This window comes from Aotus nancymaae, unplaced genomic scaffold, assembly GCF_030222135.1.
Source record: "Aotus nancymaae isolate 86718 unplaced genomic scaffold, 86718_ANA_hifiasm-v0.15.2.pri h1tg000040l, whole genome shotgun sequence".
Taxonomy (NCBI): domain Eukaryota; kingdom Metazoa; phylum Chordata; class Mammalia; order Primates; family Aotidae; genus Aotus; species Aotus nancymaae.
In genome coordinates, this window is record NW_026988454.1 from 31,348,684 (window position 1) to 31,410,217 (window position 61,534).

General features: G+C 40.4%; 1 protein-coding gene across 5 annotated transcripts; it reads left to right on the plus strand.

The window, feature by feature from the left end:
• The first annotated feature begins 5,370 nt into the window (after positions 1-5,370).
• MTFR2 (mitochondrial fission regulator 2) lies at positions 5,371-26,803 on the plus strand. Of its 5 annotated transcripts, none has more exons than XM_012474395.2 (8): positions 5,371-6,155; positions 7,241-7,357; positions 13,278-13,382; positions 15,455-15,567; positions 16,714-16,946; positions 18,283-18,640; positions 24,613-24,787; positions 26,439-26,803. In XM_012474395.2, exons 2-8 carry the CDS (start codon positions 7,295-7,297, stop codon positions 26,550-26,552), a joined length of 1,161 nt encoding a protein of 386 aa, XP_012329818.2. In that variant the 5' UTR covers positions 5,371-6,155; positions 7,241-7,294; the 3' UTR covers positions 26,553-26,803. The 5 variants fall into 5 exon arrangements, with proteins under 5 accessions (XP_012329818.2, XP_012329817.2, XP_012329819.2 ...); XM_012474394.2 differs by having other exon boundaries at positions 5,371-5,866; XM_012474396.2 differs by lacking the exon at positions 7,241-7,357.
• Positions 26,804-61,534: the final 34,731 nt, after the last annotated feature.

Here is a 61,534-nt window from a genome sequence, read left to right on the forward strand (position 1 = left end):
TAAAACATAGTTTTTAGAGTCCTTTCTAGATTTCAAAGTATACTTTCCCCCCTTGATATAACCTTAAGATGATCTTCATATTTATAAACAAAAATATTTGTCCTTTACAAAAGATAGGGTTCAGTTAACAGAACTGAGTTATATAAAATTCTGGAATGTTAGCTTTAGATACAAAACTAGTTGAGGTGTGGGGAGATCAGATAATTGGGAAGAAAAGGCATATGGCTTTTTATGTAGTTAAGCTGTCTGGTCCTCTCAGGACAATATTATATCTTGATTTTATCCTGTATTCTCAACTTGGGCAACTCTAGAAAATAAGTATTTGGCTAAATAGTCTGTCACTAAAAGGAAAGAGATTCAGAGCTTGAATTGGCCAATAGTAGCTATATCAAAAAGGGAAATAAGGTATGCAATTTTCAGTATCAAATGAAACAATTTCTGGGAAGCATAATTATTCCTGCTTCCACATCTTGAGATACTACTTGTCCTTACGTTTTCATTTAGATGTTTATATTACTAGAGTAAGTCTTCCTAGAATAGGAAAAGGTTTCAAATGAGTGACATTTTTTTCTGGTGGCTGAGGACACAATGCAGAGTGTGTAACAGTAATAATAGGCCTTAAAACAGTCGTGTCTGAATATGATAGTGCTCCAGGTATTAGGAATATCTAGCAGAGTAATTGGATTAGGATGTATATTCTTAAAGCAACTGTTACATGGATGTAACTTGCAGGTTTAAAGTTCTATATTTTGTTTCATTATTTTGTTAAGTATGAGCTAGGCACTGGAGCAGCAACAAGATAAGGCTTTGTCCTTTTTATTCTTGCACTATATATAATATATGAAAATAATATTTTCTTGGTTTATATATTCATAGACCCTATTTTTTGAATGAGCTAGGCTCCAAATAATGGGGTACTAATATGCAAATCAGGATTCTTTTAGTAACTCTTTGGTACTTTTAAGGATCCAGTTCTCTGTCTCTCATTAAGAGTTCATCTATTTAAACTTACCTCTCCTAAACACTGGGAAGCCTCAAAATTTTAGACACATGGTATGTTTACTTTTTTTTTTTTTTTTTTTTTTTGAGACGGAGTTTCGCTCGTTATCCAGGCTGGAGTGCAATGGCGCGATCTCGGCTCGCCGCAACCTCCGCCTCCCGGATTCAGGCAATTTTCCTGCCTCAGCCTCCTGAGTAGCTGGGATTACAGGCACGCGCCACCATGCCCAGCTAATTTTTTGTATTTTTAGTAGAGATGGGGTTTCACCATGTTGACCAGGATGGTCTCGATCTCTTGACCTCGTGATCCACCCGCCTCGGCCTCCCAAAGTGCTAGGATTACAGGCTTGAGCCACCGCGCCCGGCCTACATGTTTTTTAAACATAATTTTCTGGTATTCTAGACAAATCTCAGTACTGCACTATGTTACTGAATAAGTTGAGAACTAGATGTGAGTATTGATACAACAAAGTAGGTTATGGAGAAGGTTCAAAAGTAGTTCTCAAATAACACTGCCCAGTAATAAATTTCATATATATAACAGTCACAACCTATCTTGAATGTACTGTTGACAGAAGCCATTTGGTAGTCTCAGTCATCATTAAGGAAAAGGACAGCAGTATTAAGTTAAAATACCATAGTGGGTTGAAAATCTATGTCCCGCCTGGCTGAGTAGTGTTTAGGATCATCACTGCATAACAGAACTACACAATATCATAGTGTTAATCCTAAGTCATAAAAGATTAGTCGGAAATGTGTGATTAATAAAAATTCTGAAAAAGTTTTAAGGTGTGACAAGTGCCTGAAGGGTTAAATATCCATTTGAGAAAATCCATTCTAATACCTCAAAAATCCCCTGATAATGCCAACTCAGTGCTAAGTTGTTTAAAGCTCATCAAGGAAAATGACTTCCTTACGTAAGAGGGACTTTAGACAAAAATGGATCTTTTCCTGAGCTAATAGAGTTTCTGGCATAAAGTATTATAATGTGTAATAGGATAAGGTGTAGGAGAAAAATGTAAGTGAGATAAAACTAAACCTCTCAGTACTAATCATTTTATGTCACACTTTCCTCACATTATTTTAAATGCCAGTTTTTATTCAAAATCTCCAAGCTTACTATTATAGAAAGTTCCCTTGCCATTTTGCCATTTGAATATTCCAAAAGGTAAAAGATAACTAAAAACCTATTGTTTAAAAGGAAGTAGAAAGGCAATACAGATTTCAGATGAGGACCTGAAAGTAACTGGAATAGATAGAGTTTTCACGGTGCACTCATATTTTGGTGTTAAACATGTTCTAGCACTTCAAATCCAGCATTTCACAGCTGTTGTCTTTATGGCTAAGTTTACAAAGTGAGAGGGGGTAGCAAAATTAGTAAATAGTACATAGCATTGGTATGGGGAAGGAACAAGAATCGTGGAAGTACTTTGTGAATGAGAGGTTTTCAAATATTTTTATCTGGATGCTGGTGAGTATGAAATTGACCTCTTAAACTTCTCTCCTGAACTCCATTTTTTCCCTCCAACTCTTCCCTGGATAGTTCTGCTGGAACTTTAACACTGCAAACAGAATTCATCATCTGTACCCCATCCTACTGCAAACTGATGTTCTTTCCTTTATCCATTTAGCTAATTGGACATCCCTATAATGTATGTTCTGTCTTTCCCTCTCCACTACCACACCCTCCACCCAAATAATAGATGCTCATCACTGTCCCCCATTGTTGCATTGGTCTAGTTTGGACTTGACCCATAAATTTCATCTTTATATTGCCATCTCTGGGATGTTTTTCCAGTGCAAAATTATTTTAAAACCAAATTGATGTCTTCCTGTTGCCTGAACCTTAGTCATGATGGAACTCCCTATGAGCTGTTTTTTGCCACCTTGCTTTATGCTACTCCTTGTTCACTTAACTATCTAGTCTTACACCATAGCAAAAAATTTCCAATTCCTTTTTTTGTTCTGAGGCCATTGAATGCTGCACCTACTTTTAGGCTAGCAATTCATTCCACTTAACGTGTCTCTGCCAGAATAAAATTTTAGTGTTTAATATTGTGCATGGCACACATACTGTAGTTATGTAATAAATAGTCCTTGAGCGTATAAAGGAAAGTGATAATTGCATATTGATAGAGGATTGATTTAATTTTATGGCTGCTGCTGCTAGAAATAAATACAATCTGGGCTGTCTTGATGTGCTAAATAAGAGTTCACCTTGCAGTGATCAGGAAAGTTATATTGTTAATCTTTCCTTCATTGTTCAAGTCACCCCTGTGTGTTTCGGAGTACCATGTTTAAAGAGAAAATGTTTAATATATTTAAAAAAAAATCTAGGAGCTTTAGGTATGAAATAGTGTCATGTGAATAGTTGGAAAAGGTAAGTTTAGGAAAATGATTACTGAGATGGGGTGTGTGTGTGGGGGTGTGTGGGGGTGTGTGTGTGTGTGAGATGAAGCTTTACTCTGTCGCCCAGGCTGGAGTGCAATGGCGCGATCTCAGCTCACTGCAACCTCTGCCTCCTGGGTTGAAGCGAGTCTCCCGCCTCAGCTTCCACAGTAGCTGGGATTACAGGCACACACTGTCATGCCCAGTTAATTTTTGTATTTTTGTAGAAACGACCTTTTGCCGTGTTGGCCAGGCTGGTCTTGAACTCCTGACCTCAGGTGATCAGCCCGCCTTGGCTTCCTAAAGTGCTGGGATTACAGGCGTGAGCCACCGTGCCAGGCTGAGATAGGTTCTTGATAGCTGTGTTCAAATCCTTAAAGGGCCTTCCCAGAGAAGAGACATATTCAAATCCCATAGGATTAGAAGATTGGTATTTGATACCTCCTTGTCCGATCTCCTCATTATGTTACATATTTAAAGGACAAATCAGAGCCAGTAGGTAAAAAATCATAGGTACATAGACTTACTAGCTTAATATAATGAGCTAATTCAATATAATGAGCTAATACTTTACAACTAGATACTTTAAAAAGTGTAACATGCAGCTTGTGAATAGCAAGTTTTTTGCCTGGATCAAACTGGGGGAAGGGAACACAGGAAAACCTCAGAAAGCAAGCCACCATATTTTTGAACACTACTCAGAAACAACAGAAAATCTAGCTTTGTGGTGTCAGAAAAACTTTCCCGGACCCTATCTCATTCTAAGAGTTCAGGAAAATCTAATTTCATGTAAAAAGCAATCAAAAAAAAAAGGAGTAATGAAAAAATGTTCAATCACATAAAAGTTTTTTTTTGTCACAATGTAATATGAATGCTTTAGTAAACAATGGAGGAAATACCTGAAGAATTTAGAAGAAAGTTGTCAGCAAAGCATTCATGGATATAGTATTTGACCTGGGTCCCCCTTGCTACCTAAATCATTTGGAATATTAAACTATGTTAATAGTGCAGCTTAAACAGTAGTGTTTCCCTTCTCATTCTGGAGGGATGTTTTCATTCTGGCCCTATTTGCTGTTTGATAAAAGACTGGGAAAGGGAGGAGGTTATAAAGTGGTTTATTCACAAGGGCAAAGGGAAGGACAAGGAACTTGAGAAAATCGTAACTTAGTCCATGTAGGGGTTCTGACCCATCACCCTTCTTCTGCACTTATTTTCAGCCTTATCCAGCACAGACTACTGGACATATCACTATATTTGCTATCAATTGTTTCGCTAGTTGCTTAGTCCCAAATAATTCTTTTTCTGTCATCCCACATCTAGTTATTTTATTCAGCAAATAGATTGAATGCCTATTATATACCAGGCACTCTTCTAAAGCACTGGGGAAAGATACAGCATGGATCAAAACAAATTCCTGTTCTGGAGTCTACAATTTAGTTTGGAGATAGGGGAAGCAAAATAAAATATACATGGTGATAAGTGCTATAGAGAAAAGCAAGTTAGGGTTAGAATGGAGAGAGATGCTCCACTGGCATGTAAGTTCAAGGAGGACAAGGACCTGCCCTGCTCATTAAGCCGTTTTCCGTACTTAGAATGGTGTCTGCCGCGTAGTAGATACCCATTATTGGTTGAATGAGTAAAATGATGTTGGCCATAGACAAATTCGTTCCAAACTTACATTTTAAAATTGTCAGTAGTAGGCACACATCTTAATTTGTTATGTCACTCCGGTGCACTTCTTGCTGAAATTCAGAAGAGGAAGCTATTTGGTATGAAGCCAATAACGTCAACTCAGAAATGAAAATTGGGTTATCACTTGCTAAGAGTCTCAGCCCGAAGCTTTCAGGAAACAGCGAGCTTCGCTGTGGCATGTCACTTGAAGCCTTGCCTACTAAGTAGATGTCCATCCTGGGCTAAGTCAGGAGAGTGTCCGGCCCATATGCGGTAGCCTGGATACGTAGGTGTATTTAGTGAATGAACGAATGAATGAACGAATCCTAGCCACTGCAAAGCTGCAAAACCCTTGGGGATAGTGCTTGGCTTCTATTAGTCTCACAGGTATTTTAATATTAGCTGAACAAATGAAATGACCAAAAAATAAATCGTGACTTTGTGTCAGGCGAATTTGGGAAGGCGGGTGCGCTTTGAGTCCAGCTGTATGGGTAACATACTCTCTGCGAAAAGTTAAGTAGGGTACGAACTCTGCCAGCTCACCGGTATCTAAAACCTTGCCCTCCGCGAGCGCCACCGTCCTAGCGCGACCTGCCCCGCCCGCTGGTTCCTGTTGGCTGTCTCTCGGAAGACCCGCCTCTTGAGAAGGAGAAACAGTCGCTTCCTGAATTGCCTGACGTCATGGGATGACCAATCAGAAGCAGCAATCTTCAGTTTCGCCCAATGAGACCGGGTACGGGTCCTGGCCCGCGGAGTTTGATTTCGTCCTGTGATGCGGAAGTAGCTGTCCAGTCCTAGGAACTAGCAGGTGGGTTGATTGGGCCCGATAGGAGGTGGGCGCGCTTCCCATGGCATTACCCTGGCTGAGCTTGAAGCTCCAGGGCTGGGCACTGGGTCGACCTCATATTCCTTGGTGAGGGCATTGTTACCGCTTGTGGCCTGCAAGCCGAGGCGCGCGGGTGGAAACTGGGTCGAAGTCTTGTAGACGTCTGAGCCATCTGGACCAGGAGCGGCGCAGTCTGGAATTCGATTGAGGATTCCTAACGCCCTCCGCTTGATGTTCCGGTGATTTCTAGGAGGCTCGGCTCCCGAAGAAGGTGAGCAAGACTGCCACACTGGGTTTGGAGAGCCCTAGGAAGCTTGTGGCCAAAGCGAGGGACGCGATCCGGCTCTGGCCACGGCATGTTACTAGTTGGGTGACCAAATCACGTCACCTATCTTGGAATTCATGCTCCTTATTTTAAAAGAGCGAGGAGGGATGGGCGGTACTTTGATATATGTGTGAGAAGAGCTACTGTTCATTTTTTAAAAACGTTGAGTCGGGCCCTTGCCTGCTTTCAAGGGTCGGCTAAACTCACCCGTCTGCTAAGAGTATCAGCCCAGAGTTTAAGGAAAGAGCGAGCTTCGCCGTGGCATGTAACTTGAAACCTTGCCTACAAGATGTCCAGTTTGTTGTTAATCGGTCCCTATTTACTTTTTTTTAAATTACATTTTAGGTTTTGGGGTACATGTGAAGAACATGCAAGATTGTTGCATAGGTACACACGTGGCAGTGTGATTTGCTGCCTTCCTCCCCTTCACCTATATCTGGCATTTCTCCCCATGCTATCTTTCCCCAACTCCCCACCCCTCGCTGTCCCTCCCCTGTTTCCCCCCAACAGACCCCAGTGTGTAGTGCTCCCCTCCCTGTGTCCATGTGTTCTCATTGTTCGACACCCGCCTATGAGTGAGAACATGCGGTGTTTGATTTTCTGTTCTTGTGTCAGTTTGCTGAGAATGATGGTTTCCAGGTTCATCCATGTCCCTACAAAGGGCACTTACTCATCGTTTTTGATGGCTGTATAATATTCCATGGTGTATATGTGCCACATTTTCCCTGTCCAGTCTATCATCGATGGGCATTTGGGTTGGTTCCAGGTCTTTGCTATTGTAAACTGTGCTGCAATGAACATTCGTGTGCATGTGTCCTTATAGTAGAATGATTTATAATCCTTTGGATATATACCCAGTAATGAGATTGCTGGGTCAAATGGAATTTCTATTTCTAGGTCCTTGAGGAATCGCCACACATCAAATTAGTTGATGGTGTAACATGTATTGAGAGGACTCTTCCAGGTTATTTAGTACAGTTTGTGTGGCATTTATTTGTCAAGAGTAATATTTTCTAAAATTTTTCCCAAAGGCACCAAGAAACTGATAATGTTTCTTTGAATTGGCTTCTGTATTTGCTTCATCAATGTCTCTCATACTGAATACCTTAAGAGAGATGCTGGAATATTTTGGCGTTCCTGTAGACCAGGTAAATGTCTTTTAATGGATTGAAATGGATCTGTTGTATTTGTTCTTGGGTTCGTTTTGAAAGTGATTTATATGAAATCATTTGATTTAAGGCAAAATTGTTGCTTCTTTTTAGGTGAAACAAAGGTAACTTTGCAATAGTATAGCTTTGATGGTTTGAGTTAGAAAAGGGAAAAGATTATTGAGAACATATTTACCTGATAGGACAAATGCCAAGAGAAGATACAAAGGAAGCAAAATATAGACATGACCTTCACAGAATTACATTTATTGCACAGATATATTAAAACTTTTATTTAAGGTAATTTGTAAACCAATTCAATATTTAAAGCCCAGTAAATCCAGAATAAACCTAATGGAAAGAGGCTGACTTAGGCCTGAGAATTATAAGCTGTATTAGTCTGTTCTCATGCTGCTAATAAAGACATACCAGAGACTGGATAATTTATAAAGGAAAGAGGTTTAATTTGACTCACAGTTCTACATTGCTGGGGATGCTTTACAATCATGGCTGAAGGCCAATGAGGAGCAAAGTCACATCTTACATGGTGGCAGGCAAGAGAGCATGTGCAGGGGAACTCCTGTTTACAAAACCATCAAATCTCATGAGACTTATTCATTACCATGAGAACAGTATGGGGGAAGCTGCTCCCGTGATTCAGTTATCTACTCCTGGCCCTGCCCTTGACACATGAGGATACTTACAGTTCAAGGTGAGATTTGTGTGGGGACACAGCCAAACCATATCATAAGCAAATTCAATTTTGTCTACTTGTTGAACATCTACTGTTCAACACAATATGCTTGTTTCTGCAGGTTATACAGAGGAGTAATACATGGTTCTTGTATTTATAATGCTTAAAATATGAGGAATAAGAAACAATAAAGATAACTATAATATGAGATTGACTATAAGGAAGACATAAAATATTATGGGGGCTTACAAAATGAGCCAATCAGCTCTGTTTGGTGGGGTGAATTAGAAGAGAGTAGTCAAGGATAATTTTAAGATTTTTTTTTAAAGCAAAAGTAAGTTGAAGAATCATGGTGCCATTATTATAAATGGGCATCTTAGTATGAGAGACTACTTAGAGTATGGAGATGAGGTGAGTCAGAGGTGATGTTAGAATATATAAATAGAAATATCCTGCAGACAATTGGATATATGGTTTTAGAATGTAGGAAAGAAAAAGATTCTGTTTTGGGAGTTACCTGCATTGTTTTGATATTTAAAGCCATGGACTTTGATGATGGCAGATGTCCTTAGATGTGAATGAAACATTTTACATTTCAGTAAGACCGAAGATGACAGCTGAACATTTGTTTACCATATGAGGTTATTGGTGCCCTTAAGCATTTCTGTACGTGGAGATGGGACTGTGTTGGAGTAGTTTGAAGAATGTGAGGAAGTGGGATCAGCAACCTTCTTTTGAAAAGTTTGCTTGTGAAAAGAAACTGAGAGAAGCTATAAACCTGAAGGGGCAGCAGGATGGAATTTTTGTTTTTATTTTAAAGTTAGAATTAACTTCATATTTGTAATCACTCTGGAAGAAGCTTACAGACAGGAAGAAATTTAAGATAAACATGAGGGAATGATCGAGCAATGCCCTTGAGAAGGTAGTTGGGCAGGGGATCTAATTAAAAAAGTCTTGGAAAGGAGAGAGACTGTCCTACCTTAAAGAACAGAATGAAAGTGAGAGATAGTGAAAAGAGATTTTATTTTATTTTTTGAGATGGAGTCTTGCTCTATTGCCCAGGCTGGAGTGCAATGGTGCAATCTTGGCTCACTGCAACCTCTGCCTCCCAGGTTCAAGTGATTCTCCTGTCTCAGCCTCCTGAGTAGCTGGGATTACGGGAGCCTGCCAACATGCCCAACTGATTTTTATATTTTGTAGAGATGGGGTTTCACCATGTTGGCGAGGCTGGTCTTGAATTCCTAACCTCAAGTAATCCGCCTGTGTTGGTCTCCCAAAGTGCGCCTGGCCTGAAAAGAGATTTTGAATGGAGCTAAGTAAGAGACATGAAGTTGAGGTATGTTAGGTTGAATTTCTCGGTTTTCTCAGTAAGAGCAGAGACAAGGTCACTTGCAGGTAATGAAGTGATGGTGGTAGGGACTTGAGAGATTGGAGACTGCTCTGGGCAATGTGATGTAGAATCTAACATGTTATGAAGGGATTTCAGAATACCTATGAGAACCCAGCCGAAGTCATCATGAAGTTGGAGTTTTTCTAAATATTGCCATTTTGTGATTTTTTTTTACCCTAGCTAAGAGTAATTAGGGTAGTTTATTCATTAGCACTGTGGGAGCACATAATATCAAAAGAATGAACCATTTTTGAGTGACTTTGAACATATTACTGAAATAATCAGAAAATCCATGCTTGGTAGGAAAATTAGTAAAGTCAAAATGTGGATGCTAGACCAGGAATAGAGGGAAGATGAAATAATAAGAATGGTGAAGATGGCCAGGTGTGGTGGGTCAAATCCTACCATTTTAAGAGGCTGAGGCAAGCAGATCACTTGAGCCCAGGTTTTCAAGACCAGCTTGGGCAATATGATGAAACCCCGTCTCTACAAAAAATACAAAAATTAACCGGGCATGGTTGTGTGCACCTGTGGTCACAACTATTCCAGAGGCTGAGGTAGGAAGGTTGTTGAGTCTGGGAGGCGGAGGTAGCAGTGAACCCTGATCATGCCCCTGCACTCCAGCTTGGGTGACAGAGTGAGACCCTGTCTCAAAACAAACCAATAAACAAACAAACAAATAAAATACCCCAAAAAGCAAACAACAACAAAAATGGTGAAGATGACTACAGGCAATGAAAAAAGGAGAGGAAGAACAGGAGTTTTTTAGGATGGAAATTGCTGAGCAAGATAGGAAGGTACCATTTAAGTTAAACAAGAGCTAGCTTCTTGGGTGACTATATATGTCATGGGTGGCCCTCATGGTAGCAAAGCCTCTATGCCTTTGGTTCTTAGCAGGGATATGCAGATGAATGGTCTGCAGAACACTTTAAATATAAATGCTCAATCCTCCAAATATTCTACTATTAATAGGTCTGGGATCTATATCTTCCAGGTGTGCAATCCAGTATGGTAGCCACTGGCCATTTCGAGTTCACTTTTAAGTACTTGAAATATCTGAATTGAGATCTTCTATAGGTGTAAACTATATAAGGATTTTGAAGACTGTGAAAAAAATGTAAAATAATAGCAATATAAAAATACTGATTATTGGTTGAGCATCACTGTTTTAAAAATATGAAAACTGAAATGCTCCCCAAATCCCAAACTTCTTGAGTGCCAGCATGACGCCACAATGGGAAAATTTTACACCTGACCTCATGTGATGGTTCACAATCAAAACGCAGGTGCACAACCCACAGTTTACTCCGCCTGCTCTCATTGGTTGTTGCTGTTGTTTAACAGCTGAGATGGGCTGAGATGGGGATTCTGGTGATGCTCCTGTGCTGCTTAGTTGCCTTGAACACATTAGTTTTTCACAGTATTAATAGTATATTTTTTTGTTGTTAACTACTTATGTGTGTATAAGTGTAGAAAATGATTGCTTATCAGTTACACACAAATTCAGAGTCAGAAATGATGGTGATGCCAGACAACTACAGATTGTCCACATGGGTGGCTGAGATAGTGACACCTTTGCTTTCTAATGGTACAATGTACACAAACTTTGTTTAATGCACGTAAGTATTTAAAGCATATAAAATTACCTTCAGGCTGTGTGTCTAAGGTGTATATGAAATATAAATATATTTTGTGTTTAGACTTGGGTTTCATCCCTAAGATATCTTATTATGTATATGCAAATATTCCAAAATTTAAAAAAATATGAAATCCACAACACTTCTGGTTCCAAACATTTTGTATATGAGGGATACTCAACCTGAATTTACATATTGAGTGAACTAATACATATTAAAAAAATTAATTTCACTTAGTTATTTCATGTTTTATGTGACTACTAGAATATTTAATTTACATGTGTGGCTAGTATTATATTTCTTTTGAAGAATGTATTAGGTGATTCTCGTGTACCCATGGTTGATAACCACTGCCCTGAAGGACTCTAAAGGAATACATGCCTGTCTCTGTCCTCAAAGAGTTCACAATCTGATGGGGAAAACAACTGCAAGTGAAACAAAGTCACGTGTAATTATGTGTTCTATTATATGGTACTCATTGAAATTAGTTTAGAACTGAATAGAGTTTAGGAAGCTCTTGAGAGTGGAAATAATTAAATTTGTAGTGGAATTTGAATTGGATATTTAAAGACAGGTGTAAACTGAACCAGCACTGGGACCAGAGTTAGATCAGGGCCCTCTATGGGTGAAGCATGGCAGTTAAGATGCTATATTGGATCGGGTTTAAGACAGTAAGGAAGACTGCTTAACTCAAAAGAACTTATATTCCTGTTAATGAATACTGTGATATTAATTTGAGTAGGTAGAATAGAACTAAGTGGTAGAGGACTTTTTTTTTTTTTTTGAGACGGAGTCTCGCTCTTGTTACCCAGGCTGGAGTGCAATGGCGCGATCTCGGCTCACCGCAACCTCCGCCTCCTGGGTTCAGGCAATTCTCCTGCCTCAGCCTCCTGAGTAGCTGGGATTACAGGCACGCGCCACCGTGCCCAGCTAATTTTTTTTTTTTTGTATTAATAGAGACGGGGTTTCACAATGTTGACCAGGATGGTCTCGATCTCTCGACCTCGTGATCCACCCGCCTCGGCCTCCCAAAGTGCTGGGATTACAGGCTTGAGCCACCGCGCCCGGCCGTGGTAGAGGACTTTAAAGGGTGATTGGAAAGAATGTGGAGTGTGTAGATTATGTTGTGGAGACAGGGCCGACAGAAGTGAAACATTGTAAGGCTAGTTGATGGAACCAATATTCAGTGTTAGACTCTGATCAGATCAATTTAGAGCTGTTGCCATCTAAAAGCAGAAGAATAGCATGGCTGTGCAGAAGAATTCCATGTGCTGATGACTTAAATCCTTTTTTTTAGCCTTAGAAAGTCCTATGCCTTCGATTTTTCACCTATGGCATGTAGTCTGTATCCCAGTGATTCCCAAACCCAGTTTTCTAATCAGTTTTTGTACTGAGTTCTACAACAGTGTGTCCATTTGCTTTCTGGATATACTGTTCATTGAATGTTTTAACAAGGATTCTAATAGGATACTACCTATATCTGTTGCTCATAATACACATTGTCTTTGTTATGGGATCTTAGGAAAAATTTCCAATTTATTATGTCATATCTTTTGGTGGGGTGGGGGGTAGTTCCTGTGGCAATGATTTACACCAGTTTGGGAAGCCCATGCTAAAGGACAAAGTATTGTTTGAGTTACAGTAGCAAATGTTCACTTCTCATACCTTTTCCAGAGCTGACTGCCAGCAGATATCTTTCACTTTATGTAACTAACTCTTTGAATTGTCTAGGACCTGATTTATTTATTCCCTTTTTCATTTCTCCTTTGAAGGAAATTACATACGTATACTCTGTATTGCCTCATTGCTTGATAAATTGAAATTGCCAATTTTTGATTGGACAAAAGATGAGACTTTTAGCTGAGGAAGGGGATGTGATCTTTTTGAACCAAGTTTCCCCCAAGATATTTGGATATTATCAGAAACAGAACAAAATGAATTGTGCTTTTTAAAAGATCTTCCTGGAATGTATTTATGTTTACTACCATCTTTTTTTTAAGACAAATATTCATAAAGTTCAATTCTTTGAAGAAAGTCTCTGCCACTCTATATTTCTTTTTAAAAATAAATGCTATTTTACAGGACTCCCTGTATTTAAAAAAAAATGTCACCGCATCTTTTTTACATCTCCTTTTTTCATACTTATATAAACCTGCTTAATCAGAGTGCATTTTCATTAATACTTTATGTTTAAAATAGATTTTGCTGATTTGGGAAAATAAAGACTATGGATCAACTAGGAGTATTGTTCGGATTATTGGGAAAATGCTTCCATTAGAACCTTGTCGAAGACCTAATTTTGAGGTAAGTCGGTCAACATAAATTGTTTAAGTACCAAGTACAACATAATCCTAGGTACTCTTACAGACACAGAGTAGAACAACAAAGGAAGGAAGAAACGTTTCCTGCAAGCCAAAAGCCTTTAGTTTACCCTTGGGAACAAGCCATTTCACATATGTTTTTGTAGTGGTGTTTATTTAAATACAATCATGCATCTTTTAATGATGGGGATACTTTCTGAGACATGCCTTGTTCAATGATTTTGTCATTATGAAAACATCACGGAGTGTACTGGCATAAACCTAGATGGTATGTAGCCTACTGTGCACCCATGCTATATGATACGGCCTGTTGCTTCTAGTCTGCAAACCTGTATAGCATGTTACTGTACTGAATACTTAGGCAGTTGTTACACAGTGGTGTTTGTATATCTAAACATAGAAAAAGTACAGTAGCAAGGCAGTAAAAAGATAAAAAATGTTAAATCTGTATAGGGCACCTACCATGAATGGAGGATGGGAAGTTGCTTTGGGTGAGCCAGTGAGTGGTGAGGGAATTTGAAGAACTGAGACATTACTGTACACTACTGTAGACTTTATCAACACTGTACACTTAGGCTAGACTAAATTTATAAAAAAACTTTTCTTCAATAATACATTAAACTTAGCTTACTGTAACTTTTTCTTATAAATGTTTTCATTTTTTAAACACTTTTTGACTTCTGTAATAATATTTATTTTAAAACACACATTGTACAGCTACACAAAAATATTTTTTATATCCTTATGCTATAAGCTTTTTTTTTTGGGACAGAATCTCACTCTGTTGCTCAGGCTGGAGTGCAGTAGTGTGATCTTGACTCACTGCACCCTCTGCCTCCTAGGTTCAAGCAATTCTCTGCCTCAGCCTTCTGAGTACTTCCCTTCTGAGGGATTACAGGTACCTGCCACCATGCCTGGCTAATATTTTGTATTTTTAATAGAGTCGGGTTTCACCATCTTGGCCAGGCTGGTCTTGAACTCCTGACCTCATGATCCATCTGCCTCAGCCTCCCAAAGTGCTGGGATTACAAGCATGAGTCACCGCACTCGGCCAAGCTTTTTATGGTTTAAAAAATCTTTAAATTTTTTATACTTTTTAATTTTTTTTGTTAAAACTAAGACACAAGCATACACACATTAGCCTAGGCCTACACAGGGCAGAATCGTCAATGTCACTGTCTTCTACCTCTACATCTTGTCCTATTGGAAGGCCTTCAGTGGCAATAATATGCATGGAGCTGTCATCTCCTATGATAACAATACCTTCTCCTGGAATACCTCCTGAAGGACCTTCCTGAGACTGTGTTATAGGTAACTTTTTTTTTTTTTGAGAAAAGGTCTTGCTGTCGCCCAAGCTGAAGTGCAGTGGTGTGATCATGGCTGCAGCTTTAATCTCCTGGGCTCAAGTGATTTCTTACCTCAGCCTCCTGAGTAGCTGGGACTACATAGGAGGTGTACACAACCACACCTGGCTTTTTTTTTTTTTTTGGTAGAGATGGGATCTTGCTATGTTGCCCTGGCTGGTCTTGAACTCCTGGCCTTAATTGATCCTCCTGCCTTGGCCTCCCAAAGAGCTGGGAATACAGGTATGCACCACTATACCCAGGCAACTTTTTTTTTTTTGAAGTAGAAGGAGTACACTCTAAAATGATAATAAAAAAGTATAATATAGTAAATACTAGGTGATAGGAATATTTCAGTTTCATTATAATCTTATGTGACCCCATTATATGCAGTCTGTCAACCTAAATGTTATATGGTACATGCCTGTAATGACGTTCACAGATGGACAAGTTTGAACAATACCTGAAGAGCTTATTTAATTTGATTTTGCATTTTATGATAGATGAAGTTAACCAGGGGAGAGAATATTGCTTAGTGCTTAGACTTTAGCATAACATTTTCCCCAGTGTTCTTTCTTGCTAACAAGTGCATGTTTTCTATTGAATATCCTTTTTCTTTTTCTTTTGGTTTGTTAACTTATTTAATACCGTGGAGCATGTGTCTTCTGACTCCCTGCAGAGCTCTGACTTTTTTTTTCTTTTTTTACTTTAGTTGATCCCGCTCTTGAACTCTGTAGACTCTGATAATGGTGGATCTGTGGTTCCATCTTTTGCTGACATTTTGTGTGTGGCAAATGATGAAGAAGCCAGTTATCTCAGATTTCGGTAATTTTATACGCTTATCTTGGAAAGTGGGCTATAACCTGAATTCTTGCCTGTGTCGAAGCTTGTTCAGATTGATTGAGCTTTTTTGTTTCGTTTATCTTCAAACTGTGCTGTGTCCTGCTATATCTTCCTAATAAAGAAGACTGGCTGTTTTTCATCTTTTTAGCCAGTTTTTTTAAATGCACATTGAAACCTAACACTAGGCTTAGGAGGGAATGGATATTAAAGGGATATTAGAATCATATCTTTAGCCAAACTTATATAGTGTTTACTGTGCACCAGGCAGTGATGTTAAATGTATTTCAAATTTGGCTATGTTACTCCTAGGGAGTATTACCTTACATGTTAGTATATTCAGATACAGGCTCTAAGCACAGTAAGTGTTAATTATTTAAGTATTCTGGCTGATTTTATTATGTATCAAACTGGCACCAATTTTCAAATAGTTAAAAGAACATACATTTAACCTTAACATAATCTTAAATGTAAGCCTCTTTATTAACTTATATAGAACTTTTAAATAAATTAACTTACCTGCATTTGAAGTTAATAAGTAGAGCAATAGCAGGATAATTATTTTTGTTTTCTAATCTAAAAGCAAGGTTTGTTTTCTTCATTCCCTGGTCACTGACTGATCCTCTATTGGAGGCCACATTCTGTTTATATTGGGAATACAAAGCTAAATAAAACGTTTTGCTTATCCTCAGTGACTCTAGAAACAATCACGGGAGATAGAGAGTAGCTTTTTTTTTTTTGAGATGAGTCTCACTTTGTTGACCAGGCTGGAGTGCAATGGCGCGATCTCGGCTCACTGCAACCTCCGCCTCCCAGGTTCAGGTGATTCTCCTGCCTCAGCCTCTCTAGTAGCTGGGACTGCAGGGATGCACCATCATGCCCAGCTAATTTTTTTTTTGTATTTTAAAATAGAGATGGGGTTTTGCAGGTCTCGAACTCCTGACCTCAGGTGATTCAACTGCCTCAGCCTCCCAAAGTGCTGGGATTACAGGCATGAGCCACTGTGCCCGGCCTGAGAGTACCTTTTATTTAGTTTTCTTGTCTCTTGATTTTCATGTAAGAGTGTAAGAGTTTATTACTCTTTTGATTGGAAATATATCCTCCCTTCATTTCTAATTTTTTAACGCACAGAAATAGTATATGGAAAAATGAAGAAGAGAAAGTGGAAATTTTCCATCCTTTGCAACTAGTTTGGGATCCACAGTCACCTGCTCTAAGACAGAAAAAAACCGTGAAAAATGATCTGCCTGTAAATGAAGCTGCAATTAAAAAAATAGCTGCTCTTGAAGATGAGCTGACTTTTCTTCGCTCTCAGATTGCAGCAATTGTGAGAATGCAGGAACTGAAAAACAGTGCAAATTCTGGTAAGTAACACTAGGATTTTTGTTTCGGTTAGATGATACTCATGGTATATAGCCTGTTGCTCATTGGCTACCAACCTGTACAGCATAATACTATACTGAATATAGTACACGTAGTAGCATACAGGAACAGCAAGTATTTAAGCAAGTACAATTCTGAATAAGTACCATGAAAACATTAAATGCATCATAAAAGGATGTTGGATGTACAAAATTATTATATCTGCTGTTTATTCAGAATAAATTAAGACACATTTGTAGTGAGGGGATGGCTTTGACTTATAGAAGAATTAGCTATACTATACTAGAAGATTGTATTTTTGCATTAGAAAGTCTCGTCTTCTAAGTAAGCTTTTCTAACTGTTCATAAAAGCATTGAAGATTAAAGAGGAAGAATACATTGGTTTGAAAGAGGATATAGGTTTGAGGGATCATATGGTTATAGCTTTTAGTTATTGCCACTATACTTCCACCAAGTTGAGTGAGTAATGTTTTCCAGATGATTGTTTTATAAATTTATAGAGATATAACTTGCTTTAAACATATGCACACACATATACACAAAACGTGTATGTATTTGTGTATAAAATGTAAAGCAATATAGCTACTGAGTGCTTTTCACAACAGATTTGGATGTAAAGGGCTGTCTGTAGACATAATTGCTACAAGTTTTTAAATATATATGTACATATACAAATGCATAAATATGCATATATAATTTGATACATATTTATAGTGTATATAACACAATTTACATAAAACACATTATATGTTACAATAACATACTTATACATAATAAATAAAATGATATGTAACTACACACAGTTTTCTTAAGCAATAATCATGTTTACCCACAGCCCTTTAGGAGCTAGTCTTTTGTGGAAAAGTTAAATACTAAGTATCCACCTTTTAGCTTTGCCTAGAAAATAACATACTTGTTTCTCCCGTGTCATTATAGAGTGAATGTATCAATTTGTATTTCTAACTACAAGTTGTTGATTATGTTTTAGCTTTTTTAAATAGAGGATGAAGTTCAGAGCGTATGTGAATTATGGAAAAAACACTTTTTTTTTGTTTGTTTGTTTAAAATGCATTCCCCTCCCCGCCCTGCTCTTGGACCTAGACTGAAAATTTCTAACTGGATTAAAAATGAATTCACAATTTGGCTTGACTTTTAAAGAAATTACTAAGCAGATGGGACTGATTCTCTTTCCTTGCTACCATATCACTACTTTTAGTAGCATTACAGAAATTGCTCCTGTTTTGGTTTAGTGTTATTAATATATATTATGTTAGAGATAATTGTGCATGATTTTTTAACAAATGACTTTGTTTTTAGGTTCCTTTGGCCTGAATGACAAGCCCATTAATTTGGGCCAATTGTCATCATCGTGGGCCGCTCATCCAAGTGCGGAGCCAGATCAGTTTCCAAGTTCAGTGTTTTCTTCTCCTCCTCCTCCACCACCACTTCCTCCTCAGTTTTCATCTCTCCAACCATCATATTTTCCTCCCATACAACCAGGATCTAATAATATTTGTGACTCAGATAATCCAGCTACTGAAGTGAGCAAGCAGAACCCGGCTGCTAATAAGACCAATTTCAGTCATCATTCACAAAGCCAGAGAAATAAGGATATTCCACACATGTTGGACGTTCTAAAGGATATGAATAAGGTTAAGCTTCGTGCAGTTGAGCGGTATGTTGTTGTAATTTGAAAGGTGAACTGAAATTTTGTCATTATGTTTAGAAAAATTATTATGTTTATGAAAATTAACATGTCTTTTTTCTTACTCTTCTTTACCCCTGAATACCTCTCCCAGAGATAATGACATTCATTTATTTTTGACTATTTCCTCTTCTAGTCTTTTATCACCATATTTTTGAAACAACATACTTTAGATATTTCTTGATATTTTAATTATATTGACTTTCAATTGTAGGATATTAGGAATATATTTTCTTAGATATTCTACCCAGGAAACACACACACACACACACACACACACACATCTTGCTTCGTCCTCCCGAAGTAGTTAAACCATAGTCTTTAGTTAAATGAGTATTTGGAATTAATATCCTTATTATAACAGTAAACATCCACAGCAAGCCATTTCTCATATTGTCACCCAGGCTGGAGGGCAGTGTTGAAATTACGGCTCACTGCGGCCTTGACCTCCTGGGCTCAAATGATCCTCCCACCTCAGCTTTAGTAGCTGAAACTACAGGCATGGGCCACCATACCTGGTTAAGTTTTGTATTTTTTTGTAGAGATGGGATTTCGTTAATGTTGTCCAGGCTGATCTCAAACTCCTGAGCTCAAGGGATCCGCCCATGTTGACCTCCCAAAGTGCTGGGATTATAGGTGTGAGCCACTGTGCCTGGCCCCATTTCATATATTTTGACTACATTTTGTTTGTTGAATTATTTTTTTTGGAGTTAATAATTGCCTCTCTGAGTTCCATTTGTGTGTGTGTGTGTGTGTGTGTGTGTGTGTGTGTGTGTGATGAAAAAACATAATTGAGCTCTATTCTGTTAATACATTTCTAAGTGTATAAGGCAGTATTGTTAACCATAAGCACAATGCCGTAACACATCTCTAGAGCTTTTTCATCTTGCATAACTGAAACTTTATACTCATTGAACAGTAACTGCTTCCCTCCCCATCATCCCCTGGCAACTGCCTTTCTTCTTTCTACTTTCATAGTTCAATTACTTTATTTTTTATTTTATTTTATCTTATTAAAAAAAAATAGAGACAGGATCTCACGATATTGCTTGGGCTGATCTTGAACTCCTGGGCTCAAGCAATACTCCTGCCTCGGCTTCTCAAAGTACTGGGATTACAGGCAAGAGCAACTGTGCCTGGCCAAGGTTGATTACTTTAGATACTTTAAGTGAATCATGCAGCATTTATCTTTTCATGACTGGCTTATTTCACTTAGCATACTGTATATTCTATTGTATGTATACCCCATTTCTTAATCCAGTCATCTGTTGATAGACATTTAGTTTGCTTCCATGTCTTGACTATTGTGAATAGCGCTGCAACGAATGTGGGCGTGCAGATATCTCTTTGAGATCCTGATTTCACTTCTTTTGGATAAGTACCCAGAAGTGGGATTGCTGGATCATAGGGTAGTTCTATTTCTAATTTTTGGATGAGCATCCATTTAGTTCTTGGCGATCCTCCTCGAGGATCCCTCTGTGCCCCGGTTGCAGTCTGCCTTGCTGCTTTCCCTGCCTGCTACACTGCCGCTATCCTAAGGGTTTCCTTCACTGACTTCTTGAGCATTCTTTCACCCTTTTTTCTGTGTTCCATCACTGATTTCCTAAATGTCATATCTTCCTATAACTTCCTGAGAAACATGAAAGGTAGATTAGTTTATACTTTGCATGTCTGAAAATGTTCTTTTATTCTTACATTTAATTGCTAGTTCAGCTGTGTATATAAATAGCACAGAAAATAATTTTTCCTCAGAGTTTTGAAGACATCATTCCTTTGAATTTTAGCTCTTGGTGTCCCTGTCGAGAGGTTGATGTCATCATGATTCCTAGTACTATGTATGATCTTTTCTTGTAGCATTTTAGATTTTCTCATTAGTTCTGGTGTTCTGAAACTGCATGTACATGTGTCCTGGAAAGTTCTTTTTAAATTGATTATTCTGGGCACTTATGGGCTCTATCAGTCTAGAGCTTTATGTCTTTCATTTTGGGGAACCTCTTAGAAATGTATTTCTGATAATTTTCTCTCATTCTGTCTCTTTGTTCTCTCTGGAATTCCTACTTTGAATGCCAGAGTTATTCCTCTAGTCTTTGTATCTTTCCTTTACTATTTTCTCTCTCTTTGCCTTTTTATAATACATTTTAAGAACAACTTGTAATTCACCTTTTAATCCTCATTTGCAGTTTTCCCTGCCATCACATTTTCAATTTTTTTTTTTTTTGAGATGAAGTCTCACTGTCTTGCCCAGGCTGGAGTGCAGTGACACAATCTTGGCTCACTGCAACCTCTGCCTCCTGGGTTCAAGCGATCCTGCTGCCTCAGCCTCCCTTGTAGCTGGGACTACAGGTACACACCACCATGCCTAACTAATTTTTGTATTTTTAGTAGTGACAGGGTTTCACCATGTTGGCCAAGCTGGTCTCGAACTCCTGACCTCAAGTGATCCACCAGCCTCAGCCTCTCAAAGTGCTGAGATTTACAGGTGTAAGCCACCATGCCCGGCCCACATTTTTAATTTTTAAGAGCTGTTTCTTTTTCTTCAAATGCTTCTTTTTAAAATCTTACTGCTTTTGTTGGTCTTATCCCACTGACAGTATTAAAAGTGTAGTTTTAAGTTTTCCTCTCTTGCATTACTCCATTTTTTGTGAGTTTCTTTTTTTCCTCTTAGTTTTGATCTCTGTCTTTAGTTTTGTAGCCTTATGTAAACATCTGGTGATTCTTATTTAAAAATGAGGCAAGGAAAAGCTGATTGCCTGTTCTTTGTGTGAGGTGGGCTCATCAATGTGGAGGGGCTTCACAATTTAGTGATTAGGGAGAAGACCTTTTGTTTGCCACACCCCGGAGCTGTATGCCTTTTCTTTTGGTCTACAACATTTTAGAAAGTTTTTCAGTATCCTTCATGGTCAGGAGGGAAGGGGATTACACAGCGGGTGCAAGCCAGGTCATCGGAGAGCTGAGTGGGGAAAGAAGAGCAAGAGAGAAGCGTCTTATTCGTCACACAGACTTTAACTTACACCCTGTGTTCAGCAGGGTGCCCATGCCCCACACTCTCACTTTCATCAGCTTTCCAACTTCCGGCATCTGGTTGCAATTCTTATCTCCTGTCTCCCCATCTAATCTCTCTGTCCTTGTGGATATATACATCTTTTTCATATCTTTACTGTCATTTTAGAAGGATTTCACAAGGGATTTGTCATGTCTACCTGGAAATCCCTCAGTGAGGTTTTTGGTGAGAAAATAGATGTATTTTCTGTATAATAGTGCTAGGACGGATAAGTCGGTTCTGTTTTTAATGAGGTTGTGAGTTTCATCCTTGCATGAGGCAGCTTGTCGAGAAAAAGCTCATGACTGTAGGTACATGCTTGGTCCCAACTAGATCTCATACTGGTGTCATCGGGCTTAGTCAGTATTAAACGGTGACTCTGTGACTGTTACTGTCACTGGAAAAACAACTAAAAGGCCACTAGACTCTGCCTCCTGTTCCCCTGATCTCTTCTGAGTTGCTTCTACAGCTAACTTTGTTTTGTATGTTGCTGAGAAATCAGATGAGCTCTCTCACCTCTTTACACCTACAAATTCCCCATGCAGATCCTCTGCCTTCCATCTTGCTATTGTGGATGAAGTGTCATCATTCATGGCCGGGCTCTTCCTTTGGTTACAGGTTTCCCTTCTCTTTCATCTCTGCCATGATTTCACTTAAAATCAGCCCTTATGCATCGAGTCTTCCTTCTTTATCTCGTCCTTCTCCTCATACCTGAGTACTTCCCATCTTCAAAATGTGTGTACTCTCAGCCATTGCTCTGTTGCTCTGCTCCCCTTTCTGATATGAATTCTTAAAGTCATCTGTAATTTGTTTCCGTCTATCACTGCCGCCTTCCACCCACAGTAATGATGTCCGTCTCCGTGACTCCATTGAAAACTGCTTCACCAGTGACTCCATGTGGCTAAATCCACTGGTCTCTTCGCATTGCTAGTCTTACTTGATCATTGGCAGCATTTGATATAGCCCATGGTCCTCACCTCCTTGGAGCACTTTCTTTACTTGGTTTCTGGGAAAGCATACCCCCAGGTTTCCTCTGACCTTATCGGCGATCCCTTCTTATTCCTTTAACTCTTCTTCCTGGGGCTGGTCTTTAAATCTTTAAGTACCTGGTCCAGACGTCAGCCTCCTCTCTTCTCTGTCCATGCTGTTTCCTTTGGAGAGCTCACCTAGTCCTATGGCTGTAAATACCAGCTGTATGCTTATGACTCAAACACTGATTTTTCTAGCCCTGACCTCTCCTGTGAGCCCAGGTGCATATACCCAAATGCCTATTTGACATCTTTATTTGCCTGCCTCAAGGTATCTCAAGTTTCACAGGTCCAAAACAAGACTTTTCCTTCCTACCTGTTCTCATCCATCACCTCAGAAACCTGTTCTTTCCCATGTCTTTTGCATCTCAGCAAATGGCAACACTATCACCCGATTGCTTAAGATCTAGGAATCATCCTTCATCTTTATTTTCCTTTCTATCTTCCACCCTTCCCATTAGCACATAGCTCAATTCTTTGGACCCTCTTGACCTCCACTGCCATCTCCCCAGGCGAAGCCCATTCTCATCTAGCTTAGACTTCTGCAGCAGTCTCCGCAGTCGTCTACTTTTATTCTTGCCTCCTTATTTATTCTGCAGATAGTGACCAGCATGATCCTTTAAAAACTGAAGTCAGATCACGCCATTCTCCTGCTTCAGACTCTTCTGTGGGTTTCCGCTGTGCTTGGAATCAGTTCCAGAGCCCTTGCTGTGCCCGTAGGTCCCTCCAGGCTCCAGCCCTCGCTTCTCTCGCTGAGCTCCTCTCCCATGTCCCATGTTGCCCACTGCACTCCAGCTGCACTTGGTTTCCTTTTCCATTTCTCACACATGCCAAGCTCCTTCCTGATAAACCCCCGAGATGTTTACACTAAAACTGACCCTGTGCCATTTTCTTAAAGAGGATGTAACTTCCTTAAAGAGGCTTTTCCTGATCATATCTCATCTAAAGTGCTTCTGTCCCTAGTCACTATTACATCTCCATTCATTCATTCATTCGAGACAGGGTCTTGCTCTGTCACCCAGGCTGGAGTGTAGTGGCACCACGATCCACTGCACCCTTGACCTTGGCTCAAGTGATCCTCCTGCCTTAGGCTCTCAAGTAGTTGACTGGCTAATTTTTAAATTTTTTGTAGAGACAGGGTCTTACTATGTTACCCAGGCTGGTCTCGAACTCCCTGGGCTCAAGCAGTCCTCCTGCCTTGGCCTCCTGAAGTGCTGGGATTACAGGCATAAGCTACCGTGCCCAGCTGCTGTTTTGTTTTACTCACAACACTTATTACCATCCAAATGATCTTGCTCACTTGTATATTGTGTATTTGATGATAATCTTGCTGTAAGAATTGGGAGCAGAATACTCTCAAAGCATAAAATGGAGCCAGACGTATTAGTGGGCATTTAGTGAAGATTGAATGAATGAACGACCAAACAAATGAACAATTTGCCTTTTTTTTTTTTTTATGTGAACTCTAGTCCTTTTTTTTTTTTTTTAAATTGAAACAGACAAGTGCTGCACTGCTGTTCCAGAACTCTAGTCCTTTTAAAAGTTCTTATTTATTTGACTTTTCCTACCCATTAGGAAATTAGAAAATTAAAATAATAAAGATCTTCAGCGTAGTGACTTCTGACAAATCTCAGGTTATAACAAGATTATGGCAGAGTCCCAAGCCACATGGGTTCTTGGTTTTCTGATTCTTCATTCATTGTGCCCTCTAGATTCCTTATTCCATTGCAAAAATTTCTTGAAGATTAACTAGATTGTTTTCAATCTCTTGAAGACTAATTGTAGGATATTATGCTTGTATTCCTGCTATGTTTTTCAACAAGGAGCTAAAATCACATCAAGGTTTTAATAAATTCAGTTTCTTTAAAAAACAGGTCACCTGGTGGTAGACCCATTCATAAGAGGAAAAGACAGAATTCACACTGGGATTCAGTTTCTTTAATATCTCATGCACTTAAGCAGAAATTTGCATTTCAAGAAGATGATTCTTTTGAGAAAGAAAATAGATCTTGGGAATCTTCCCCATTTTCTAGTCCAGAAACTTCAAGGGTAAGCTATACTAATGTAAAATTAATTTTTCAGTTTTCTCAGGTGTACTGTTCATGATACAGCTTTGTGTTCATGTTCTCTTGAAGTAATTGTGCAGAACGGGCTATATAATTGTTTATTGATGGTGCTGATGTTTCTGGTTTTTTGTTGTTAATATTATATGCTCATTTTCACTTTTAGCCTATTAGGAGGTTTTCTTGGAACAAAATACTTAATTTGAAAAATACTTGTGCATATGTTAATAATAACTTACCTTAGACAGGTGCCAATTTGATATTGCCATCTGTAGTATGAACTGGGTGTCTGAAATTTTGAGAGGACCAGGGAAGAATGGGGCAGTAGATTTACCCTAACCATATGGAATGTGAATACGCCAAGATTTTTCTCAGTCAAATATAAAGACTTTGGATTATTTTGTTGAATGTAATGTTAACTCTGCATGTAAAAAAGCAAATGGGGTTATAGTTACCATTAGTGACAGCACTTACTGGATGCCTAGAAGGACAGACATTGGATTTTAAGCATTTGAGCTTTAAGATTCCTTGCTTGAATTCTCTTTTCTTAAATTTAGAAGTAATTCTAATTTTGGGGTGGTTTTCACATGTCTTAATTTAGTTGAGGTAGTATTAATACATAAGAATAAGCCCTGGGAATAAGTGGATTGTGAAAGAGGGACAGCATCTAAAGTCAGCTAGTTAGTATCGAGGAAGGACCGACGTCAGCAGAGGAAGAGACTGGAAAACTCAGATGCATTGAGCCCTCGAAGAGTGTAACAGAGCAGGGGGCTTGTTCCCACATTCCCACTCCAGTGTGTGCAGCCTTGGAGCTCACCACTGCGTGTGTGTGTGTGTGTGTGTGTGTGTGTGTGTGTGTGTACTATGTCTGATGTTTAGCATGTTGACTTAGAAAATTATATTCTTTTAAATGTAAGAAGGCAAAGTTCACTTTAGAACTATTACCATAAAAAATGCAAGTCTAAAACAAATGTTGAATTTTAACATTTGTATAGCAATTTGTAACTTGCAAAGTACTTTTTTTACTCACTCATCTCACTTGATCTTAACAGCAGTAAACCCCCATTCCCACCCAAAATAGGTGAATATTACTTGTTTTACACATGAGGAAAATGAGCCATGTAGTGCCTATAATCCCATATCTAAGGGGCAGAGCAGAGACTAGAACTTGGTTTCTTACAGTTTTAGAATGTTTGAAAACCTGCAGTTATCTAAGAAAGTCCGGTAGGTGGGACACACTGTTTCCCAGTGACAGTGGATAAACGAAGTATTACTAGCTTGTCATTTACTGCTTCCTGTTAGTTCAGTGTCTCTTAGCACTTTCTAACCAAGTATTTTAGAGAATCATCTTTTTTCCTTTAAACATATTTTGTGCACTTAATTTCAGGCCGGACATGTAGGGACTCAAATTTTAGTTGCCTAAGAGCTCAGTCTGTGCCACTGAGAGTGTCTCATTCACTTTTGTCTTTGGCTCTGAGCGTAGTGCCTGATACATAGCCAAATAACTATGTATTATAGTAATACATATGGTAAATAAATATTGTGAATTAAACCTCAAAGGGTCATTTGACCTTTGTCTTGCCATTTTTTTTTTGATATTAGAATAATTTCTGTGTTAATTATTTGCTTTATTTCAGTTTGGATATCACATTTCACAGTCAGCAGGACAGCGAACTGAAGAAGAAATGGTCAACACAAAAGCTGTTGACCGAGGTATCAGCAACACAAGCCTTCTAAACTCAAGGATTTAAACTCAACTTAAGGTTAAGCCTTAAACTTCTAAAACTTCTTCCTGAATGATACATTATTCTTAGAAACCGATGTGAACTGTTAAAGGCTGAAAGTAGAAGTATTTAAAGACTCTTCTTGACAAGTTTTGCCTACACTTGCTATGTAAATATGTGTGCCTGTCATTTTTGTTTCCTTTGTTCCTTTTGACATTTACACTCCGTTCTTCTTTACATAGAGCTTAAAATAAACATTCCTTTTGAACTTGCTAGTGTTTTGTAGCAATTCAGATTCATGTTTTCTCACCACATAGTCTGACCTTTTTTTTTTCTTTCGTGAGAGGGAGTTCCATAGGTAGAGTTTCTTGGATAATAGAAATGAAACATAAATTTGCAACAGATATTTTGTCCCTCTTCACCCACATACTAATGTGATATGGAAATTTACACGTTTCCCTGGACCCTTGAGACTGTGCAACAGCCAGGGAGCTGAGGTCACCTCATTGGAATGGACTCAGCCCCACCCATTTTGCCAAGCTCTTAACTCTCAGCAAAGCCCAGGTTTCCTACAGTTTTCTTTTTGCTGTGGCAGAGGGTTGCTTGCCTGGCCCCACCTCCATTCTCAACCTTTCTCCTGGCCATAGTCCAGTTAGGAGTGGCTATGTGGCAGTCATCTTATGACCGTGAAGAAAAGGCTTAGAATCACAGAGATGGCATTGCTGAACTGTTGAACCAACATCAGCGAGATCTATTTGCAGACTTCTTGTCAGAAAGATATAGGAGAAAAATACGCCTCTTGGGTTTTCTGTTATTTGCAGCCAAAAGCATTTGTAATGATACAGCAAGTATAGTAGAGTAGTTTTTTTTTTAAGAGACAAGATCTCATTGTGCGCTTAGGCTGGAGTGTGGTGGCACAGTCATGGCTCACTGCAAGCTCAAATTCCTGGGTTCAAGTGATCTTCCTGCCTCAGCCTCCAAAGTAGCTGGAATATAGGTGTGTACCACCATCCTGGCTAATTTGTAGAAACAGGGTCTCATTATGTCGCCCAGGCTAGTTTCAAACTTCTGGCCTGAAGTGTTCCTCCTGCCTTGGCCTCCCAAAGTGCTGGGAGTATAAGCATGAGTCACTGCACCTGTTGTAGTGTAGTTTTGATGCCTGCCTGTTATTCCTTCTGTGCTTTTTTTTTTTTTTAAGGAGACAGGGTCTTGCTCTATTGCCCAGGCTGGAGTGCAGTGGTGTGGTCATAGCTCACTAGGACCTCCAATTCCTGGGCTTAAGTGATCCTCTTACCTCAGCCTCCTGGGTAGCTGGGACTACAGGTACATGCCATCATGCCTGGCTAATTTTTGTATTTTTTGTAGAGACAGGGTTTCACCATGTTGCCCAGGCTAGTCTCAAACCCCTGGGTTTAAGTGATCTACCCACCTCAGCCTCCCAAAGTGCTGGGATTACCGGCATGAGCTACTGCACCCGGCCTGTGATTTTTTGATATTTCTTATCCAACTACCAATAGTTTATTTGTTCTTGCTGTTGTTCCTGCCCCTCTTATATGCTTTCCCCACCCTGACTTTTCTCATTATCCTTGTAATGAGAGTTTTTTTTTCTCTTGAAATAACTTTTTTTATTTCCCAAGGTAGGTAGACTTGCATTTTCAATTTTCTAGTTTCCTTGTTCAAAAATGTGTAATCAACAATCCCTCAACAACCAGCAGGTATCTTTGGAAGATACTATCGTCTGCCAAGTGAACTATATTGTTTCTTGACAAACTCCAAGTTGAGTTTTTGATGGGCTTTTCTGTTCTATATTGAACGAATTTCCTGCCTTCCCAAAGCACATTTCAACAGCAATGATGCCTTGGGATTGAGCTGACCTTGTGCTCTGCTGTATGTGGAAGTATAACTCTTGGTATCCGGGGGGACATGACCATATGCCCTAAAATCCCAGGAAGCCTAAGGCCTTATTTTGGGCTCCTGCTAACTGTCGTGTTCACTTTAGAATTCTTGAGGATTGGGGACTCAGTTTAGGCCTTCCTCACAAGCCTGTACGTAAGTGACCTCAAGCCTAAGTGTTATAAAATTCAGATTTGATTGCTTTTAAATTTGATGAAATCTACTGTAAATGCTGAAGCTCTCTCTTGTAAGTTATGTTAACAGCTTCTTTTCCTGACTCTGAAACACTTCTCTGCTTGCCCTGGCAGAGTCCCTTCTCCCACGTCCTCAAATGACATGGAGTAGGTTGTATTTCCCTCCAAACTGGCTGTTAGTTAATGCCCTGAAACTAAGGTGTTTGAGCAAGGACAGTTCACAAGGCATTCTAAATCTGTTTTATATTTGGAAAAGTTTTTTAAAAAGGGTTTTATAATACAGACTGAAAGAAGTTAATGTTCAAAATCTTGACTGGTTGATATGCAGATGATGGTGGTTTTCAAGGCAGGAGGGGAAACACGACTCCCTAGGAGTGTGTATCAGAATCTGGAGGGGACCCAGATTGGAAACAGTGACATGGGGCCCTGGGGAAGGAAGATCAAAAGGTTGTACTTTTACAATGAAAAGTGTTTTAATTATGAAATCTAAATAAAAATTTCCGACAGTCCATCAAGATTGCTATAACAAAATACGTAAACAGAGGGGCTTACAAACAATGGAAATTTATTTCTCAAAATTCTAGAGGCTGGGAAGTCCAAGATCAAGGTTCTGGCAGATTTGGTGTCTGGGGAGGGTCTGCTTCCTGGTTCATAGAAGGCCCAGCCATCCTCTTGCTGTGTCTTCACGTGGCTGAAGGGGTGAGAGAGCTCTCTCGGGTCTCCCTCTTGATCTAATCATCTCCCAAATGCCTCACCTCCTAAATACCATCACCTTAGGAGTTAGGATTTCAATGTGTAAATTTTGGAGGGACAGAAGCATTCGGTCTACTGGAATTAGGTTTGGGGAGAAACAACCATTTACACAGAGGATAATTTAGATGGTAGCAACCAGGAAAGAGCATTTTAAACAGGTTTTGCGAGATATAAAGCCCACTCTCTTCTCAGATTGGAGAGGCTAAGTTAAGTATACAATGGATTTATTTTCCTAAATTGATCTTCCCCTCAAAAAAAAAAAAAATCCACAAAATCCCAACAGGTCAAGAAGAGTGACGTGTAAGATTTTATGTTAGAAAAGGGCTGTTGAGTTGGTTTCTCTGGCAAGCAGGCTCTGAGTAGAAATGAACATGCAGGACGTCTCTGGGCATGTCCTCAGGATAACGCTCAGGTGAGGGGCTGGCTGGGCTGTGATGCAATCTCACCAGGGCCTCGGCAGATCCTGGGGGCTCTGGAGTTGTCCCCCATCACTCTGGGGATGCTGGGTCTCTACACTTTCTCATTCACTAAGCATTGGGGGGTGGGGCTTGACCTTGAACAAAGCAACCTTCTTGAGCTGAGGGCAATTTTCAGAGAGGGTTATCAGGCCTGAGGACAGGGCATGGTGGTGCATCACAGTCTGCTACAGAGGACATGGCTTCTAAAATTGTTACAGAGCCCACAGAACCAGACATAATTACTTGCCTTAAATTCCAAAGCCTGCTTTGCATTGCAGTTAGCTCGAGTAATACACATTGTCCAGAATTTCCAGTACCTCCTGCCTTGTTATCCTTTGACCAGACTAGTTTTTATATTTATCTTGTGGAAAATGTTTGCTTTTAAAAAACTGGAGTGGGGTTGGGTAGGAAAGCCTTCCTGTCTCTAAAGATCTATCCCTGTCAGCTCCTGAAGTGTCTGTGCCTATGGCCTTGCTTGTGGGTCAATTCCATGGTGACTTCAGTAGCTTCATGGGGAAAAGTAAGGGTGGGTAACTATGGCTGGTTGGTCACAGCTTTGTCCTTTTCTCTTTAGGGAAATTCCTGGGTTTACAAGGACTCAGAGCATGAAGCAGTTATTGCATCATGGAAATGTATCAGGAGAACTGAGTTATCACTTCTCTGGGTCTCAAACTCCTCAACTATAAAACAAGGAGGCCAAACAGAATGTGCTCCAAGGTCCAATGTACAACACTAACATCCTATGATTTACTTCCTCCAGTGCAAAAAGACAATCACAGCTCAGCTGGTTTGCAATTTCAGTGTCTGCCCTCTGTGTCAAATTTGGGCACAGTGGGGAAGTAGTCTGTGGGTCCCAGAGAACTTCTGTTACACTATATTTAAGAATAAGCTGAGGCAGATTATTGACCTTTTAGGTGATAAAATGCTTACTTTGTTTTTTGTTTGTTTATTTGTTTGTTTTTGAGAAGGAGTCTTGCTCTGTTGCCCAGGTTGGAGTGCAGTGGCACGATCTCGGCTCACTGCAACCTCTGCCTTCTGGGTTCAAGTGATTCTCCTGCCTCAACCTCCAGAGTAGCTGGGATTACAGGCATGGGCCACCATGTCTGGTTAATCTTTGTATTTTTAGTAGAGACAGGGTTTCACCATGTTGCCCAGGCTGGTCTGGAACTCCTGACCTCAAGTGATCCATCTGCCTCGGCCTCCCAAAGTGCTGGGATTACAGGTGTTAGCCACCTTGCCCGGCCATAAAGCTCTCACTTTGAATGGCACCTACCATGTACCAGTTCTGTTCCTAGTGCTTGCCATGGAGGTGTATCAGCACTATGCAATGTAGGTTATTGTTATACTCATTTTACAGATGAGGAGATAGGCATAGAGATGATCTCATTCCCAGTAGATAGGCCAGGTTCTCACAGCTGATTAAGTGTCAGAGCTGGAATTTTCTTTTTTTTCCCCCCTAACCTGAGCTGCCTCAACTTTCCAAGAAGACGGGACTACAGGTGCATACCATTGTGTTGGGCTTTATTTAAAAGCTGGGATTTGAACCCAGGCAGATTGGTTTTCGAACCCATGTTTTAAGCTCCTAGTCAACAGTTCCCATCTTATACATTTGTTTATCTGTTTATTTATATTTTGCTGTATCTCGGAAATAATTTAAGGCAGCTTACAAGGATATGTATAGCATGGCAAAATAATGGAACAAGAAACTGAAAGAGGAAAAAGCTATCAGGCTGCAGTTCTCTATATTCACCACGAGAGGACAGTATAACACCAAGAGAGCCCAGGCTGATGGCCCCTGCTAACCTGTTAACACGTTCAGATGGATATCAAATTTTTAGAAATTATAGAAAAAGCAAGGTTAGATTTAGTACTATTTGCAAAAGCAGCTTACATTAAAGGGCATTAAGAAATTGTAATACAACTATATTCTTGACAGGCCTGAGATTATTCATGTCATTAGGTCAATTCAACAGTTTTCCCAGCAAATACATATTTTGTGAAATCCAATGATGAAAGCCAGGGATACTATTGCTTAATTGCTAAACTTCAGCACTGCAGTGGGATTCTCACAGGTTATTTAGGTTAAGTACAACTATTTATTTCACTTTTACAAAACAGCCCACGGCTTATTTTGAATGATATGATTATAGTTTCTGCTTTTATAACTGGTAAAGATTGGTAAATTGGAGTGGTGGAATTTTTATTAGGTATATCATAACTAATACATGCAAATAAGTGCTTCCAAAGATATTGTGCTCATTTAAAAGATTGTTTAAAATACTCGCTTAAAAGACAAATGCCAAGGCAAATTATGCCAGGATGGTGCTTTACAGACCGGAAGGTGAGTACTGCTTCTTGAGCATGGGAGACCACTTTTGAAGTGGGACGAGGTGGTGGTGGTGTTGTTTGGATTCCCACATGTCATGGGAGGGACCCAGTGGAAGGTAATTGAGTCATGGGGGTGGGTTTTTCCCATGCTGTTTTTGTGATAGTGAATAAGTCTCATGAGATCTGATGGTTTTATAAAGGGCAGTTTTCCTGCATGTGCTCTCTTGCCTGCCACCATCTAAGACAGACTTTGCTCCTTTTTTGGCTTCCGCTATGATTGTGAGGCCTCCCAAGCCATGTGGAACTATGATTACATTAAACCTCTTTTTTAAAAAATTTAATTTAATTTATTTAATTTTACTTTAAGTTCCAGGATACATGTGCCGAACGTGCAGGTTTGTCACATAGGTATACATTTGCCATGATTGTTTGCTGCACCTGTTGACCCGTCCTCTAAGTTCCCTCTTCTTTTCCCCCTCTCCCCCAACAGGTCCTGGTGTGTGTTGCTCCCCTCCCTGTATCAATCATACAGTGTTTGATCTTCTGTTCCTCTGTTAGTTTGCTGAGGATGATGACTTCCAGCTTCATCCATGTCCCTGCAAAGCACATGATCTTATTCGTTTTTATGGCTGCATAGTATTCCATAGTATACCACATTTTCTTTATCCAGTCTATCTTTGATGGACATTTGAGTTGGTTCTATGACTTTGCTATGTTTATTATTGTATGTAATAAACATACATGTGCATGTGTTTTCATAGTAGAATGATTTATATTCCTTTGGGTAATACTGAGTAATAAGATTGCTGAGTCAAATGGTATTTCTGGTTCTAGATACTTGAGGAATCTCCATACTGTCTTCCACAATGGTTGAATGAATTTACATTCCCACCAACAGTGTAAAAGTATTCCTATTTCTCCACAGCCTCGCCAGCATCTGTTGTTTCCTGACTTTTTAATAATCGCCATGCTGACTGGCATGAGATGGCATTTCATTGTGCTTTTGATTTGCATTTCTCTAATCAAATGCAAATGGCCAATGATGTTGAGCTCTTTCATGTTTGTTGGCCACATAAATGTCTTCTTTTGAGATGTGTCTGTTCATATCCTTTGCCCAGTTTTGATGGGGTTGTTTTTTTTCTTGTAAATTTCAGTTCCTTGTAAATTCTGGCTATTAGACCTTTGTCAGATAGGAATATTGCAAACATTTTCTCCCATCTGTAGATTGCCTGTTTACTCTGATGATAGTTTCTTTTGCTCTGCAGAAGCTCTTTTTTTTTTTTTTTTTTTTTAAATGAAGTCTCACTCTGTCACCAGGCTGGAGTGCAATGGTGTGATCTTGGCTCACTGCAACCTTCACCTCCCAGGTTCAAGTGATTCTCTTGCCAAAGCCTCCCAAGTAGCTTTGAGAGGCACCCACCACCACATCCAGCTAATTTTTTTGGTGTTTTAGTAGAGATGGAGTTTCACTGTGTTGGCCAGGATGGTCTCGATCTCCTGAACTCATGACCCTACTGCCTCTGCCTTCCAAAGTGCTGGGATTATAGGCATGAGCCACTGTGCCTGGCCAAAAGCTCTTTAGTTTAATTAGAAGCCATGTTAATTTTGGCTTTGTTACAATTGCTTTCAGTGTTTTCGTTGCCCACGTCTATGTCCTGAATGGTATTGTTTAGGTTTTCTTCTGGGATTTTTATGGTTTTGGGTTTTACATTTAAGTCTCTAATTCGTCTTGAGTTAATTTTTGTATAAGGTGTAAGGAAGGGGTCCAGTTTCAGTTTTCTGAATATGACTAGTCAGTTTTCCCAGCACCAGGAGATCCTTTCCCCATTGCTGTTTTTTGTCAGGTTTGTCGAAGATCAGATGGTTGTAATGTGTGGTGTTATTTCTGAGGCCTCTGTTCTGTTCCATTGGTCTATATGTCTGTTTTGGTACCAGTACTATGCTGTTTTGGTTACTGTAGGCTTGTATAGTTTGAAGTCAGGTAGTGTGATGCCTCCAGTTTTGTTCTTTTTGCTTAGGATTGTCTTTTTGCTTAGGATTCTTTTTGCTTAGGCTATATAGGATCTTCTTTGATTCCATATGAAATTTAATGTAGCCTTTCCTTTCCTTTCTTCTTCTTTTTTTTTGAGATGGAGTTTTGTTCTCGTCACCCAGGCTGGAGTGCAGTGGCACAATCTCTGCTCACTGCAACCTCTGCCTCCTGGGTTCAAGCAATTCTTCTGCCTCAGTCTCCCCAGTAGCTGAGATTACAGGCATGCGCCACCACGCCCAGCTAATTTTGTATTTTTAGTAGAGATGGGGTTTTTCCATGTTGGTCAGGCTGGTCCTGAACTCCCAACCTCAGGTGATCTGCCTACCTCGGCCTACCAAAGTGCTGGGATTACAGATGTGAGCCACCGTGCCTGGCCTAAAGTAGTTTTTTTGTAATTCTGTGAAAAATGTCAATGGTAGTTTGATGGGAATAGCATTGAGTCTATAAATTACTTTGGGCAGTATGGCCATTTTCATGATATTGATTCTTCCTATCCACGAGGATAGAATTTTTTCATTTGTTTGTGTCCTCTCTTATTTTCTTGAGCAGTGGTTTGTAGTTCATATCAAGGGATGTGAAGTCCTTCACATCCCTTGTTAGCTGTATTCCTAGGTATTTTATTCTCTTTGTAGCAATTGTGAATGGGAGTTCACTCATAATTTGGCACTCTGCTTGTTTATTGTTGATGTAAAGAAATGCTTGTGAGTATTTCACATTGATTTTGTATCCTGAGACTTTGCTGACGTTGCTTTCAGCTTAAGGAGTTTTTGGGCTGAGATGATGTTTTTTCCCTAAATATAATGTCACATGCAAACAGAGACAATTTGACTTCCTCTTTTCTTATCTGAAACACATTACTTCTTTCTCTTGCCTGATTGCCCTGGCCAGAACTTCCAATACTATGTTGAACAGGAGTGGTGAGAGAGGGCATCCTTGTTTTGTACTGGTTTTCACAGGGAAAGCTTCCAACTTTTGCCCATTCAATATGATATTGGCTGTGGGTTTGTCATAAATAGCTCTTACTATTTTGAGATATGTTCCATCGATACCTATTTTATTGAGAGTTTTTAACATGAAGAGATGTTGAAGTTTATCAAAGGCCTCTGCATCTATTGATATAATGATGTGGTTTTTGTCTTTGGTTCTGTTTATGTGACAGATTACGTTTATTGATTTGTGTATGTTGAACCAGCCTTGCATCCCAAGGATGAAGCCAACTTGATGATGATGAATAAGTTTTTTTTGATATCTTGCTGGATTTGGTTTGTTAGTATTTTATTGAGGATTTTTCATATCAGTGTTCATCAGGGATATTTGTTTGAAGTTTTCTTTTTTGTGTGTATGTATCTCTGCCAGGTTTTGGTATCAGGATGATGCTGAACACATAAAGTGAGTTATGGAGGAGTCCCTTCTTTTCAGTTGTTTGAAAGAGTTTCAGAAGGAATGGTACCAGCTCCTCTTTGTACCTTTGATAAAATTTGGCTGTGAATTCATCTGGTCATGGGCTTTTTTTGGTTGGTAGGCTATTAATTACTGCCCCAATTTCAGAACTTGTTATTAGTCTATTTAGGGACTCTACTTCTTCTTGGTTTAGTGTTGGGAGAGTGTATGTGTACAGGAATTTATCCATTTTTTCTTGATTTTCTAGTTTATTTGTGTAGAGGTATTTATAGTATTCTCTGATGGTAGTTTGTATTTCTGTGGGGTCAGTGGTGATATCCCTTTATCATTAAATCTCTTTTTCTTTATAAATTAGTGAATCTTGGGTATGTCTTTATTAGCAACTCATTTTAAAGAATTTACTCATTTTTCAGAATTTCTGGTAGGAGTGTCAGTAAATCAGTCATAAGACTTTAAAATCATCAACATATGTTGTGGATATTGCCTGGATAGGTGTTTGGATCCAAGATTTAAAGTTAGTTTTAACAGATGATAGAGTAAAATCTGAATAAAGATAAAAATATTTTTGAATATTTAAATTAAAAGCAGTTAGTTTTGACAAAAGCCATTGAAGTATTGCATCAGAAATACATGTGTTTTCCTATATTCTTCAAGATGTAATGTACGTGGGACTTTTATACCCATCTGTTATTTTCTACTTGAACTCAATATTATGACCAAATTTAGTCACTAAAAAAGCAGATGGAAGGTAAAATATCACTGATGTTAATTTCTCTGTCTTTAATGGCATGTGCCTGCCACCAGGAATTCCTGACTGCATGAATTATTAATACTGTTGATAATCAGTTTGAAATGAATGGAAACATTTTGTTGAATTCTGTTGATCTTTGACCATTTAATCTACCATATGCTGTGTTGAGCACTAGTTTCATAGTTTTTAGTGCAAGCTTTGTTCTGTAAGAATTCCAACTTTTGTCTCTTTCAACCTGATTTCAAATCTAGAGTTTTAGAAGAACATATTAAATTGATCTGTGCAAATCTACAACAAACTCAAATCAGTAAGACAAAACTAAACATGGGCTAAAGACATGAATAGACAATTCTCAAAAGAAGATATACAAATGGCTGACAAACACATGAAAAAGTGAAAAACTTCACTAATGATCAGAAAAATGTAAATCAAAACCACAATGTGATACCACCTTACTCCTGCAAGAATGGCCATAATCAAAAAATCAAAAAACAATAGATGTTGGCACGATGTAGTGAACAGGAAACACTTCTACACTGCTGGTGAGAATCTAAACTAGCACCACCACTATAGTAAACAGTGTGGCGATTCCATGAAGAACTAAAAGTAGTAGAACTACCATTTGATCTAGCAATCCTACTACTAGATATCTATCCAGAGAAAAATAAGTCATTGTTCAAAACAGATACTTGCACACGCATGTTTATAGCAGCACAATTCACAATTGCAAAATCGTGAAACAACCCAAATGCCCATCAATCAACGAGTAGATAAAGAAACTGGTATATATATGCAATGGCATACTATACAGCCATAAAAAGGAGTGAATTAACAGCATTTGCAGTGCCCTGGATGAGATTAGAGACTATTATTCTAAGTGATGTAACTCAGGAATGGAAAACCAAGTATCATATATTCTCACCGATATGTGGGAGCAAAGCCACGAAGACACAAAGACGTAAGAGTGATGCAATGGGTGATACAAGAGTCAGTATCACTGAAGGAAACCGCGGCGTGGCTTCCATCTGTGCCATACTTCCTCTGTATTTGAAACGAGCTCAAATTGATTTTTGATTTTAATTTCTATGAAGGATCCATCTTTGTATATTTACATGCTTTGTGGGGTGAAAATCATTTTGAAAATAAATCTGAAGCACTCTCGCACACACACTGATTCCCTCCTCCAGTCACTCCACGCAGCTGGCAGAGATCACAGTGGTCACCAGTGTGAGCGGTGGAGGGGGACACTTGCATAATTTTTTTTAGTTTTGTTGGTTTTTTGCTTAACAGTTAGAAGACTACATTGTTATACTTATATACCTGACTAATCAGCTATATAGTATTTATATACAAGTGATGATACAGATTTGTAACATTAGTTTTAAAAAGGGAAAGTTTTGTTCTGTATATTTTGTTACCTTTTACAGAATAAGAATTACATATGAAAAACCCTCTAACCATGGCACTTGATGTGATGTGACAGGGCAGTTGTGATGCTGGTCACCTGCCTGCTGCAGTTACTTGTAATCAGAATTTTTATTGTTAGTGTTTTCTGCATGTAATGGACTAGGCACACTTTTAATTTTCTGTCAAATACACACATGCCATGATGACCATTAGACTCCAGCCATGAGACTGTTCGCTCATGTGTGTCTGTTCTGTCTCTGCCATGGCCTTGGCAGGCTGTGGGGAAGGCAGCTGTGGAAGGTCATTGGTTCTGCCCACTCTCATTCCTTCTTGTGCACTGCTTTCTCCTTCGCAGTTAAGACGCCTTGTGCATGTGGATTCCATGCTGCAGACATGAAATAAAAGCTTTCAAAGGCAAAACAAGAAAAAAAAGAATGTTACAATGGACTTTGGGGACTTGCTGGGGGAAGAGTGAAGGGTGAGGGATAAAAGACTACAAATATGGTGCAGTGTATACTGCTCAGGTGCTAAGCGCACCAAAATCTCACAAATCACCATAAAGAACTTATTCATGTAACCAAATACTACCTGTACCCCAATAACTTATAAAAAAATAAAATAAAAAATTAAAAAAGAAAATGATCTGTGCATTCTATTAGAGTTGCTCATCTCTTTTTATTCTGTCTTAAGTCACAGGGAGAAGCTGGGGTAAGTAGAAAGAGCATGCTGAGCATGGGAGACTGGAGAGCTAGCCCCTGCAATGACCCTCATTTACTGAGTCACGTCAGCCAAGTCTTTTAATGTGTTTTGGCCTCAATTTCTTTCTTTCTAAAATGAAGACTTTAGAAAAAAATCCTATGACTAAAATACTTAGAGAATATATTATGTGTATTTTTAAAAGCTACGTTACTTACCTAGTCTCCTTTATGGCAGCTATACAAATGACTAAGTATTTTGATCTTACTTTGTAAAGTAGACAAATCCAAGATGTCATGTCTATTCTTTTATTTAATTTATTTTGAAGCCTGAAATGTTTTCTCTTGCCCAGTTAATTCATAGAACATCAGTGATCCCTCAAGGACAATGAACCATGAAACATTTCTAATTCAGAATTATGCTTGTAATATAATTATTTTTTTAAGGGATGGGGGTCTTGCTCTGTCACTCAGGCTGGAGTGCAGTGGTATAATCATGGCTCACTTCAGCTTTGGACTCCTGGGCTCAAGCAATCCTCCTGCCTTAGACTTCTGAGTAACTGGGACTACAGGTATGTACCACTATGCCTGGCTAATTTTTTATTTTTGTAGAGATAGGGTCTTGCTCTGCTGATCAGGCTGGTCTTGAATTCCTGGCCTCAAGTGATCCTCCCATCTCAGCCTCCCAAAATGTTGAGATTAGAGGTGGGAGCCACTGTGCCTAGTCTTGGTTTGTTGTTTTTGATGAAAAATGAGGGGGAACATGAATTTCTGGTTTGTTTTTATGAATTCATTGACACTGATATGGTTTGTCTGTCTCCACCCAAATCTCATCTCGAATGGTTGCTCCCATAACCCTCATGTGTCATGGGAGGGACCTGGTGGGAGGTATTTGAATCATAGGGATGGTTACCTTCATGCTATTCTCATGATAATGAGTGAATTCTCACAAGATCTGATGGTTTTATAAGAGGCTTTTTCTCCCCTTTGCTCTCACTTCTCTCTCCTGCCACCCTGTGAAGGAGGATGTGTTTACTTTCCCTTCTGCTATGACTGCAGTTTCCTGAGTCCTCCCTAGACATGCAGAACTGTGAATCAACAAACCTCTTCCCTTTATAAATTAGCCAGTATCAGGTATGTCCTTATAGCAGTGTGAAATGGACTAATAAAGACACTTTACACCACCATACACATACTTGTAAGTGTGTGTGCAGGTGTAAGCTGTGTGTAGATAGGGAATTGCATCTGCTTTATTCACAGGTGTGTCTCTGGCATTGAAACAAGGCCTGATTCTAAAATGCTTACTGTCCTCCAGGTACTATGCTAGGTCCTAGAGAGAGAATAAAACACTTTTAAAGCTCAGCCCAACTGCACCTCTTGCTTAGCTTAGCTTATGATCACGTGTTTTGCTAAAACCTTTCTTATTTGAGAAATCTCCAACTGGTAAAGGACCCAGTCAGTCTATTTTCTTATAATGTCCCCCTTCAAGACACTTAGCTAGTATACACTTTGAAGACAAAAAAATCATCTTTATTTGGACTACACAGCATTTTTCAGAAGTCCCTGACTCTTTGTAGAGATTTGTGGCATCCTTTTTGAAAATACTTAGTATTAAGACTTATATAGTTCTTTTCTCTTTGAGCTTGAGGAATGTAAGAATGCCGAATTTAAGTAAAAATGTTAAGATAGTTTCAAAACATTCTAAAGACAAATTTATTCATATAATCATGATAATTCCAACTATAAGGCACCAAGCTCAATATAAGCCTGGAATGAGATAAAGATTTCAAAACCAACACCTCCTCTCAAAACAAACAAACAATAAAATGCTTGCAAATTTATGTTACAATCATATAGGTAATATTTGTTCACAAGAGGAGTGAATTCCATTGTACCTGGAATAATTTAGAGGATGTTTGGAATAGTACATCCATTTGGGAAGATGCAGAGAAGTTTGTATCCAGAGAAGTTTCACCAGGATGGTGAAGGAGTCAGGATATCGTATTTTATAAGGAGGAGTTAATGCAATTTGATGTATTTAATTTGAAAGAGGACACTGATGGGGAACGTGGTAGTTCTCTTCATATGAGGAGGATTTATTTTATCTGTTGCTTCAGATGGAAGCTCTAGGCTCGTGGCTGGAATTTGAAGGATGGTGGATGGAGGCTCAGAGTCAAGAGGGCTTTCCAATACCAAGGGCTGTTCAGCTGGAGTTGGTTGCACTGTAAGGCTGTGTGCTCCCTGCCTTGGCCTCCCTTGGAGGTCCTTTCTGTCCAATAGCTCTAAATATGTGCTGGGTAGAGGAGATGGGCAGAGTGATTGGGATTATGACTGTGGTCCATGACCAGAGGAGCTTTGGCCACGACCTCATGGCTCTGTGACCTGGTTTTGATATTGAGTTTCATTTAAAATATTCACTTACAATTGATTAACACTGATTTATTTATAGTCATAACAGTAATGACAATGCACAGCAGTTTAGCAATCATATTATGAATGTGCTTATATTCAATATGATGAAAAAGAAAGGTAAACTTAGAAAGAATACTTTTGCTGGGCACAGGGGCTCACGCCTGTAATCCCAGAACTTTGGGAAGCCAAGGTGGGTGGATCACTTGGGGTCAGGAGTTCGAGACCAGCCTGGCCAACATGGTGAAAACCCGTCTCTACTAAAAATACAAAAATTAGCTGGGCATGGTGACAGGTAATCCCAACTACTCAGGAGGCTGAGGCGGGAGAATTGCTTGAACCCAGGAGGTGGAGGATGCAATGAGCCGACATCCTACCATTGCACTCCAGCTTGGGCAAGAAGAGTGAAATTTTGTCTCAAAAAAAAAAAAAAAAGAAAAAAAGGAAAAAGAGAAAAAGAAACAATATTTTTACCTGGAAAAATCAAAGAACAAGGGGCAATATTCTGATTAAGCTGTGTGGAATTTTTAGGAAGCCATCGCTGAGTTTTCCACTCAGTTTAATTTGAAGGCTACTCTGTTGCTGCATTTTGAAAAGTGACTTCAAGAAAGTAACATTGCCCCTTTTTAAAAACAACAGCCTCTCTTTCAAAGGTCTTATTATTATTATTTTTTTAACTTTTTAAGAGGCCTTAATTAAAGTAAAAGAGGAGTCGAATTAGCCCATTTTTCTTTCGGCTAGATTCTATTTATAAGTACATATGGTAATAAAATAAAAACAAGATGGTAATATATAATTAGTTTTAAGTTTATTAACATTTGAATTTCTAATGTTATAAAATTGTGTGGTATCCCAAAATTGTGTATTTTAGCCATCAGATTTCTTGGGGATATTCTTCTGTATTTTCTGAAACAGCATAAGCTTTTTGGCCCCTGATAAAATAATGTTATAGAATGCTTTAAAATCCCAAGGACCTTTCACATCCGTGATCTTATTTATTGCTCAAGATAACCTCAAAAGCTAAATATTGTTATCGTTCCCATCTTATTCATGGAGATTCTGAGGCTTAGGAGGCTTAAGTGATGTGGGAGGTTGCGATCTGTTCAAGTATCAGGCTTGAGGCTCAGTGGTTCACTGTCAATCCTACATTCTGTGGGCAGCAGGATGAGGGAGGAACAAGAGTGGGCAAGAAGAGCAGAGGAGAAAGGATTGAACTGTGGTTTATAAATTACTGCAGGCTCTTGGTTATCTACCTACTTAGCTATCAAATGTGCTGTGTGAGGAAAGCAGGCTTATGACTGTCTAGTTATATACTCTACAGAACGGATATAATCGAGAAATACCTGTTATTTCCATCCTTGAGCCTTATTTTCTCCATCAGGATCAGTTATGTATTTGAGATGCATTGGTAGGGTAAGGTGTTTTCAAAAATGCTCCTTCCAGCCGGCCGGGAGTGGTGGCTCCCGCCTGTAATCCCAGCACTTTGGGAGGCTGAGGCAGGTGGATCACTTGAGGTCAGAAGTTCGAGACCAGCCTGGCCAACATGGTGAAACCCTGTGTCTACTAAAAATACAAAAGTTAACCGGGCATGGTGGTGTGTGCCTGTAATCCCAGCTACTAGGGAGGCCGAGGCAAGAGAATCATTAGAACCCAGAGGCAGAGGCTGCAGTGAGCTGAGATTGCGCCACTGCACTCCAGCCTGGGTGATGGAGCAAGACTGTGTTCTCGAAGGAAAAAAAAACAACAACAAAAAACCAACTCCTTCCTCCTCCTGCTGCCTACCCATCCCTCTCTCCTGCAGCTCATGCCTCTTTTTAACTTTTACCTGATCCTAGGAGGTGAGGGTCTTGGACATGGTGGCAGAAAGAACCCGAGAGCCCTGAGGAGCAGAGAAACATGGAGGTTTCATTACTAATTTTTACTGTCACAGTCTTCTGCAAGATTTCCAACTGCCTTTTAAGCTCGAACATATTTGCTTCACATTGCCCTTCTCCCATCTTTTTTATGTTCTTGAGACAAGGTCTTTCTCTGTCACCCGGGCTGGAATGCAGTGGCATGATCTTGGCTCATTTGGCCCTACCTGCACCTTTAGAAGAAATACTTATTCCAGCTGCTAAGAGAAGACAATTTTCTTCATATTATCGTGATTGCAATCACATAGAAGTTACAATTTGGCATTTTGCTCTTTCACTGACATCGTAATCTAAACATTTCTCTTGTTGCTACATAGCTTCGCCAGCTTTTAATGATGAAGTGAGATTTCACTGAAGACACATCCTCTTATGTTCTTATTCATTTCCTCAATTTTTTTTTTTTTTTTTTGAGATGGAGTCTTGCTCTGTCACCCAGGTTGGAGTACAGTGGCGCAATCTCGGCTCATTGCAACCTCTGCCTCATGGGTTCAAGCAATTCTTCTACCTCAGCCTAATGAGTAGCTGGGATTGCAGGCATATGTCACCACACCCAGCTAATTTTTGTATTCCATTTCCCAAATTGTTGAACACTTAGTTTTTTTGTTTTACCTTTTCTAATCTTTTGCTTATGACTGATCATTAATGAATATCTTAATTTTCACTGGCTTATTAGAATGTTTCTTAAATTTATTTTTTGTATTTTTTTGAGACAGGGTCTCACTCTGTTGCCCAGGCTGGAGTGCAGTGGTATGATCTCAGCTTGCTGCCTTGACCTCCTGGGCTCAAGCAGTCCTGCCACCTCAGCCTCCCAAGTAGCTGGGACTACAGGCACATGCCTGGCTAATTTTTGTATTTTTTTGTAGAGAAAAGATTTTGCCACGTTGCCCAGGCTAGAAATTTTTAACTTGAAATTTTAGTCTTTTTAAAAGGTATGCTTGGTTTACACATACATGTAAAATGCAAACATAGCAAAGAGACTTACAAGTAAGAAGTCCACCCTCCCACCCCTCATTCTCCAGGTCTCCCCTTCAGAGGCAAATGTGGTCATCAGTTTCCCACAGGTCCTTCCAGAGATGGTCTGCACAAACCCTGTGCGTGGATGTATGTACATCACTTTCTTTTTTATTGCTGCTGCATGGGAATTCATTGCGAGGCTCTGGGGCTGCACTGCTTGCATGCAAGTGCCCTGCTTCTACTTAGAGGAAAGGGCAGTTTTTTTTTTTTTTCCCATCAAAGTGCTATCCACCGATGAAGCCATGTGCCTCCAGGGTTGCAGGCAGTGGAAGGGAGAAGCCAGCTTTATAGATGAGTGCCCTGCGTGGTCACATGGCAATGAGTTTAACTAGTTATCTGTTGATGGAAATGAGGTTATTTTCTTTCTTTTAAAAAAATTTTATTATTATTATACTTTAAGTTCTGAGGTACACGTGCAGAATGTGCAGGTTTGTTACATAGGTATACACATGCCATGGTGGTTGGCTGCATCCATCACCCCATCATCTACATTAGGTATTTCTCATAATACTATCCCTCCCCTAACCCCCACCCCCTGCTATCCCTCCCCTAGCCCCCCAACCCCGACAGGCCCCAATGTGTGATGCTCCCCTCCCTGTGTCCATGTGTTCTCATTGTTCAACACCCACTTATGAGTGAGAACATGCAGTGTTTGGTTTTCTGTTCTCGTGTTAGTTTGCTGAGAATGATGGTTTCCAACTTTATCCATGTCCCTGCAAAGGACATGAACTCATTCTTTTTTATGGTTGCATAGTATTCCATGGTGTATATGTGCTACATTTTCTTTATGCAGTCTATCATTGATGGGCATTTGGGTTGGTTCCAAGTCTTTGCTAGTGTGAACAGTGCCATAATAAACATATGTGTACATGTGTCTTTATAATAGAATGGTTTATAATATTTTGGGTATATACCTAGTAATGAGATTGCTAGGGTCAAATGGTATTTCTATTTCTAGATCCTTGAGGAATTCCACAATGGTTGAACTAATTTACACTCCCGCCAACAGTGTAAAAGCATTCCTATTTCTCCACATCCTCTCCAGCATCTGTTGTCTCCAGATTTTTTAATGATTGCCATACTATGTGGCATGAGATGGTATCTCAATATGGTTTTGATTTGCATTTTTCTAATGACCAGTGATGATGAGCTTTTTTTCATATGTTTGTTGACTGCATAAATGTCTTCTTTTGAGAAGTGTCTGTTCATATCCTTCGCCCACTGTTTGATGGGGTTGCTTGTTTTTTCTTGTAAATTTGGATTATTTTCTGTACAAACTATAACCATGTGCCAACAAATAACTGCCTACATGCACATATTGTATCTTAAATTCCCAGAGGTGCAGTTGTGGCTAGAATGTGTGCAGTCACGCACATTCACACTGATGACATAATGGCAGGGCTGGCTGTGGATGTAGAGTTGCCTGCTTTGGAGGTACTCAAGTAGAGAAGACTCTTCCAGGAGCATCTGAATGACCATATAACATTGTCAGGCTCTGGAGCCAGCTGGCCTGGTTTCGTGGTCCCTGACAATGATTTAACCCTTTGGTTCTCAACTTTTTTTCATATCGAAACTGGAAAAAATAGTAGCACTCACTGCATAGGGTCATTGGAGTTAATACGTGCAAAGCTCTTAAACAATGCCTTGGTAAGTGCTTAGTAAAGGTTACCTTCTCTCCCCTTCTTCTCTTGCTGCTTGTCTTCATCACCATTACTGTATTACTGGACTTCTGGATAGACTCCCTGAAAACCACAACAAGGCCTGAGAAACTTTCACATTTTAGGTCCTGCACCTCAGATCGGTGGGTTTCAGATGGAACTGATATTTGTGGTGAGTGCTCACTTTGCTTCTCTGTATAACTTGCCACTGATTTGCTGCCAGAATTTGAGACCCCCTTGGACTTACGCTATTTTCTTTCTCTAAAGGCAGAGTTCTTTACTGCCTCTTATCAAGACTGCAGCAATGTTCATAGTTTCAGATGTGCGTGTGTGTGTGTGTGTGTGTGTGTGTTGGGGTATGGGGTGATTGCCATTGCGTGCCTTGTTCTGTGGAGAGCCCACAGCGCAGGTCCAGTTGCCAGGACCTTGCCAGTGTACCGCTGACAGACAAGTGTTGGGAGGGAGGAGCAGTTGTCCCCGCTCACTGACTAATAGGCCGTGGCTCTAGGCCTCACTTTCCATGTTCTGAAAGGGTTTTGGCAGCAATATTAACTCCCAAAATAACTATATGAGTCCCGAATGTATCAAAAATAGTGTGCCATTCCTTCCGAGCTTGAGAAAATTTTCTTTTCCTAAAGGTGCCGACAATTTTCAGGGTTATAAGGGGAACATTTTCCATGTTATAAGGGCATTATTTGGAAATTAACACATCAGCATTGAGTCATATAAATATAATTCAAGTAGCAGCCATGAACCCCTGGAGTCCGGTCAGTGCTGTCTTCCACTTGGAGACTGTGGTCTGTTAGCTGCACCCTCCTTACAGCGCGGCCGCCAAGACTACTTGCTCAGGGCTCTGGATTTTCCCATGTATGTTTGTTTATGTCACTTTCACAAAATCAGCGTGGGTGTTTGAAGCAGTCAGATTTTCTAGAAGCTGTGTACTTGTTATAGATAGCCTGTGAGTGTTCTGTGAAGTTAGAGAAGGTTCACAGAGCTGCCTTTGGCCAAAGGGGTCTATTTCAACAGCTCTAAATTGCTCTCCCTGTCTGAGCTCACGTCTGGCCCAGAAGATATATTTTGCCCTCTCTGTGGGGCTTTTGCTTCTTGATTTTCTTTTTCTTTTATGAGGAATGGGAGGGTAGCAGCTCTGTCTTCTTTTTTCTGCATCTCTCAGAGATGTGTGTGAGACAGAAGCAGTATCATGACATTTCCCAATGAATTTATTACACAGATTTTTCTGGGTAACACAAAGTTAACACGGCCTCCAGCTATTGCAGGTCTCATTACATTTCCCAATGTATTTCCCAGTGTCCTAAGTGGGGTCATTTTTGTGGTTCGCTTTTGGTTTCACTAGTCTTTTCATGACTGTATGTATTTATTCCCATTGTGATACCTATCTACAATGCAACCTTAGAAATGTGTTCTTATTTTAGGAGCAAACCAGATTTCAGAACCCTATGGTTTTCTTGGTTTTCTCTCTATCTGGTAGACATCTGAATGACCATTAATCTTGGGCAGGACAAAATTTTGCATGAGAAAATGTAAAAGAACAGTGATTTTTTTCCCTGGAAGTCTTAAAAATATTACAAAACAAGGCTTTCCCACCGAGTGAAGCTCTTGGTCACTGCAGCCTGTGCCCACTTTGCTGTTGATGATAAAGGGTACTTTTATAGTAATAATGACAATAATAACATATTTATAAGCATTAAACACAACCTCATTTATCTTCCTAACTGCAGTATGAAGTATTAGGTAGACCATAAAAATATGTGACTATTTTTGACCAAAAAAAAGAGAGGCAACTTCAAAAGGCTCAACTAAATCATGGTGAAAGGTGAAGAGGGGGCAGGTGCTAGTGACCAGCTCCATCTCCATACTGCAACTCAGAGAGTTAAGTGACACACTGAAGGCCACATGCATTGTCCTATGACAGTGTGGTCTGAAAACTGGGCCTTGCTTCTGGTTCTGGAGCTTCTGCTCCCATGTAGAGTTCCCAACCACTATGCTGGTGTGATTGAGACCACCAGCATGGAGTTCCCAGGCTGTGGGACTTCCCATCTGAAAATGGCGACAGACCTGGGCACACTGGGATGAGTTAGTGACCCTGTCCACTTGCTGTCACCCCAAGGGACACCTGGTGACCGAATTGCCATCCTCTTCCAGGGTTCCTCCGTAGTTCTCCCGCTTGCTGATTTGTCTTCTTCCACAAGGGCCTGGAGCTCTAGCCTTGCCTGGCTGCCTCCTCATCCCTCATGCATCCTTAATTTCTATTTTTATGGGGTGAGCCTTAAATCAAGAGAGGCCTCCCTGTTACAGTGGAAGGAGAGCTGAACTAGAAATGAGAACCCAAGACCCAGCTCCACATTTTACTATCCATGGGATCTTGGTCAAGTAATGTACTAATGTCAAGTCCCGGTTTCCTTGGTCATAAAATGGGGATAATAATTCCTACCCCATCTACATGACAGGGTCATTTTGAGGTGCCGATGACATAATGTATGTGAAAAACAAATGGAAAAAAGCAAACATAAAGAAATATGAACTTATTTATCAGTTTGGAGTAAACTTTCTGCATAATTAGATTGGAGGTACCTGTCTAAATCTAAAGTTTCTAGCCTCAGAGTTGGGATTTGCCTTTTCACCTCTCAGGCCTTTTGTATCCGCCAGGTGCCCCAGCAGCTAATCCGGCCCCAGTGAAGCAGTCATGGTTGTTTGAGGAAAGCTCAGCTCTACATCTTGTCCTGATACAGCATCAAAGTCCCCCTTTATTATTACATGATAATAATAATGCCTAAATTTCATTATTACTAACTTGGTCTAATTTTCTTTTCTTTTCTTTTTTTTTTTTGAGATGGAGTCTCGCTCTTTCACCCAGGCTGGAATGGAGTGCAGTAGCATGATCTTGGCTCACCGCAACCTCTGCTTCCCTGGTTCAAGTGATTTTCCTGCCTTAGCCTTCCAAGTAACTGGGATTACAGGCATGCACCGCCACTCCCAGATAATTTTTGTATTTTTAGTACAGACAGGGTTTCACCATGCTACCCAGGCTGATCTCAAACATCTGTCCTCAGGTGATCCACCCACCTTGACCTCCCAGAGTGCTGAGATTACAGGTGTGAGCCACCATGCCTGGCCAACCTGGGCTAATTTCTTGGTTATATGATAATGCATTATCTCTTTTACACAAATGTGTTCCTTAAATATGGACCTTCCTCACAGAGATCTAGGAATTCTGCTTGGATATTCCTCTGTCATGTTTCCCCATCCTCTGCCATGCTGGTCTGTGTTATGGACTCAGATTTGCAGGCGGACTGGATCACACAGTGTGGCCCGCTTCTCCCACCAGCTGTGGAGACTTCCATTTAGTGAAGGCTCCCTGAAGATGAAGCACTCCAATTTTCCCCTTTCAGTGCTTGTATTACTATGGTAACAAAAATATTTTGATTGCTCTCTGTTTCCTTTATCTTTCAGTAGGCTTGGGGCCAATTACATAGTCAACACTATTTCCCTCACGTGCTGACCACTCTAGGGAGACCTTTGCCCTTTGCCCTTAGTTAGGGATTCAAGGTCCTGCGTATTTGGGCCTGTTGTAGCCTTTCAGCTGTTTATGATTACTTTTAGCTTCATCTTGCTGACGGCTTCACCACCAGGTGAACACAATGGCCAGTTTTGCCCTTACTTGTGGTAAGGCTACTTCTCACACTGAGGTGTCGATTTCTTCCTTCTCACTGACAGTCCCATTTAGATGTCAATATGCTTTGGCTCTGTGTCTCCATCCAAATCTCACCTTGAATTGTAATCTCCACAATTCCCAAGTGTCAAGGGCAGGACCAGGTAGAGGTAATTGAATCGTGGGGGTGGTTCCCCCCAAGCTGTTCTCGTGATAATGAGTAAGTCTCATGAGATCTGATGGTTTTATAAGCATCTGGTGTTTCCCCTGTTTATGCTTCTCTTTCCAGCCGTCTCGTGAAGAAGGTGTCTGCTTTCCCTTCTTCACAAGAATTCCCCGAGATTGTGAATTTCCTAAGGCCTCTCCAGCCATGAGGAACTGTGAGTCAATTAAACCTTTTATTTTACAAATTAAATTACCCGGTCTTGGGTATGCCTTTATTAGCAGTGTGAGAACAGACTAACACAGATCCCCTCTCAAAGTGAGTTCTAAGGCCCCCAACCTCTGTGAAGCCTTTTTTGATTCAAACCAAGGCAAGACCTTTCTCTTCTGTGAGGTCCTCATTGAATGTTTCCCTGCATGTCTTGTCTCTCAACCAGATAGCAGCTCCTGGAGGCAATGATTGTGTCCTGTTCTTAGCCTGCCGTACATTTCCTGGTGTGTGCTTACTTCCTCAGTGACATAGGCCCAAGGGCAGTCAAGCAATGCTTGCTTTATTCACTCAACAAACAGTTTAATAGCATTTTATAAAAATCCTTCTCACAACACATTTATGAAATTATAGGCTTTTTTTTTTTTTTTTTTTTTTTTTTAGGGTAGAGACAGGGTTTCACCATGTTGCCCAGGCTGGTCTGAAACTCTGGGACTCAGGTAATCCTCCCACCTTGGCCTCCCAAACTGCTGGGATTACAGGTTTGAGCCACCACACCTGGCCTTTAAAATAAAAAAAAATTTTTTTTAATTAATTGTAGGTTTTTTTTTTTTGAGACAGGGTGTTACCATGTTGGTCAGGCTGGGCTCAAACTTGCGACCTCAGGTTATTCACCTGTCTCGGCCTCTCAAAGTGCTGGGATTACAAGCATGAGCCACCATGCCCGGCCAATTGTAGATATTTTTAACTAAGTTTCCTCACATACTTTTCCTCATCAGTGCGAACCTTGCTTTCATTCTCACTACTCTGGAAACTTCTCTACCTTCTAAAATGTGTGGAAAGTATGAAAACATCAACTTCAAGGAATAAAACTCATAAAACGATTTACAGCTACCCCATCTGGCTTCCAGATATTGAATCATTTGCCTATGGGTTATTCATTCATTATTTCATTCAACGAACTTGTTAAGCACTGTGGTTTTAGGTGTTGAATTTAAAACAGCAAATGGATATTTTCAAGTTGCTCGAAGTGCAGTTGAAGAAACATACATGTAATCCGTGATGAAGATACTGGGTAGGAAGGGCCCTGATAGAGGGTGCTATGGTTGTCTAAAGGAGGACAGCCACATCAGACAGGTATTGTTATCTGAATTGGAAAAACCCAGAAAGGGTGGGTTGGGGCTGAACTTTCCCAGTGGAGGGAACTTTTGTTGGAAGGCTCGCAGGTGGGAAACAGCATGCAGGCTTTGGAGACCTGCAGGTGTTTAGAATGACTGGAGCCAAGACTGGGAGAAAGCGGTGGCTGGCGGGAGGTACGGTATGAAAGTGAATGAGGAGAAATGCTATAGAGTTTGTCCAGGTTCAGATTACGAAGACTTAACGTTCTAAACAAAGGAGCTGGATTTTTTTGATGACATGGTTTGGCTCTGTCACCCTGAGTCTCACCTTGAATTGTAATAATCCCCACGTGTTGTGGGAGGGACCCAGTGGGAGGTAATTGAATCATGGTGGGGGGGTCCCCATGCTGTTCTCGTGATAGTAAGTTTCACGAGCTCAGATGGTTTTCTAAAGGGAGTTCCCCTGCATACACTCTCTTGTAAGATGTGATTTTGCTCTTCTTTTGCCTTCCACCGTGATTGTGAGGCCTCCCCAGTCATGTGGAACTGTGAATGCATTAAACCTCTTTCCTTTATAAATTATGCAGTCTTTGGTATGTCTTTATTAGCAGCATAAGAATGGACTAATACGTATCTGAAAAGCCACAGGGGGAATCATTAGATGACTGCAAAAAAAGTTAATTACGTTAGCATTTTAGAAAGACTCAGGCTGGCAGAATGGATTGTAGTGCAGTTGACTTTTGGACAACAGGGAGGTTGGGGTGCCACCCCCACACAGTCAAAAATCCACATACAACTTTTGACTCCCCAAAAGCTTAACTACTAAGAGTCTACTGTTAACTGGAAGCCTCACTGATAGCCCTCACAGAGGGTCTCTCTGTTGTCCAGGTTGGAGTGCAACAGTGTGATCATAGCATACTTCAGCCTCAAACTCCTGGGCTCAAGTGATCCTCCCACCTCAGCCTCCCAAGTAGCTAAACCTACAGGTATGCACCACCATGCCTGGCTGATTTTTAAATTTTTTTGTAGAGAGGATCTTGCTATGTTGGTCAGACTGGTCTTAACTCCTGGTCTCAAGCAATCCTCCTGCCTCAGCCTCCCAAAGCATTAAGATTATAGTTGTGAACCACTGCACCTAGCCCCAAATTATTTCTTGTGGTGCTTTGATAAGATATTATAGTCCCCTTAATGAACAAATTTTAATTACTTAAGTCTAAAGACTCCCTGGCTCTTGAATCCCATTGAATTTGGTTTAGGAAATGGCCCTTTCTCATTATCCCTTCTATAAATTGTGTAAGCCTCTGTCGGCAATCCTTCCCCTACATGTTATTCACATAATTGGAAAATGAATAGTTACAATTTTGAGATGTCAGAGTTCTTATAAGAAAAATAGGCGTTATACTTATAGTCAACGATAATATAGTGTACACTTAAATATTTGTTAAGAGGCTTAGATTTCATGTAAAGTGAGTCTCAATTTGGAAACTAAACTCTGGTTGAATTGGTGCTTGTTGTTAGTGGAATTATCATATCGCCCTTTTGTTTCTAGAGAAGATTGCATGATACACCCTGTCTTTCTAGGAGGAAGAAGGCCTCTGCCTATAATGGTAACAGAGGATGTAGTTGTGTTTGAAAATCTTCACTGAAGCCTCTGGAATAATACACAATAATTCCAGGAAGGCTTGGAAGCTTTGAAACACAAAGATCAATTTCGGGGAAAAAGAAATATTTTGGTTCTTCGTAAATTTTTTTTTTTTTTTTTGAGATGAAATCTCGCCTGTCACCTAGGCTGGAGTGCAATGGTGTGATCTCGGGTCACTGCGACCTCCACCTCCTGGGTTCAAGCAATTCTCCTGTCTCAGCCTCCGGAGCAGCTGATATTATAGGCACCTGCCACCATGCCTGGCTAATTTTTTGTATCTTTAGTAGAGATGGGGTTTCACCACGTTAGCCAGGCTGGTCTGGAACTCCTGACCTTGTGATACGCCCACCTCAGCCTCCCAAAGTGCTGCGATTACAGGCGTGAGCCACCATGCCTGGCTGCAAATTCTTAAATTCTAAGAATGGTCTCTTTCTTACATTAAGGGTTAATAAGAAATCACTGCATAAAGGGGATGCAGTCTAAGTGATCTGCTTTTCTTCATGTTCTCCACTGCTTTTGGGAGCCAACTCTGATCAGATGTAAGAGAGCTTGAGTAGAACCTCTTTTTCTAGCTGTTTTCTGAGCCTCTTTTTCTTTCTCAACTGAGTGTGTCTGGGAACTGGGCACAGAACCTGAGCTTGGATTAAAATCTACATGTTGTTTGATTTGTACCTTAACAGAGGGATTGCCTGGGTTTCCAATGTGTAATTGGAAATGTTCATTAAAAATCACTTGCCTGGCCAGGTGCGGTGGCTCATGCCTATAATCCCAGCACTTTGGGAGGTCGATGTGGGTGCATCACCTGAGGTCAGGAGTTTGAGACCAGCCTGACCAACATGGGGAAACCCTGTCTCTACTAAAAATACAAAATTAGCTGGGCATGGTAGAGCATGCCTGTAATCCCAGCTACTCAGGAGGCTGAGGCAGGATAATCGCTTGAACCTGGGAGTCAGAGGTTGCAGTGAGCTGAGATTGCGCCATTGCACTCCAGCCTGGGCAACAAGAGTGAAACTCCATCTCAAAAAAAAAAAAAAAAATCACTTAACCTTCACCACCACCACCACCTCCTCCTCCATACGGATCTCCATAGCCTCTTTCACCACAGCCCCCTCTTCCACCATAATCTCCCCTGCCTTGGAAACCTTTTCTACCACCACCTCCTCTCCACCATCCTTCTCTCCCTCTCCCTCTCCCTCTCCCACCACCTCCCCAACTTCCTCCACTGCCTCCAGCCACCTCTTCCACCCCCGGCCCCACCACCACCTCCTCTACCACCACCCCAACCACTCCTTCCACCATCGCCTTCTTGTCTCTTTTGCCAAGGGGACATTTCTGGGGGTGGTGGTTTAATTTCATTAGGCCAGCCTCCCCTGTCAGGCGCCCTTCCCATCAGCACCTTATTAATGGCACATGGGGTCTTCTCCCAGCTGGTACCACTGCTTGTCCTAATGATCTTGGGTAGCAGTGCTTGCTTCTTTATAGATACGTTAGACACAGTGTTCTAAATAACTTACTTGAATGTCTTTGAAGTAATCGCCATGTTAGATTCCATGGTGATGTCATTCTTGAATTGGGTTAATATGTAAGAACATTGTTTTTTAACTACCAGTTGCTCTCTCAGATGAAGTAATGATTTTTTTCCATATTCTGTGTTACCTTGAGCATGTTGTCTTTTTAAAAAACAAGGACAAAAATTATTTTTAAAAATGTAAATATTTATTACCATCAAGCTTGGGAAATGGAAAGTATTTTATTGTCGTGATTGAATTTAGATTGTTACCTGTATTTTGTTCAAGTTTGAGACATATAAATAACCCCACCTGTAATGGAAAGGAATATAGACCGTTGCCTCACCTCAAAAAAAAAAAATCACTTACATTTTAGTGCCGACTTTTGGTCTTTGCTGCTACCTGGGATCTTGCCCTGATTGAAGTATGACCATTTGGTTAATTGAAGATACACTTCTTTCCATTTTTCAAACCTACCAGGCCTCTCTGTTTCATTCAGAAAACTGACAGGTCTGACAGCCCTCCCTGTAACAGCAGCTGCCTGGGCTCTCAGTTGACCTCTGCGGATGTAGTGTGAAGAGAGATTGAAAAAGGCTAGCTGCAGATCCGTATTACCACCTCCAGACTGCACACAGAATCTCCAACCATAGCACCGCTGAGCTTGGAGTCCCAGAGGGAGAAGCAGAGCAGGTTGAGTGCCATTATTTTCTGGTCATCCCTGCTCCCTTAAAGAGCCTGCACCCATCATCCACTCCCAGCCCAGGCTTTCTGGATGCAGTGCCCTTCACCACTCCCTGGGTACCCGAGTGGAAGCTGCTTCATTCCCACAACCTCCCTGAGATCACCACAGTCAATCCAGACCTAAGGTCATTTCTTTCAACAGCTGAGAGTTTCCCCTTTAAGGCTTGGAAATGCATCTGGCGGGGCTATGTGAATCCTGGAGAGCCTCCTCCCATCTACAGCAGGGATAGTGGGACTAATTCTGTGGGCAATCTAGTGGCCAGCTTAATCCACCCTACCCCACATCCCTGTAACTGTTGTTTATCACCTAAGAGCAGTGATTCCCTCATTCATTTATCTTCTCCCACGTTCTCATGCTCCATGATACTCTGATCCCACCATTTCCTGCCACAATTCTCTTTCCTTTCTGTTATTTTCCCTGAAACTCCCAAACCAGGATATAAACACTCCTTCAACGACTGTCTGCACTAGACATTCCTTTATCTGAACCGGTCCCCTCACAACACTGCCTTATGGAAGCCTCTCAAATGGAGGCTACTTATTACCAACCGTCCTTCACGTCAGTGTTGGGACATGGGATCGGTGTCTCCCTTGCAAGTTACTGCCACGTCTAAACCATTAGTCCTCTACCCTCGGTGAGCGCTCGAAGCCGAGACCCCATTTCCCTTGGGGTCCTTGCCATAGGTGCTTCCACCTCCTGTCTGCGGCATCATTGACATTCCATTCTTTCCGCTTCAGTTACTGGAGAAGCTCCAGGCTTCTTCTCAGTCCAACTCCTGCCAACACCCTGTGTGACTTCAGTAACCAAGTGGATAACTCATCTACCGCCATGTACTTTTGATTCCTTAACTACGGTAAACTTCTCCACACTCCTGAAGCTGTCTGCTCCCACGGCCAAAGCTCCTGGAGCTGTCCTCGCATCAAACCACTTCACCTCTCAAATAATACCTTCAGACCTCCACAGCCTCCGACCACACAACCCTAACCTTCCAGCTCTCTCTGGTTCTTTCTTCTCAGCATGTCTTCTAAGGCTCTTTTATCTCGAGTCTGCCTTTATCCAACAGCTTCTCATCTTCACCGCCTTTTCCACTCAGCTTAAATTACAACTACAATCAACTCCCTTGCCTTTCTGCTCTACTCTGTTTCCTCTGGGCAAGATCCAAACCTTGGAAGAATCTGACTTCTACCTTCTCAGCCTTTGTCTGGGGTCTGAGAGCTGCTAGAGATTAGGATGTTTAGGATGGCTGCGACTTCCAGCATTGAGGCTCTCTGCGGTCAGGTGAAGTTTCTTCAGTCAACTCTCTCTCCTATGATCTTTCTTCAGTCAACGCTCTCTCATATACAGATATGCTATTGATTTCCTCTCTTTTCTCCCACTTTCGGCCCTTCCATCACCCCCTTTGCTCCAGCAGATGCCTGTGTATCGTACTGGACCCAGAATGTTGAGATCAGCAGACAAGAATTCTGCAAACTTTGCCACGAAATGCACAAACATAATTGTGTCCCACGTGGCCTCATCTCCTTCCCACCTATCACAACGGTGAGCCGACCTCACCTCCAAAGCCTCCTGCTCTCTCGATCCCATTCTTATCAGGAACGAGTGCACCTATCATTTTCTAAATCTTTAACTTTCTCTTATTATCTCCACAACTGCCTAAATATCTCCCTTGGGCACAACAATTTGTTTTTTCAGTTTCTTGATGTTTCTGGGAATATTTTTCGTCCCAGAAACACTTCAACTATGGTCCCTTGGTCAGGAAGAGTTCTTCTTCCCTGCTTCTTCCCCTCATCTCACTCCTTTATGTCTCGACTTAGGCATTCCTCCTCCGGAAGGATTTCCCTGACTTCTCCCACACTCTGCAGTGGGTTAGATTCCCCTTCTGTGTGACCCCACAGTGCTCCTACTTCTCCTGTTATTTCACATATTAAGATTTGCTGATTATGAATTCTCACTAGTTGCTCACTTTACTGTAAGCACAGAGAAGACAGTTATCATTGTATCCCCAACACCTAACACAAACTTGGCGCTTCGTGTATATTTGTTGCACAAATGAATGAATGAATGTATCTGGGAATTCAACAATGAAATTGTGAAGAAGGTGAAATGTGGAACAAGAACCATACTGTCATCTCCAGATGGCTGATGCCACTGGGATTTTTAAACGTGGTTTTTTTTTTCTTTTTTTCTGAGCCATATCTGAATTAGTAAGGAAAGGAAATGGAAGAGAGAAACAAAGATGTGTTTTGTTCCTCCTTCCACGAAACTTCACACTTCCTCAGACTCTACCTCCAAATATGCAGAAACAACCACATCTCAAACCTGAAATACTCTGTCTCAGTCCTTTCATTCAGGTGAAATCTGAAATATATGACACACACACACACACACACACACACACACACACGCATGTAACACTGCTGAAGTCTGAATTGGCACTGGATTTTTATCAATGTTGATTTCCTGGTTGTGATACTATAATACAGTTATATAAGATGTTATCATTGGAGAAAACTGGGTAAATTTGGTGAAGAGTTCACAGGATCTCTCTGTATCATTTTGTTTTTCTTTTTTTCTTTCTTTTTGAGATAGGGTCTCACTCTGTTGCCCCAGGCAGGAGTGCAGTGGTGTAAAACAGCTCCCTACAGCCTCAACCTTTGGACTCAAGTGATCCTCCCACCTCAGCCTCCCAAGTAGCTGGGACTATAGGTGTGTGGCACTACACTCAGCTAATTACAAAAAACTTTTTTTAGTAGAGATGAGATCTTGCTATGTTGCCCAGGCTGGTCTCAAACTCCTAGCCTCCAGTGATCCTCCTGCCTTAGCCCCCTATAGTCGGGGGGTTTACGGGCATCAGTGGCTGCACCCAGGCTATTATTTCTTTTATTTTCATTTTGATCACTGATCCCCAATTTCTAACTCTGTGTTATTTCTTACAAGGGCATGTAAATCTATAATTATCTCCAAATAAAAAGTTAAAAAAAGAAAAATATCTTACAAATGTGTATGCAGCATGTGTGTGTGTGTGTGTGTGTGTGTGTGTGTGTGCTCGGGATAGGTAGGAGGTAAAGCATGGGGTGGGTGAGTGGGGAGTAACTAGGTATCCTCAGCTGAATAGTGTCCCCTATAGTTTGTGTCCATCCAGAACCTCAGAATATGACCTTACTTGCCAATAGAGTCTTTGCAGATGTGATTAGTTAAGATGAAGCCATATGAGATTAGGGTGGGCCCTGGTCTCTTGGCTCATGTCCATCTAAGAAGGGAAAACAGACCCACAGGGACGAAGGCCTGTGAAGATGGAGGCAAAGGTTGGAGTTATGTTGCCACCACTCAAGGACCAGCATGGATTTCTGGTGACCTCTGGGAGCTAGAAGAGGGAAGGAAGGACTCTACCCTGGTAGCTTCAGGGAGCTCAGAGATCTGCTAATACCTTGATTTCAGACTTCTCACCTTCAGAACTGTGAGAGAATACATTTTTTGTGTTTTAAGGCACTCTGTGGTGATCTGTTAGGTCAGCCCTAGGAAACTTATACTTGGTGAGAGGAGTAATTTTGATTCATCTTGGTCATTCTTCCTTAAATCCTTATTTTCCCTCACAGGATAGAGAACAGTCAATATAAGCTTACTCCTCTTGTCAGTTCTCCTCCTTGCCTCCTGTCTTCATTGACAGTCTCATTTGAATTAGAATAAGAATCAAGTAATCTCTTGCAGCAAATGGAACATAGATGGCACCACTGTTCTTTCTGGTCAATGCCTACTGTTTACAAGTGTCAATACAGTACAAGGAACGCATAACATCAGCTCTAAAGCTCGCTATAAATTGTAAACTAGGCAGTAATGCTGTTGTTTCTGAAGTGAAATTAAGCCCCAGTGAACACTTCTTATAAGTCACCTGATTTGTACGGACAAAGTTTGCCAACATACTTGACATCTGATCAGAGCCTTTGCCAATAATGCATACAAAAATGTTTAAGTGCTCCTTGAAAACTTAGCTCTGACTACACAAAGAAGAAATAAAGATGTCTAGTTAATTGCTCCTGGTTTGCTTGCTAGCCCAAATAAAACTTTATTGACATGTCATACACATTTTAGATATTCAAATTAGGCTACCCGCCTCCTCCCACAATCCTAGGCCTTTCTTGATGACATTTGTACATACCCCAACTCTCAGCAGGATGAGGTCTGGGCACGTGGACCTTGCACTGTGGCCTGCCCCCTGTTGAAGGCTCTTCTCATCTCATACTCCTCAGCGGCTGGCACTGGTACCCGGGGACTTCACAGTCTGTGCAGTGATCAGACAATCACTGTGTGTGTAGGGCCCGCATCTGGCTGTCTGACATTTCTGCAGGTTGGTGGTGGGGCTGAACATTCACTAAATCATACTTAAGAACTGGAAACCTACTATTATAAAAAACACTGAGGCTGGGAACAGTGGCTCATGCCTGTAATTCCAGCACTTTGGGAGGCCGAGGCAGGTGGATCACTTGAGGTCAAGAGTTCAAGATCAGCCTGGCAAACATGGCAAAATCTCATCTCTTCTAAAAATACAAAAATTAGCTGGGCGTGGTGGCGTGTGCCTGTAATCCTAATCGCAGCTGCTCAGGAGGCTGAGGCATGAGAATCACTTGAACCCAGGAGGCGGAGGTTGTGGTGAGTCAAGACTGCATGACTGCCCTTCAGCCTCGGTGACGGAGCAAGACTCAGTCTCAAAAATACAAACAAAAACAACAGAAAACCCCACACTGATTGGAGTAAAAAATCTCAACTTTCCCATTAGAGTTTAAGATAAAGCTTCAGATGCCAAAAGGTGATTTTTGTCAAGCTATTTCTAAAATAAAGAACACATTTTTAATAAGTAAAGTCTGTAGAGGCATCTCAGAAACACTTCAGAACACGTTACATAATTCAAGTATTGAAAGATCAGAACTTTTTGTTGTCTCTATCTCAGGTTAATGCTTGAAAACTGGTAATTGCAGAGTATATTTCTCACGTATGCTATTTTATAACACTATAGGTCTTTTGTTTTCATGTAGAAGTTTTTCCTTTTTTCCAAATGTGGACTGAGACAGATGTTTCTGAGAAAATGAATTCATTGAAATGTAAAGTCTGACTCTCCGGTTAAAAAAGGCCCAAACTAAATTACAGCAGTGGGAAGAATGAAGAAATAAATAAGCCCCATAACTTGTCGTACATTTTGGTCCATTAGGCTTACTTTGCTGACAACTTTAAAAATGCGCATATAATTGCTTACTGGGAAGAAGAGTAGGAGTAGGTTACGTGTAATCTGAAGTGCTTTTAACAAGGATAAAATAAGAGGCTCATCTGCCATTCCCTGTTCTTTTTTAAAGATGAGCACTCGGATTTGTCTGTCTTCTCTTGGATTGTGCATTACAATAGGAGACTCATGTTTGTCCCACAAAGGAAGCAATTTAGTGGTGTTTCTGTAGGTTTCTTTTCCAGTTGGCTAGAGAAAAACCTAGAGGTCTTTGGATATCAAGCCTTCAGGGAAATTATTTCTACTGTCACCACTCAGAAGAGTATGCTCATAAACTGAGAGGAGAAAAACTATGTTTTCCTAAACTATGTTTCTCAAAATGCTAAAGGTCTACCAGATAGCAACTGTGGACATGAAAAAACAGTGTCTGCATTCAAATTATTAGGACATTTATTGTTGCAATTGGAGTTTAATTGTATGGTTTTAAATGTTAACATATTCTAATGTGATTTTCAATTTGTCAATCAAAAATAAATAGGTTCTTTCATTTAAGACTGTGCTATGCTATGGAGAATAGGTTTTTTTTTTTTTTTTTTTTTTTTTTTTTTTTTTTTTGAGACATCGTGTTGCTCTATCACCCAGGCTAGAGTGCAGTGGTGCCGTCTCAGCTCACTGCAACCTCTGCCTCCCGGATTTTCCTGCCTCAGCCTCCCAAGTATCTGGGATTACAGGTGCCTGCCACCATGACTGCCTAATTTTGGTATTTTTAGTAGAGACAGGGTTTCACCATCTTGGCCAGGCTGGTCTCGAACTCCTGACCTCGTGATCCACCCGCCTTGGCCTCCCAAAGTGCTGAGATTACAGGTGTGAGCCACCATGCCTAGCTGAGAATAGTTTTTAAAAGGGTAGTTATCCCCATTATCAAAGAGCTTACAAGTCAGGTTAAGAGGGGGATGTGGGAAGATGATGGCTTTTGCCAATACTTAGTGCTTTCTCTGTGCCAGGCATCATTCAAAGGGCTTTCCATGCACGAACTCTTTTAATCTTCAAAACCCTTATGAAATAGATAATATTTTTATCACCATTTTACAGATGAAGAAACTGAGGCACAGAGAGTTTGAAAACTCTTCCAAGGTCAGACACCTACTAAGTGGTAAAGTCAAGCCGTGAACTCAGGCAAGTTAACCATGATGACAAATTGCACCTCAGATTGGGCAGAACGCACACACATGCATCATTAATGATAACACGAAACAGCTGACAATCACTAATGATAAAATGATAGATCATCCTGGGTTGGAATAGTTAAGGAAGATTTTGTGATATGAAATCAAAGCTAGATCCAAACAAATTATGTCATCCGTATCACCTTGTTGAAGATGTTCATTAGCACTTGAGAGTTCTGAGAAGCATACTGGAGCAAAACCTATGCATTTAATCCATTGTTTCCCAAAATTCTTTGACTATGAAGCCATTTTTTTTTTCAGGAAACCCTTAACAAACATCTTTCAGCAAAACTTACGTATAAATCCATTGTTTCTCAAAATTCTTTGATTATGAAGCCATTTTTCCTCCCAGAGAACATGTAACAAATATTTTTGAGCAAAACCCATGTATTTAATCCATTGTTTCTCAAAATTCTTTGACTACGAAGCCACTTTTTTTTTTTTTCAGGGAACACTTAGCAAACATCTTTGGACACACACATTTTTATGCCATTTGGAAAATGTTAATTTAGAACTGAGTTTTAAATTTAAATTTAATTTTTGAGACAAGATCTTGTCACCCAGGTTGGAGGGCAGTGGCACAATCATAGATCATGCAGACTTGTACTCCTGGTC

Coding starts and splice junctions, on each gene's coding strand:
- MTFR2 (XM_012474395.2), top strand. CDS start 7,295: ATGTCTCTCATACTGAATACCTTAAGAGAGATGCTGGAATATTTTGGC. Junction 13,383..15,454: donor GTCGAAGACCTAATTTTGAG/GTAAGTCGGTCA, acceptor TTTTTACTTTAG/TTGATCCCGCTCTTGAACTC. Junction 24,788..26,438: donor CTAGTCCAGAAACTTCAAGG/GTAAGCTATACT, acceptor GCTTTATTTCAG/TTTGGATATCACATTTCACA.